At 50.0% G+C, this 71157-nt stretch overlaps 3 protein-coding genes and 1 non-coding gene across 4 annotated transcripts in view; 2 read left to right on the top strand and 2 right to left on the bottom strand.

Moving 5' to 3' along the window:
- Nucleotides 1-6061, top strand: part of LOC139275315 (uncharacterized) — a 33306-nt gene extending 27245 nt beyond the window's left edge. Inside the window, exon 4 of the mRNA XM_070892607.1 lies at nt 2724-6061. Within this exon, the coding sequence (XP_070748708.1) occupies nt 2724-3909 (1186 nt within the window). The 3' untranslated portion in view covers nt 3910-6061. The remainder of the gene's footprint in view (nt 1-2723) is intronic.
- Nucleotides 6062-32220: 26159 nt separating this feature from the next.
- Nucleotides 32221-32292, bottom strand: trnaq-cug (transfer RNA glutamine (anticodon CUG)). The gene has a single exon. It is a non-coding gene; the product is annotated as a tRNA-Gln (tRNA).
- A 785-nt stretch (nt 32293-33077) lies between these two features.
- Nucleotides 33078-53394, top strand: wdr73 (WD repeat domain 73). The gene is made up of 8 exons (XM_070892609.1): nt 33078-33170; nt 40476-40543; nt 41810-41898; nt 42165-42253; nt 44746-44813; nt 49536-49697; nt 51165-51527; nt 52534-53394. The coding sequence occupies exons 1-8, from the start codon at nt 33103-33105 to the stop codon at nt 52761-52763; spliced, it is 1137 nt and encodes a 378-aa protein (XP_070748710.1). The 5' UTR covers nt 33078-33102; the 3' UTR covers nt 52764-53394.
- A 665-nt stretch (nt 53395-54059) lies between these two features.
- On the bottom strand, nt 54060-62170 carry LOC139275316 (sialidase-3-like). The gene is made up of 3 exons (XM_070892608.1): nt 62028-62170; nt 58857-59071; nt 54060-56827 (listed from the first exon to the last, which is right to left on the bottom strand). The coding sequence occupies exons 2-3, from the start codon at nt 59058-59060 to the stop codon at nt 55823-55825; spliced, it is 1209 nt and encodes a 402-aa protein (XP_070748709.1). The 5' UTR covers nt 59061-59071; nt 62028-62170; the 3' UTR covers nt 54060-55822.
- Nucleotides 62171-71157: the final 8987 nt, after the last annotated feature.

Genomic DNA, 71157 nt, shown 5'->3' with positions numbered 1-71157 from the left:
TTTTATAGCCAACATCTGCCGAACAGCGTTGGGCCATTGCCTGGAACAATCCACAATGATACGATACCTTCACTGTCGCACTTCCAATGACTGGTATGAGCTCTTTGGTGTAGGTACGCAGCTTTGCATTAATCGGGCTCAGTTTGGGCCTTTGTGCGTTATTGCCCCACAGTTTCTCGAAAGCCTTCTGGCTCATTATTGACTGACTCGCCCCCATGTCCAACTCCATGGATACTGGAACTCCATTTAATTTGACTTTCAGCATTATAGGAGGTCTCTTGGTGGTGAAGGTATGTACCCCATACACTTCTTCCTCAGGTTGAGTTGCCTGTGCTGTGTGATCCGCACCGGATCGATCATCCTCTGCCACGTGGTATGTCGCAGCACGTTTGCACATTCGCTGGAGGTGCCCCATCGTTGCACAGCCTTTGTACACATAGTGCTTGATTCGACATTGATAGGCCCGATGATTACCCCGCAGCACCAACACGGTGCTAATGGATTCACATTCATCCCCGATGGCGGACTCTGAGTCATCACAGGTCTTGCAGCCGCAGATGTATAGGCCCTGCCATATGCAGTTCGGCCTGCTAGCGACATCATTTTATGCACAGTACTTGCCGGTGAGCTTCGATGTTGAGAAGATATCTGTTGGGTGTTATCGTCATGGCCATGCATGCCTGGGCGATCGCGATGGCCCTGCTCAGGTCTAGGGTTTCGGCAGCCAGCAGCTTTCGAAGAATGACCTCGTGGCTGATGCCCAGCACGAAAAAGTCCCGCAGCATTTGCCCCAATGCAGCTTCAAAATCGCAAGGTCCCACGAGCTGTCTCAGGTCTGTGACATAATCCCCCACGTCCTGGCCCCCGGAGCGATGGTGTGTGTAAAAACGATATCTGGACATGGATATACTCTTTTTCAGCTTGAGATGGTCCCGAACTAGCATGCACAACTCTGTATATTCCTCCTCCATTGGTTTTGTCGGTGCGAGCAGATTCTTGGTGAGGCCGTATATTTTAGGCCCACAGACGGTGAGGAGAACCTCCCTGCGCTTGACCGCATTAGTGTCTCCTTCCAGCTCGTTGGCCACGAAGTACTGGTCGAGACGCTCGACAAAGGCTTCCCAATCATCACCCTGTATGAATCTCTCCAATATTCCAACGGCAGCCATGGTTGCGTGAAGGTTCGTATTCTGTTACTCGTCGCCAATTGTTGAGTATAGAAGAACTCCACGAGGCTGAGTACTGTGAGCTAAACTTAATGTGACCTTAGTCTTCTTTATTACAACTCCAGAGTGGCTAAACAACATGGCAGCCAACCTTTTATACTGGCCCTGCACATGTGTGCAGGTGACCATTAGGACTCCAGCAGTCGCGCCCTCTGGTGGCAAGTATTACATAGTTACATACAGAACAGTCCCCTAGTTTTAGTTTCCCCTATGAGTGGAAATATCCTCTCTGCATCCACTTTGTCGAGCCCCCTCATTATCTTATATGTCTCAATACAATTACCTCTCATTCTTCTGAACTCCAATGTGTATAGGCCCAACCTACTCAAATTATCTTCATAAGTCAACCCCCTGAATTCCAGAATCTGCCTAGTGAACCTTCTCTGAACAGCCTCCAATGCAAGTATATCCTTCCTTAAATACGGAGACCAAAAACTGTACGCAGTACTCCAGGTGTAGCCCACCAATACCCTGTACAGTTGTAGCAGGAATTCTCTCTGCTTTTATACTCTATCCCCCTTGTAATAAAGGCCAACATTCCATTTGCCTTCCTGATCACTTGCTGTACCTGCATACTAACCTTTTGTGTTTCATGTACAAGGACCCCCAGGTCCCTCTGTACTGCAGCACTTTGCAATTTTTCTCCATTTAAATTCTAATTTGCTTTTCTATTTTTACTGCCGAAATGGATAACCTCACACTTTCCCACATTATACTCCATCTGCCAAATGTTTGCCCACTCACTTGGCCTGTCTATATCCCTTTGCAGATTATTTGTGTCCTCCTCACAATTTGCTTTCCCATCCATCTTTGTATCATCAGCAAACTTGGCTACATTACACTCGGTCCCTTCATCCAAATCATTAATATAGGTTGTAAATAGTTGGGGTCCCAGCACTGATCCCTGCGGCACCCCACTAGTTACTGGTTGCCAACCTGAATATTACCCATTTATCCGACTCTCTGTTTTCTGTCAGTTAACCAATCCTCAATCCATGCTAATATATTACCCCCAACCCCGTGAACTTTTATCCTGTGCAGTAACCTTTTATGGTGGCACCTTATCGAATGTCTTCTGGAAATCCAAACACACCACATCCACTGGTTCCCCCTTATCCACCCTGCTCGTTACATCCTCAAAGAACTCCAGCAAATTTGTCAAACATGATTTCCCTTTCATAAAACCACGCTGACTCTGCTTGATTGAATCATGCTTTTCCAAATATCCCACTACTGCTTCCTTAATAATGGACTCCAGCATTTTCCCAACGACAGATGTTAGGCTAACTGGTCTATAGTTTCCTGCTTTCTGTCTGCCTCTTTTTTTAAATAGGGACGATTAGGAATGGGCAATAAATGCCAGCCTTGCCAGCGATGCCCGCAGCCCGAGAATGAATAAAAAGCAGTTGTTGTGACGTGGGTTTGTAAACCTGTCTCACTTGGCGGTTTCGGTTGACTTTGTCCGTGCAGTTACTGTGTACGTTTTTACATCTGCAGATGTGAAATATTTGAACGCATTAGCAAGGAAGAGCGGGAGGATATGGGCAAAGCTTTTGAGTCAGGCGGACTCCCTGAAGTTGTCTCTAAAATCTCAGCACGCCTGCAATCGGGTGAGCAGCTAACAGTGAATATCGGTGTTACCGGGGAGACGGGAGCTGGCAAATCCTCGCTGGTCAACGCAATCCGCGGCATGGCTGATGACCAGGAGGGAGCTGCTCCCACCGGGGTGACAGAGACCACAATGGTGCCCACCAGCTACCCCCACCCGACCTTCCCCAACGTGAAGATCTGGGACCTGCCGGGATTGGGGACAGGCAACTTCCCATTGGCCAAGTACAGGGAGTGGGTGGGCTTCGACAGATGTGACTTCTTCATCATCGCGGCCTCCGAGCGCTTCAAAGAGAATCACGGCCAGCTGGCCAGGTGGGTGCAGGAGAGGGGCGCCACCTTCTACTTTGTCCGCACCAAGATCGACACCGACATGGAAGCATCCCAGCGGGCAGGGAAGGCTAGCCAGGCAGTGCTGGCAGTGATGAGGGAAGATTGTGTGCAGTGTTTGGAGAAGCAAGGTATGACATCCCCACAGGTCTTCTTGGTGTCCACCTTGAAGTTCACGGAATATGACTTCCCGCAGCTCCGGGAGACCTTACAGAGGGAACTGCCTAAGTTCAGGAAACAAGCGTTGCTCAGGCCCCTGACCGTGTTCTGTTCCCAGATCATTGAGAAGAAGAGGAATTCTCTGAGCATGGAGATTTGGAAGACAGCATTGGTATCATCCGTGGTGGCAGCGACTCCCATTCCAGGATTGGGGATTGCGTGCGATTTCGGAATATTGCGCAGATACTTGTCCAGTTACTACAAGTCTTTTGGGCTTGATGATGAATCTCTCGAGAGAATGTCCCGTGAGATTGAGAAGCCAATGGAGAGCTTGAAAGCCCAAATACGTTCGCCCAACGCCAAGAATTTCAGCATACCCCTTCTTTACAAACTCATGTCCAACAGTGCCGGTGTTGTGATGATGACGGGTGAATATTTCATCCGCGGTATCCCACTATTTGGCTCGGTGGCGTCAGGAGGAATTGGATTCGCCACCACTCACAGGATGCTCAACAGTATCTTACAGAACCTGGCAGCAGATACTGAGAGAGTACTGAAGTGGGTGAGCGACTCGAAGACTGAATGACATGTCTGCAGAGGGTGGAGAGGGTTGGGAAACAGGACTTGGTTAATGGTGGGCCCCCCAACTCCCTCTGACATAGATACATAGAAACACAGAAATTTATAGCTCAGAAAAAGGTCACTTCGGCCCATCGTGTCCACACCGGCCGACAAAGAGCCGCACGGCCCTCGGTCAGCAGCCCTGAAGGATACATATAAACCTATGAACAATGAACAATGGCGGACAGGTAAAGAGCACCTAGCCCAACCAGTCCATCTCATACAACTGCGACACCCCTTATACTGAAACATTCTACACCCCACCCCAACCGGAGGCATGCGATCTCCTGGGAGAGGCAAAAACCAGATAAAAACCCAGGCCAATTTAGGGAAACAAATCTGGGAAAATTCCTCTCCAACCCATCCAAGCGATCGACACTAGTCCAGGAGATCACCCTGGCCGTATTCTATTCCCTGCAGTACTTATCATTATATCTGCGCCAGCCAACAAAAGGTTATCCAGTCTAATCCCAATTACTAGCTCTAGGTCCGTAACCCTGCAGGTTACTGCACTTTAAGTGCCCATCCAACCATCTCTTAAAAGTGGTGAGGGTTTCTGCATCCACCACTCTTCCAGGCAGCGAGTTCCAGACCCCCACAACCCTCTGCCTAAAGAAGCCTCCCCTCAAATCCCCTCTAAACCTTCCACCAACCACCTTAAAACTATTCCCCCTTGTAATAGCCCCCTCCACCAAAGGAAATAGACCCTTACTATCCACTATGTCCAGGCCCCTGACGTACCGACCCTGCCTCAGCTGCTCGCTGGGTATCACTCTCGCCTTCTGGACCCATAGGTCGCGGGTTCAAGCCCCACTCCAGAGACTTGAGCCCAGAATCCAGGCTGCCACTCCCAGTGCGGTGCTGAGGAAGGAGAGGGTCCCATTCAGAGTCAGTGCATCCAGTCCCAGGCCCCGCCCCTCGGGGAGGGTATATTACCCTCTGAGGGGGAGTAGAGCAGGTCCCCCAGGATGATACCGGGGCTGAAAGGGTTAAATCCCGAGGGCAGGCTGCACAGACTGGGCCTGTATCCCTCGAGTGTAGAAGATTGAGGGACGATCTGATCGAGGGGTTTACGATGATAACAGGATTCGATCGGGTGGATCGAGAGAAACTGTTCCCTCTGGTGGGGGGAGTCCAGAACAAGGGGCAGGACCTTAAAATTAGAGCCCGGCCGTTCAGGGTGATGTCAGGGAGCACGTCTTCACACAAAGGCTGCTGGGAATCTGGAACTCTCTCCTCAAAAAGCTGTTGAGGTCGGGGGTCAACTGGAAATGTCAAAACTGGGAATGATGGATTTTTGTTGGGTATGGGGATTAAGGGTTATGGAACCAAGGTGGGTAGATGGAGTTGAGATATCGATCAGCCGTGATCTTATTGAATGGTGGAACAGAATCGAGGGGCAGAATGGCCCCTGTGCATCCTTGTTAAAATTGGCTTATATTCCCTTGAGTTTAGAAAGTTGAGGGATTAACTAATAGAGATGTTTAGATAGATAAAGAGATTTGATAGGGTAGATAGATAGAAACTATGTCCTCTAGTCTCAACACTCACTCCCTCCACCACCGGCGCCCCCTGGCTGCAGTGTGCACCGTCTACAAGATGCACTGCAGCAACTCGCCAAGGCTTCTTCGGCAGCACCTCCCAAACCCGCGACCTCTACCGCCTAGAAGGACAAGGGCAGCAGGTACATGGGAACACCACCACCTCCACGTTCCCCTCCCAGTCACACACCATCCTGACCTGGAAATATATCGGCCGTTCCTTCATCGTCGCTGGGTCACAATCCTGGAACTCCCTCCCTAACAGCACTGTGGGAGCACCTTCACCACACGGACTGCAGCGGTTCAAGAAGGCGGCTCACCACCACCTTCTCAAGGGGCAATTAGGGATGGGCAATAAATGCCAGCGATGCCCACATCCCGAATATGGGACTGAATGCTATCTACCCATCATACTACATGTAGAATATTTCATCATTTATTACTCCTTTCTTGTTATGTGAGTTTTACAAAAATTAATCAGTAATATATAAAAAGCCTTGTGACTGTAACCACGTCCTGTTGCCACAGTCTTTTCCTGTGTTACTATTTGTTATGTATGCAATAAAGATTCAAACTGAGAACTGTTTAACTGAACAAGGTACAATCTTGGCTCTGCTTTATTTAGGCCCAAAGTGCCTGACTCTCCAAATGACTGGCCTTTTATACCAGAGCAGCACCATGTGCATGCTGCTCAGTGGCCTCCAACAATGACGCCATCTGGTGGCTACAAACAGAATGTACATACATGACAATACCCCCCCCTCTGAGATCTTATCACAGTCTTTCACAGGTTGAGACGGTCTGGTGCTTTACGCTCCCAGGTTGGCCGCCTTAGTTCGATTCCAGCCTTGGGTGAGTGTGCAGAGTCTGTTGTGGCTGATGGCTGGATGACTGATTTGTTGGGGATGGCAGTGGCCATGTCAGGAATTGCAAGTCCATTTTTATTGAACAGGTCTGTGATGAAAATTCCGGGTTCTCTGATGACTCTTGAGTCCACTGAAGGCTGCTGGTAGGTTGGTTGGTTGTCGACAGTTTCTTCGTCCGATGCTCTGGCTCGTCTGCGTGCCTCAGCTTTGTTTAATCCATGTGTTTCCTGCAAGTTTGCCCATTATTGAGCTTAATAACAAATACTCTGTTGCCCTCCTTGGCCATGTCCATACCAGTGATCCATTTGGGACCTTGACCATAATTCAACACATATACAGGATCATTAACAGAATCTCGTGTGACACAGTTGCGCGATCGTGGTACCCTTGTTGACGCTGTCTTCTGTATTCAACATGATTACTTAAATCCGGGTGTACAAGAGATAACTTGGTCTTAAGACCTCTTTTCATCATGAGTTCAGCAGGTGAGACCCCTGTGAGTGTGTGGGATCTTGTCCTGTAACTCAGCAGTATGCGGGACAAGCGGGTCTGCAGTGACCCTTGGGTTACTCTCCTCATGCTTTGCTTGATAATTTGTACTGCACGTTCTGCTTGCCCGTTGAATGCAGGCTTGAATGGTGCTGACCTTCCATGTTTTATGCCATTAAGTTTTACAAACTCCTGAAACTCCTGACTGGTGAAGCACGGCCCATTATCGCTCACCACTATGTCAGGCAGACCACGTGTCACGAACATGACATTGAGATTCTCTATGGTTGCCATGGACGTGACATGATTATGCATTCTATCCACTTCGAAGAAGCATCCACCACCACTAAAAACATCTTGCCCAGGAAGGGCAAAATCTACATGGATCCTGGACCAAGGTTTGGATGGCCATGATCACAGACTCAGCGGCGATTCCGCTGGTGCTTTGCTGAGCTGCATGCAGGTGTTGCACTGATGCATGCATGCTTCAAGCTCAGAATCAATTCCTGGCCACCATACATGGGACCTGGCGATGTCCTTCATCATCACTATACAGGGATGTGTGCTGTGTAACTCACGCACAAACCTCTCTCCCTTTCTTAGGCATTACAACACAATTGCCCCCACAATATGCAATCTGTTTGAATAGACAGTTCGCCCTTGCGACGAATGTACGGTTTGGCCTCCTCGCACATTTGCTTAGGTATGGCAGACCAATCCCTTTTAAGGATGCAACCCTTTGCCACCGATAATATCAGGTCCTGGCTGGTCCAGGTCTTAGCTTGTTGAGCCGTGACAGGGGTACCTTCACTCTCAAAAGCATCCATGATTAACATTAGATCCGTCGGTTGTGGTGTTTCTACCTCCGGTGTGGGCAACGGCAACCGGCTCAAAGCATCGGCACAGTTCTCTGTGCCAGGTCTGTGGTGAATGACATAATCATAGGCAGATAATGTCAGCACCCACCTTTGGGTACAAGATGAAGCTTTGGTATTGATACCTTTGCTCTCAGAAAACAATGAAATGAGCGGCTTGTGATCTATCTCTAATTCAAACATCAGACCGATCAGGTATTGATGCATCTTTTTAACACCATACACACACGCTAAAGCTTCTTTTTCTACCATGCTGTAGGCTCTTTCTGCTTTAGACAAACTTTTTGATCCATACGTGACAGGTTGAAGTTTCACCGACTCATTGGCTTGTTGTAACACGCAACCAATTCCATATGGCGATGCGTCACAGGCCAACGTTTACATGGGTCATAATGTACCAGCAGCTTGTTCGAGCAAAGCAGAAGGGTGGCTTTCTCGAAAACTCTGTCTTGCAATGTGCCCCACACCCAGTTTTTGCCTTTTCTAAATAGCATGTGCAGTGGTTCAAGTAAGGTGCTCAATTTAGGTAGGAAGTTACCAAAGTAGTTGAGTAGACCCAGAAACGAACGCAGCTCCATCACGTTCTGTGGCTTGGGTGCATTCTTGATGGCCTTGGTTTTCACGTCAGTCGGTCTGATGCCATCAGCGCCGATTTTCCTCCCGAGGAATTCGACCTCCGGTGACATGAAGACGCGCTTCGAGCGTTTCAGTCTATGTCCCACTCTCTCCAAACGCAGTAGAACCTCTTCCAGGTTGTTCAGATGTTCCTTGGAGTCACGACCAGTGACCAGAATGTCATCTTGGAACACGACGGTTCTGGGAACGGACTTCAGTAGACTTTCCATTTTCCTCTGGAATATTGCTGCAGCCGAGCGAATTTCAAACGGGCACCTGTGGTAAATAAACAGTCCTTCGTGTGTGTTAATGCACGCAAGTCTCTTCGACATCTCGACCAACTCCTGCATCATATAGGCCGACGTCAAGTCCAGTTTTGTGAATGACTTCCCTCCGGTTAGCGTCGCAAACAAGTCATCAGCCTTCAGTAAAGGGTACTGATCCTGTTTCGAAACCCTGTTGACCGTAGCCTTGTAGTCTCCACAGATTCTGACTGTGCCATCACTTTTCAGCACAGGAACAATGGGGCTGGCCCATTCATTAAATTCAGCTGGTGATATGATCCCTTCATGCTGGAGTCTGTCCAGTTCAATTTCGACCTTCTCCCTCATCATATACGGCACTGCCTGAGCTTTATGATGGACGGGTCTTGAATCTGAGTCCATGTGGATCTGCACCTTGGCTCCCGTGAAGTTGCTGATACCGGGTTCAAACAGCGAGGGGAACTTGCTCCATACTTGGGCACATGTATCTTCCTCCGATGACAACGCCTTTATGTCGTTCCAGTCGTAATCTGATTTTCTCCAACCAGCTCATGCCAAACAGCGTTGGGCCATTGCCTGGAACAATCCACAGTGGTAACACGTGAACCGCACCGTTGTATGATACATTAATTTGTGCACTGCCAATCACCTTTATCAGTTCTTTGGTGTACGTGCGCAGCTTGGCATTAACAGGGCTCAGCCTGGGCCTCACAGTCTAATATGTCCTTACTATACAGTACAAAGGCACACGAGGCCCATACTAGAGAGACGGTCACTCTGTGACCAGTTACCTTTATTTGCCAGCACTGAATTGATGAAGGTGGGTGGAGCGTCCCCTTTATACCTGAAAGTCCAGGTTAGGCGTGTCACCCACAAGTTCACCACCTAGTGGTCAGTGTTCTCAAGGTGTACAACTTAGGTCAGTTTATACATGGGTTACAATGACAGTTGAATACATGACATCACCTCACCCCCCTCCTTATTGGGATCACAGGTTAAGTCTCTCTGGTGGTTTACGCTCCCTTGTAGAGCGCCTGAGTTGGGGCCCCGGTTGTTGGGCGCTGGCCTGAGTGTCTGCTGTTTGCGGTGCCTCAGGCCTGTCCGGACTGTCCACAGTGACTGGGCTCTCCTCCACTTGGTTCCGGTGTTCGGTCACCTGTGGTGGAGTGAACTCTACATCGTGTTATTCCTCTGCTTCTTCTATGGGGTTGCTGAATCTCCTTTTTGTTTGATCCATGTGTTTGCAGCAGATTTGTCCATTGGTAAGTTTAACTACCAGAAACCCTATTCCCCTCTTTGGCAATCACAGTACCTGCAAGTCATTTGGGCCCTGCAGCGTAGTTGAGGACAAAGACAGGGTCATTGACATCAATACATCGTGCCCTCGCATTCCTGTCATGGTAGTCACATTGTGACCAGCGCCTGCTCTCAACAATTTCTTTCATGGTGGGGTGTATAAGGGATAACCTGATTTTGAGCGTCCTTTTCATTAGCAGCTCTGCGGGTGGAACCCCTGTGAGTGAGTGTGGTCGGGATCTATTGGCCAACAGGAGGCGTGATAACCGGTTTTGTAGGGAACCCCCTTGGATTCTGAGCATCCCCTGTTTGATTATCTGCACTGCTCATTCCGCCTGGCCATTTGAGGCCGGCTTAAACGGTGCCATTCTGACATGGTTGATACCATTTCCTGCCATGAAGTCCTGGAACTCAATGCTTGTAAAGCACGGGCCATTGTCGCTAACCAAGACGCCCGGTAGACCATGGGCGGCGAACATTGCCTGTAGACTTTCTACCGTGGTAGAGGATGTGCTTGAATTGAGAATGTCACACTCGATCCATTTGGAGTAGGCGTCTACTACAACCAAAAACATTTTACCCATGAAAGGACCTGCGTAGTCCACATGGATACGTGACCATGGCTTGGCGGGCCAGGACCAGGGGCTAAAGGGGGCTCTCCTGGGCGCATTGCCCAGCTGGGCACACGTGCTGCACCTGCGAACACAAAGTTCCAGGTCTGCATCAATCCCTGGCCACCAAACGTGTGACCTGGCAATTGCCTTCATCATGACAATGCCGGGACAATCCAGAGTGGCAACCTGTTCTCCGAATCTTTGTGGGTCACGACTACTGTGGCGCTGCCTAGCACCGGAATGATTTCCTTTGTATATGTCCGTAGCTGTGCGTCAATCGGCACAGTCTCAGTATCCCACAGCTTATTAAATGCCCTCTTGTTCATGATCGATTGACTCGCCCCCATGTCCAGTTCCATCGATACCGGTATCCCGTTAAACTTCACATTAATCAAAATTGGTTTACTCTTTGTTATGAAAGAGTACAGTCCATACACTTCCTCCTCTGGCATCTCGGATTGCGTATCCAGATCCGCGCTAGTCTAACTCTCATCTTCCATGTGGTGTGTCACAGCACGCTTGCTCATCTGTGCTGGAGATGTCTCACTCTCAGACAGTCTTTGCAACTATATTGCTTAAATCAGCACTGCTGGTGCCGGAGATTTCCCCCACAATGGCAACACGGAGAAGTCAGATACATTCCCGCTGACGGACTTTGGGCAGCCACAGGTTCTGCGAACGCAGTCGGGTAGACCCTGCCATGTGCCGCTCTGCCGAACGCCAAATCAATCGCATTTACAGTACTTGCCGAGGTTCGGTTCTTCACCGCTATTTGCTTTAGATTCCTGTCCGTCGTCACACATGATTGAGCGATCTGGATGGCCCTTTTTTAAATTCAGCTCCTCCACCGCCAGAGGTTTGCGCTGGATCACCTCGTGGTTGATACCAATAACAAAGAAGTCCCGCAGCATGTCTGCAAACACAGCCCCGAACTTGCACGGTCCTGCTAGACGTCTCAGGTCGGCAACGAATTCCGCCGCGCTCTGGCCCTCCGATCGAACGTGTGTATAAAATCTGTGTCTCGAGATGATGATGTCATCGTCTGGCTTGAGGTGCTCCCGTACCAATGTACACAACTCCTTGTACGTTTTCTCTGGGCATGAGTAGATTCTTTATCAGACCATAGATCTTTGAACCGCACACAGTGAGGAACACGACCCGGTGCCGATCTGCATCGTCGACCCCCTTCATTTTGTTGGCCACGAAGTTCTGGTTCAAACGGCTCACAAAGTCTGCCCAATCTTCTCCCTCCACGAATCGCTCTAAAAATCCAATCGTGCTCATTTTGCAAACAAAGGTTCTTGTATTCTCGTCGCCAAATGTTAGGTAAGCAATAAAGGTACAAACTAAGAACTGTTTAACTGAACAAGGTACAACCTTGGCTCTGCTTTATTATGGCCCAAAGTGTCTGACTCACAAAATGGCTGGCCTTTTATACCAGACCATCGCCATGTGCGTGCTGCTTAGTGGCCTCCAACAATGACACCATCTGGTGGCTACAAATAGCATGTACATACATGACATTATTTTTTTGTCACAATCTCTATCGTGCTTTGAGCACTGTTGAGTGCTGCCCGGACTGCACTGTGCACTGAACATCCAGTCCTCCCTATTGTTATGTCTTTGGATGCTCTGATAATGACTCCACGACACAATGTGTTGTACTTGAACTGTAGTGACCTTAGTCCTTTATTGATAATTCCAGAGTGAGGATCACATCTGGTGGCCTGCCTTTTATACTCGGCCAGGCACACCTGTACAGGTAACCTACGAGTCTCCCACTGCTGTGCCCTCTGGTGGCACACTGTGTGATAGTACCAACAGTAGTCATGTAGGATACATGACATCACTCTCCCCCAAGCGTTTAGTGTAAATCGCCTCTGCATTGGCTGTGCTCTGGGCTTAGCTCTATCTGGTTGACCCTTGGCGGGTCGTTTCTATCTTGGGTGAGTGGTTGGTGTTTCGTTGGCAGTAGAGTGCTGGTGGTTGCTGTTTGTGTGTGTCCCTGACCACTCCATTCTCTCCCCCCCATTGATCCCCGCACCCCCCGCCCCCCGCACCTTTAGATTATGCCAGAGGCTCATTGCATTCATATACATTCAAGTTCAGAAAAACAAGTTTGCATTACATTTGTGGTTCAGTTGTGAGACAAGTACGTTAGACTGGTGAGATACATTATCGATACGTACTGGTGATCGGTGACCGGTGCGAAAGGACAAGCGATTGCTGGATGGTGACCAGGTAGTCTGGTGGTGGCGTGGTGTCCAGTGCTGGCAGTGGGAACCTGGTTGGCTCAAGTTACCTGCTCTCGGGGCTGTTGCTGTTGCTCCTAGCGTCGGGCAGGTTCACAGACGCTTGTGACCTCCCTGTCCTTTCTTTGTGCCCTGGGTCACTGCTGCTCCCTGACTAGCTAGCGTCTTGCAGTACACAGGGAACTGCTGACACGCTAGCCTGGGCATTGTTTGGTTTGAGATCCTGGCTGGTCCCAGTCCCATTTGGAAGGATTGTAGCGGGTGACCCTTCATTTCTGGGTATGGTCTTGGTGACGATGGTGCCTGGGGGCTGCGCCTTAGCACAGTTTGCTCTTTCAGGCTTGTGGCGGTTGGTGCCATTGGGTGCCTGAGAGGTGGAGCCAATCGGGGGCAGGGTATTGATACCGGTGCTGTTGCCCTTCTGAGATCGCTTGTTCTGCAGCTCGTGTGTGTCGGCTGCTTGTGGCCCCACTCCGTGGTGCATCACCCTGGTCCCAGGGACGCAGGATACAGCATTGGGTAGCTCGCTGGACCTGTGTGCTCCCGATGGGTGTTTGCCTGCTGCATTGGCTGTATGCAGTTGAAATCCTCCATCGCACAACGTTTCATTAGTAACTGTGAATAACCTGTAGCTCTGATCCCGATCGCGCAACTTTTCCTTCCTTATTGCATGTAGACAATTCTGATCATCATTTACACATTTTACATGATCGCAATCGCGCGACTTTTCCTTGCTTATTGCATATACACAACTCTGATCGTCAGTTACACATTTTATCTTTAACTCACCTTTGCTATTACATTGCTTGAGTGTGTGGAACTGTCTCTTTAAGTGTGGTGGGTTGCTGGTCTCCTTTAAGAGAGCCTTGCTATCTTTACCCCAATCATCTTCTCCGTTTGGTACCACGTGTTGCTCCATCAGCGCTGCACCTCGTGGTCTGGCCGCCGCCATCTTTTCCTTCAGCGCTGCACCTTGTGGTTTGGGCGCCATCTTTCCTCCATCCATGATGTCAACTGCGGTGATCCTCTTCTCCCCGGGTTCTGCCTCCGAAGCTGGGAAGTCGCCTCTGGATCCGATTTTCTTCCTCCGGAGTCTTGCCACTGGAGCCTGGAAGGTGCGCTCAGGTCGTCCCAGCTGGATCATCTCCATGCAGTCGTGCTGAGCGGTCTGTGCCTCGGGTGCTGTGCTGGTCTGCTCTCTGGTGCCGGGTCTACCCTCAGGTGGGGGCTTGCTTTGTCTCTGAGCGCAGAGGGCTTCGATCGCTGGAGGGGTGAAGTCTTCCCACTTCCACTGGATCTTCTCCACCCACCTTCTGCCGAGTAGCTTTGGTCCATCACCTGCAACAATCCACAGGGGTAACTTGTGCACCGCGCCATCATGTAGTACCTTTACATTCACACTACCAACCACTGGGATATGTTCATCGGTGTAGGTTCACAGCTTTGTCTGAACCGGGGCCAACTCGGGTCGTTCAGTCTGATTGTCCCATAGCTTCTCAAAGGCTTTTTGATCCATCACTGACTGGCTCGCCCCCGTGTCCACTTCCATGAAGACTGGAACGCCGTTTATCTCGACTTCTATCCTCAACTGGGAACACTCGGTGGTGCAGATAAACATGCCACACACCTCATCGTGGGGCTGAGCTGCTTCTCTGACTATCGCTTCATAATCTGCGCTGGATTTGTGACCATCTGTAAACTCTTCATCAACACAGTGAGTCATATTTCTCTTACACATTCGCTGGAGGTGGCCCTTTGTGCTGCAGCCTTTACACATATAGTCTTTAACATTCCATTGACTCTGGATCAGTTCCTATGGAGTGGAGGGTAGCCAATGTAACCCCACTTTTTAAAAAAGGAGGGAGAGAGAAAACAGGGAATTATAGACCGGTCAGCCTGACATCGGTAGTGGGTAAAATGATGGAATCAATTATTAAGGATGTCATAGCAGTGCATTTGGAAAGAGGTGACATGATAGGTCCAAGTCAGCATTGATTTGTGAAAGGGAAATCATGCTTGACAAATCTTCTGGAATTTTTTGAGGATGTTTCCAGTAGAGTGGATAAGGGAGAACCAGTTGATGTGGTATATTTGGACTTTCAGAAGGCGTTCGACAAGGTCCCACACAAGAGATTGATGTGCAAAGTTAGAGCACATGGGATTGGGGGTAGTGTACTGACATGGATTGAGAACTGGTTGTCAGACAGGAAGCAAAGAGTAGGAGTAAATGGGTACTTTTCAGAATGGCAGGCAGTGACTAGTGGGGTACCGCAAGGTTCTGTGCTGGGGCCCCAGCTGTTTACACTGTGCATTAATGATTTAGATGAGGGGATTAAATGTAGTATCTCCAAATTTGCGGATGACACTAAGTTGGGTGGCAGTGTGAGCTGCGAGGAGGATGCTATGAGGCTGCAGAGCGACTTGGATAGGTTAGGTGAGTGGGCAAATGCATGGCAGATGAAGTATAATGTGGATAAATGTGAGGTTATCCACTTTGGTGGTAAAAACAGAGAGACAGACTATTATCTGAATGGTGACAGATTAGGAAAAGGGGAGGTGCAAAGAGACCTGGGTGTCGTGGTACATCAGTCATTGAAGGTTGGCATGCAGGTGCAGCAGGCGGTTAAGAAAGCAAATGGCATGTTGGCCTTCATAGCGAGGGGATTTGAGTACAGGGGCAGGGAGGTGTTGCTACAGTTGTACAGGGCATTGGTGAGGCCACACCTGGAGTATTGTGTACAGTTTTGGTCTCCTAACCTGAGGAAGGACATTCTTGCGATTGAGGGAGTGCAGCGAAGGTTCACCAGACTGATTCCCGGGATGGCGGGACTGACCTATCAAGAAAGACTGGATCAACTGGGCTTGTATTCACTGGAGTTCAGAAGAATGAGAGGGGACCTCATAGAAACATTTAAAATTCTGACGGGGTTAGACAGGTTAGATGCAGGAAGAATGTTCCCAATGTTGGGGAAGTCCAGAACCAGAGGTCACAGTCTAAGGATAAGGGGTAAGCCATTTAGGACCGAGATGCGGAGGAACTTCTTCACCCAGAGAGTGGTGAACCTGTGGAATTCTCTACCACAGAAAGTTGTTGAGGCCAATTCACTAAATATATTCAAAAAGGAGTTAGATGAGGTCCTTACTACTAGGGGGATCAAGGGGTATGGCGAGAAAGCAGGAATGGGGTACTGAAGTTGAATGTTCAGCCATGAACTCATTGAATGGCGGTGCAGGCTAGAAGGGCCGAATGGCCTACTCCTGCAGCTATTTTCTATGTTTCTAAAGCGGCACTGGTGAGCCCTGTGATTCCCTCCGCAACACCAGCATGGTGCTACTCGATTAGCCCCCCTCGGCGAACTCTGAGTTAAGGGCCTCGATGGCCTGTTCTCTCTTCCCTTGGAAAGTTCGCGTTCTACAGTCCAGCCTCTAAAAGGTGCCACTCTGTGCACAGTACTTGCCGGGTTTGAGTCCTGAGGGTGAGACATCTGCCTAGAGCCGCAGGTCGAGGTCACGAATGCCTGGCTCACAGAGATGGCCTTCTGCAGTGTGACTGTGGTATCAGCAGATAGTAGCCTGTGAAGGAGGCGCTCATGGCCGACTCCAAAGACAAAAATGTCCCGAGTGCTTCAGTGAAGTGATTGCCGAAATCACACGGTGCCACCAGCCTCCTGAGATCTGCAGCATATTTCGCGATTTCCTGGCCTTTGGGCTGTCGGTGGGTGTAGAACCGGTGTCTGGCTGTGAGCATGCGCTCCTTGGGCTTGAGTTGTTCTTGGATCAGGGTTACGAGCTCCTCATACGTCTTGGTCATTGTCTTCGCTGGTGCCAGCAAGTCCCTGATGAGGCCAGAGATGGTGGGCCCCACAACTGGTTAGCAGGATAGCTCTGCGCTTATCAGCCAGTGTGGCCGGGTCATCTCCTGCCAGGTCGTTTGCTGTGAATAAATGGTCGAGCTTCTCCACAAAGGCGTCCCAATCATCACCATCGGCGAACTGCTGCAACGTACCAAAGGTAGCCGTTTTCGCGTGAAGGTCCATAATCTCATCGCCAGTTGTTATGTCTTTGGATGCTCTGATAATGACTCCACGAGACAATGTGTTGTACTTGAACTGTAGTGACCTTAGTCCTTTATTGATAACTCCAGAGTGAGGACCACACCTGGTGGCCATACTAGGCCAGGCACACCTGTACAGGTAACCTGCAAGTATCCCACTGCCCTCTGGTGGCACACCTTGTGATAGTACCAACAGTAGCAATGTAGGATACATGACCCCTATACTAGGCCATACTGTGCAGTGAACATTCAGTGCTCCCTATACTAGGCCGTACTGTGCACTGAACATTCAGTGCTCCCTATACTAGGCTGTACTGTGCACTGAACATTCAGCCCTCCCTATACTAGGCTGTACTGTGCACTAAACATTCAGTGCTCCCTATACTAGGCTGTACTGTGCACTGAACATTCAGCCCTCCCTATACTAGGATGTACTGTGCACTGAACATTCAGTAGTCCCTATACTTGGCCTTACTGTGCACTGAACATTCAGCCCTCCCTATACTAGGCCATACTGTGCAGTGAACATTCAGTGCTCCCTATACTAGGCCGTACTGTGCACTGAACATTCAGTGCTCCCTATACTAGGCTGTACTGTGCACTGAACATTCAGCCCTCCCTATACTAGGCTGTACTGTGCACTAAACATTCAGTGCTCCCTATACTAGGCTGTACTGTGCACTGAACATTCAGCCCTCCCTATACTAGGATGTACTGTGCACTGAACATTCAGTAGTCCCTATACTTGGCCTTACTGTGCACTGAACATTCAGCCCTCCCTATACTAGGCTGTACTGTGCACTGAACATTCAGTGCTCCCTATACTAGGCCGTACTGTGCACTGAATATCCAGCCCTCCCTATACTAGGCCGTACTGTGCACTGAACATTCAGCCCTCCCTATACTAGGCCGTACAGTGCACTGAACATTCAGCCCTCCCTATACTAAGCCGTACTGTGCACTGAACATTCAGCCCTCCCTATACTAGGCCTTACTGTGCACTGAACACCCAGCCCTCCCTATACTAGGCCGTACTGTGCACTGAACACCCAGCCCTCCCTATACTCGGCCGTACTGTGCACTGAACATCCAGCCCTCCCTATACTAGGCCGTACTGTGCACTGAACATTCAGCCCTCCCTATACTAGGCCGTACTGTGCACTGAACATTCAGCCCTCCCTATACTAGGCCGTACTGTGCACTGAACATCCAGCCCTCCCTATACTAGGCCGTACTGTGCACTGAAAATTCAGCCCTCCCTATACTAGGCCGTACTGTGCACTGAACATCCAGCCCTCCCTATACTAGGCCGTACTGTGCACTGAACATCCAGCCCTCCCTATACTAGGCCGTACTGTGCACTGAACATCCAGCCCTCCCTATACTAGGCCGTACTGTGCACTGAACATTCAGCCCTCCCTATACTAGGCTGTATTGTGCACTGAACACCCAGCCCTCCCTATACAAGGCCGTACTGTGCACTGAACATCCAGCCCTCCCTATACTAGGCCGTACTGTGCACTGAACATTCAGCCCTCCCTATACTAGGCTGTACTGTGCACTGAACACCCAGCCCTCCCTATACTAGGCCGTACAGTGCACTGAACATCCAGCCCTCCCTATACTAGGCTGTACTGTGCACTGAACACCCAGCCCTCCCTATACTAGGCCGTACAGTGCACTGAACATCCAGCCCTCCCTATACTAGGCCGTACTGTGCACTGAACATCCAGCCCTCCCTATACTAGGCCGTACTGTGCACTGAACATTCAGCCCTCCCTATACTGGGCCGTACTGTGACTCCCACAATGTGAGTTTAAAATGCAGCAGAGGAAGAGAGAATCAGGACAGATGATGAGAAGATTAAAAGATCCATGCAGGATGAACACACCCTCCTCAAAGAGTGTCTCTTTCGGATGAGACGTTAAATCGAGGCTCTATCTGTTATGTCTTTAGATGCTCTGATAATGACTCCATGAGGCAGTGTGTTGTACTTGAACTGTAGTGACCTTAGTCCATTGAATGTAACTCCAGAGTGAGGATCACACCTGGTGGCCTGCCTTTTATACTAGACCTGGCATACCTGTACAGGTAACCTACAAGTCTCCCATTGCTGTGCCCTCTGGTGGCACATTTTGTAATAGTACAAGCAGTAACCATGTAGGATACATGACATCACTCTCTCCCAAGCCTTTAGTACAAATCGCCTCTGCATTGACTGCTCTCTGGGCTTAGCTCTATCTGGTTGACCCTTGAAGGGTCATTTCCATCTTGGGTGAGTGGTTGGTGTTTTGTTGGCAGTAGAGTGCTGGTGGTTGCTGTTTGTGTGTGTCCTTGACCACTCCATTCTTCCCCCTCCCCCCTCCCCCCAAATACAGATGGTGCCGTTGGCTCATTACATTCATATACATTCAAGTCCAATAAAACATTTGCATTTACAGTATTGCATTCGTGGTACCATGGTGAGGCATGTACATTTGAATGGTGAGGTACATACTTGGAATATACTTGGAGTCAGTGCTGGGGTCAGCACCGGTGCATGAGGACAAACTAGTACCAGAACTGCTGGATGGTGTCCAGGTAGTCTGGTGGCAGCGTGGTGCCCAGTGCTGGCAGTGGGAACCCGGTTGGCGCAAGTTACTTGCTCTTGGGGCCTTTGCCGTTGCTCCTAGTGTCGGGCAGGTTCACAGACGCCTGTGACCTCCCTGTCCTCTCCTTGCGCCCCGGGTCATAAGAACATAAGAATTAGGAACAGGAGTAGGCCATCTAGCCCCTCGAGTCTGCTCCGCCATTCAACAAGATCATGGCTGATCTGGCCGTGGACTCAGCTCCACTTACCCGCCCGCTCCCCGTAACCCTTAATTCCCTTATTGGTTAAAAATCTATCTATCTGTGACTTGAAGACATTCAATGAGCTAGCCTCAACTGCTTCCTTGGGCAGAGAATTCCACAGATTCACAACCCTCTGGGAGAAGAAATTCCTTCTCAACTCGGTTTTAAATTGGCTCCCCCGTATTTTGAGGCTGTGCCCCCTAGTTCTAGTCTCCCCAACCAGTGGAAACAACCTCTCTGCCTCTATCTTGTCTATCCCTTTCATTATTTTAAATGTTTCTATAAGATCACCCCTCATCCTTCTGAACTCCAACGAGTAAAGACCCAGTCTACTCAATCGATCATCATAAGGTAACCCCCTCATCTCCGGAATCAGCCTAGTGAATCGTCTCTGTACCCCCTCCAAAGCCAGTATATCCTTCCTTAAGTAAGGTGACCAAAACTGCATGCAGTACTCCAGGTGCGGCCTTACCAATACCCTATACAGTTGCAGAAGGACCTCCCTGCTTTTGTACTCCATCCCTCTCGCAATGAAGGCCAACATTCCATTCGCCTTCCTGATTACCTGCTGCACCTGCAAACTAACTTTTTGGGATTCATGCACAAGGATGTCCTTGGAGATGGAGCACGCGGTGTCCACCGGTACGCTCGCGGCCTTCCGCGAGAGGTGGGCACCGGAGGGACTGGAGTGCATCATCACGCCTGGCAACCAAATTTTAATTTGATTTTACGTTTTTTAAGTTTAATTTGTTTTAATTGCCGGTGCTTTTAGTGTCCCCCTTCCCTTTTATAGGGGGCACTGGGGAAAATTGTGATTTTAGTGCCCAAAAAAAAAAAAAAAAGGGGGAAAAAAAAAAGGATCTTGTAAATGTCTGGAGTGTCACCCAGGTCGGGTGGCACCGTTTAATGTTTTATGTTTTGCAGGTGAACTCCAAAAAGAGTTTCATGCACAAGGACCCCCAGGTCCCTCTGCACCTCAGCATGTTGTAATTTCTCTCCATTCAAATAATATTCCCTTTTACTGTTTTTTTCCCCAAGGTGGATGACCTCACACTTTCCAAATTTGTATTCCATCTTCCAAACCTTAGCCCATTCGCTTAACCTATCTAAATCTCTTTGCAGCCTCTCTGTATCCTCTACACAACCCGCTTTCCCACTAATTTTTGTGTCATCTGCAAATTTTGTTACACTACACTCTGTCCCCTCTTCCAGGTCATCTATGTATATTGTAAACAGTTGTGGTCCCAGCACCGATCCCTGTGGCACATCACTAACCACCGATTTCCAATGCAAAAAGGACCCATTTATCCCGACTCTCTGCTTTCTGTTCGCCAGCCAATTCTCTATCCATGCTAATACATTTCCTCTGACTCCGCGTACCTCTATCTTCTGCAGTAACCTTTTGTGTGGCACCTTATCGAATGCCTTTTGGAAATCTAAATACACCACATCCATCGGTACACCTCTATCCGCCATGCTCGTTATATCCTCAAAGAATTCCAGTAAATTAGTTAAACATGATTTCTCCTTCATGAATCCATGCTGCGTCTGCTTGATTGCACTATTCCTATCTAGATGTCCCGCTATTTCTTCCTTAATGATAGTTTCAAGCATTTTCCCCACTACAGATGTTAAACTAACCAGCCTATAGTTACCTGCCTTTTGTCTGCCCCCTTTTTTAAACAGAGGCGTTACATTAGCTGCTTTCCAATCCGCTGGTACCTCCCCAGAGTCCAGAGAATTTTGGTAGAGGATAACAAATGCATCTGCTATAACTTCCGCTATCTCTTTTAATACCCTGGGATGCATTTCATCAGGACCAGGGGACTTGTCTACCTTGAGTCCCATTAGCCTGTCCAGCACTACCCACCTAGTGATAGTGATTGTCTCAAGGTCCTCCCTTCCCACATTCCTGTGACCAGCAATTTCTGGCATGGTTTCTGTGTCTTCCACTGTGAAGACCGAAGCAAAATAATTGTTTAAGGTCTCAGCCATTTCCACATTTCCCATTATTAAATCCCCCTTCTCATCTTCTAAGGGACCAACATTTACTTTAGTCAGTCTTTTCCGTTTTATATATCTGTAAAAGCTTTTACTATCCATTTTTATGTTTTGTGCAAGTTTACCTTCGTAATCTATCTTTCCTTTCTTTATTGCTTTCTTAGTCATTCTTTGCTGTCGTTTAAAATTTTCCCAATCTTCTATTTTCCCACTAACCTTGGCCACCTTATACGCATTGGTTTTTAATTTGATACTCTCCTTTATTTCCTTGGTTATCCATGGCTGGTTATCCCTTCTCTTATCACCCTTCTTTTTCACTGGAATATATTTTTGTTGAGCACTATGAAAGAGCTCCTTAAAAGTCCTCCACTGTTCCTCAATTGTGCCACCGTTTAGTCTGTGTTTCCAGTCTACTTTAGCCAACTCTGCCCTCACCCTTTGTTTAAGCATAGTACACTCGTTTGAGACACTACTTCCTCACCCTCAATCTGTATTACAAATTTAACCATACTGTGATCACTCATTCCGAGAGGATCTTTTACTAGGAGATCGTTTATTATTCCTGTCTCATTACACAGGACCAGATCTAAGATAGCTTGCTCCCTTGTAGGTTCTGTAACATACTGTTCTAAGAAACAATCCCGTATGCATTCTATGAATTCCTCCACCAGGCTACCCCGTGCGATTTGATTTGACCAATCGATATGTAGGTTAAAATCCCCCATGATTACTGCCATTCCTTTTTCACATGCCTCCATTATTCCCTTGATAATTGCCCGCCCCACCGCAGTCGACATTGTGGATGGAGGAAAGATGGCGCCCAAACCATAAGATGATGCGCTGAAGAAAAAGCTGGCGGCAGCCAGACCATGAGGTGCAGCGCTGATGGAGCAACATGTGGCACCAAACGAAGAAGAGGATTTGGGGTAAAGATAGCTCCTGCTCCCTGAGGAGCAGTCGTCTAGCAGTGCACAGGGAACTGCTGACTCGCTAGCCTGGGCGTTATTTGGTTTGCGATCCTGGCTGGTCCCAGTGCCATTTGGGAGACGCATTGCAGGTGACCCTTCATTCCCGGTTGTAGCCTTGGTGGCGATAGGGTCTGGGGGCTGCGCCTTAGCGCAGTTTGCTCTTTCAGGCTCGTGGCGGTTGGTGCCATCGGGTGCCTGAGAGGTGGAGCCGATCGGGGGCAGGGTATCAATACCGGTGCCATTGCCCTCCTGAGATCGCTTGCTCTGCAGTTTGTATATATTAGCTGCTTGTGGCCACACTCCGTGGTGTATCACTCTGGTCCCAGGGATGCAGGCTACAGCATTGGGTAGCCCGCTGGACCGGTGTGCTCCCGGTGGATGTTTGCCCGCTGCATTGACTGTATGCAGTTGAAATTCTACATCGCACAACGTTTCATTACTTATTGTAAATAACCTGTATCTCCGATCGCAATCGCGCGACTTTTCCTCGCTTATTGCATGTACACAACTCTGATCATCAATTACACATTTTACATCTAATTCACAGTTGCTATTACATTGATTGAGTGTGTGGAACTGTCCCTTTAAGTGTGGTGGGTTGCTGGTGTCCTTTAAGAGAGCCTTGCTGTCTTTACCCCAATCCTCTTCTCCGTTTGGTACCACGTGTTGCTCCACCAGCGCTGCACCTCGTGGTCTGGCCGCCGCCATCTTGTTCTTCAGCGCATCATCTCGTGGTTTGGGCGCCATCTTTCCTCCATCCACGATGTCGACTGCGGTGATCATCTTCTCCCCGGGTTCTGCCTCCGAAGCTGGGAAGTCGCCTCTGGATCCGATTTTCTTCCTCCGGAGTCCTGCCACTGGAGCCTGGAAGATGCGCTCAGGTCGTCCCAGCTGGATCATCTCCACGCAGTCGTGCTGAGCGGTCTGTGCCTCGGGTGCTGTGCTGGTCTGCTCTCTGGTGCCGTGTCCACCCTCAGGTAAGGGCTTGCTTTGCCTCTGAGCGCAGAGGGCTTCGATCGCTGGAGGGGTGAAGTCTTCCCACTTCCACTGGATCTTCTCCACCCACCTTCTTCCGAGTAGCTTTGGTCCATCACCTGCAACAATCCACAGGGGTAACTTGTGCACCGCGCCATTATGTAGTACCTTTACATTCACACTACCAACCACTGGGATATGTTCATCGGTGTAGGTTCACAGCTTGATTGTCGTTCAGTCTGATTGTCCCATAGCCTCTCAAAGGCTTCTTGATCCATCACTGACTGGCTCGCCGTTTATCTCGACTTCCATCCTCAACTGGGAACACTCGGTGGTGCAGGTAAACATGCCACACACCTCATCGTGGGGCAGAGCTGCCTCTCTGACTATCGCTTCATAATCTGCGCTGGATTCGTGACCATCTGCAGACTCTTCATCAACACAGTGAGTCATATTTCTTTTACACATTCGCTGGAGGTGGCCCTTTGTGCTGCAGCCTTTACACACATAGACTTTAAAACGGCACTGGTGAGCCCAGTGATTCCCTCTGCAACGCCAGCATGGTGCTACTCGATTAGCCCCCCTCGGCGGACTCTGAGTTAAGGGACTCTGGGGCCTGTTCTCTCTCCCCTGAGAAGGTTCACATTCTACAGTCCAGCCTCTAAAAGACACCACTCTGTGCACAGTACTTGCCGGGTTTGAGTCCTGAGGATGAGTCATCCGCCTCGAGCCGCAGGTCGAGGTCATGAATGTTTGGCTCACAGAGATGGCCTTCTGCAGTGTAACTGTGGTATCAGCAGATAGTAGCTTATGAAGGAGGCGCTCATGGCCGACTCCGATGACAAGGATATCCCGCAGCATTTCAGTGAGGTGGTCGCCAAAATCACACGGTGCTGCCAGCCTCCTGAGGTCTGCAGCATAGTTCGCGATTTCCTGGCCTTCGGGCCGTCGGTGGGTATAAAACCGGTGTCTGGCTGTGAGGATGCTCTCCTTGGGCTTGAGTTGCTCCTGGATCAGCGTTACAAGCTCCTCGTACGTCTTGGTCGTTGTCTTCGCTGGTGCCAGCAAGTCCCTGACGGGGCCATAGACGGTGGGCCCACAACTGGCTAGCAGGATAGCTCTGTGCTTATCAGCCAGTGTGGCCGGATTGTTGCCTACCAGGTCGTTTGCTGTGAAGAAATGGTCGAGCCTCTCGACAGAGGCTTCCCAATCATCACCATCGGCGAACTGCTGCAACGTACCAAGGTTAGCCGTTTTCGCGTGAAGGTCCATAATCTCGTCGCCAATTGTTATTGTTGTGTATCTGTAAAGCATGCACTCCCATGTTCCGCCACCAGGGAGCGCATCCCCTGAAGTCCCAAGGGATCCCAGCATCCCTTGGGAGCATTGTGTATAAGCCGGCCCCTAAGGCCTGTTCCTCACTCTGGAGTGTCTTAATAAAGACTGAGGTCACTGTTACTTTAACCTCCCTGTGTGCAGCCTTATCTGTGTTAGGAACACAATAACTGGCGACGAGTATACGAATCCAACGCAAAGATGCAGCAAACTGTGGGCATCCTGGAGAAGTTCTCGGAGGGTGAGGACTGGGAAGCCTATGTCGAACGGCTAGACCAGTACTTTGTAGCCAACGAGCTGGACGGAGAAGGAAGCGCTGCAAAAAGGAGAGCGGTCCTCCTCACAGTCTGCGGGGCACCGACCTACAGCCTCATGAAGAATCTTCTGGCTCCAGTGAAACCCACAGATAAGTCGTATGAGGAGCTGTGTACACTGGTTCGGGAGCATCTTAACCTGAGGGAGAGCGTGCTGATGGCGAGGTATCTGTTCTACACGTACCAGCGATCTGAAGGTCAGGAAGTAGCGAGCTACCTCGCCGAGCTAAGGCGACTTGCAGGACAATGTGAGTTTGATGGCTACCTGGAGCAGGTGTTCAGAGACTTTTTTGTACTGGGCATTGGCCACGAGACCATCCTATGAAAACTTTTGACTGTAGAGACACCGACCCTCAGTAAGGCCATTGCGATAGCACAGGCGTTTATGTCCACCAGTGATAACACCAAACAAATCTCTCAGCACACAAGTGCTAGCAATGTTCATAAATTAACTGGAACTGTGTTTGGGAGCAGAAATGTACAGGGCAGAAACCACGAGTCTGCAACTGCCAGCAGGCCTCAGGTGACCCAGATGACTCAGAGTCCCCAACAAAGGATGAATGCAAGGCAATTCACACCTTGTTGGCGTTGTGGAGGCTTCCATTCAGTCTATTCATGCCGCTTCAAAGAGTATGTTTGCAAGAGCTGTGGAACAATGGGGCACCTCCAACGAGCTTGCAGCTCTGCAAAACCTGCTAACCACCACGTGGCAGAGGAAGGTCGGTCCATGGTGGATCAAAGCAATTTCGAGCCTCAGAGAGAGGAGGCAGATGCTGAAGTACACGGGGTACACACATTTTCGCCGAAATGTCCACCGAGAATGCTAAATGTAAAATTTTGAATGGCTTACCCATAGCCATGGAACTGGAAACTGGCGTTGCCAATCCATCATGAGTAAAAAGATGTTTGAGAGACTGTGATGCAACAAGGCACTCAGACCAGCCCTGAGCCCCATCCAGACGAAACTGAGAACGTACACCAAAGAGCTTATCACTGTCCTGGGCAGCGCCCTGGTCAAGGTCACCTACGAGGGTATGGTGCACAAACTGCCACTCTGGATTGTCCCGGGCGATGGCCCCACACTGCTTGGAAGGAGCTGGCTGGGCAAAATCTGCTGGAATTGGGATGACATCCGAGCGCTATCATATGTCGATGAGACCTCATGTACCCAGGTTCTTAACAAATTTACTTCCCTTTTTGAGCCAGGTATTGGAAACTTTTCCGGGGCGAAGGTGCGGATCCACTTGGTCCCAGAGGCACAACCCATTCACCACAAGGCACGAGCGGTACCTCACATGATGAGGGAGAGAGTGGAAATCGAGCTGGACAGGCTGCAACGTGAGGGCATCATCTCCCCAGTGGAATTCAGCGAGTGGGCCAGCCCGATTGTTCCAGTACTCAAAAGTGATGGCACGGTCAGGATTTGCGGCGATTATAAAGTAACTATTAATCGTTTCTCGCTACAGGACCAATACCCACTACCTAAGGCAGACGACCTATTTGCGACGCTGGCAGGAGGCAAGACGTTCACCAAGCTCGACCTGACTTCGGCCTACATGTCGCAGGAGCTGGAGGAGTCTTCAAAGGGCCTCACCTGCATCAACACACACAAGGGACTGTTCATCTACAACAGATGCCCGTTTGGAATTCGGTCAGCTTGAGTGATCTTCCAGAGAAACATGGAGAGCCTACTCAAGTCGGTACCACGCACGGTGGTTTTTCAGGACGACATATTGGTCGCGGGTCGGGACACCGTCGAGCACCTACAAAACCTGGAGGAGTTCCTCCAGCGACTGGATCACGTAGGGCTATGGCTGAAGAGGTTGAAATGCGTCTTCATGGCAACAGAAGTGGAGTTTTTGGGAAGAAAGATCGCGGCGAACGGCATTCGGCCCACAGATGCCAAGACAGAGGCTATCAGGAACGTGCCCAGGCCACAGAACGTCACGGAGCTGCGGTCGTTCCTGGGACTCCTCAACTATTTTGATAACTTCCTACCGGGGTTAAGCACCCTCTTAGAGCCCCTACATGTGTTATTGTGTAAAGATGAGAACTGGGTATGGGGAAAAAAACAAGTAATTGCTTTTGAGAAAGCCAGAAACATTTTATGCTCCAATAAGCTGCTTGTATTGTATAACCCGTGTAAAATACTTGTGCTAGCATGTGATGCGTCGTCGTACGGAGTCGGGTGTGTATTACAACAAGCTAACGTTGAGGGCCTATGCCTTCAGCAGCTTGTCTAAGGTCGAGAGGGCCTACAGCATGATTGAGAAAGAGGCATTAGTGTGTGTGTTCGGGGTAAAGAAAATGCATCAGTACCTGTTTGGCCTCAAATTTGAGCTGGAAACCGATCACAAGCCCCTCACATCCCTGTTCGCTGAAAACAAGGGGATAAATACTAATGCCTCAGCCCGCATACAAAGGTGGGCACTCGCGCTATCAGCGTATAACGATACCATCTGCCAGGCACCGAGAACTGTGCGGATGCTCTCAGTCGGCTACCATTGCCCACCACGGGGGTGGAAATGGCGCAGCCTGCAAACTTGTTGATGGTCATGGAAGCGTTTGAAAATGATAAATCACCTGTCACGGCCCGCCACATTAGGACTTGGACCAGCCAAGATCCTCTGCTGTCCCTAGTAAAAAACTGTGTACTGCATGGGAGCTGGGCCAGCATCCCCGTTGAAATACAAGAGCTAATCTAGCCGTTCCAGCGGCGAAAGGACGAGCTGTCCATTCAGGCAGACTGCCTGTTGTGGGGTAACCGCGTAGTGCTACCCAAAAAGGGCAGGGAGACGTTCATCTTGGATCTCCATAGCACACACCCTGGTATAGTAATATGAAAACGATAGTCAGATCCCACGTGTGGTGGCCCGGTATCGACTCTGGCTTAGAGTCCTGTGTATGGTAATGCAGCGTGTGTGCTCAGTTGAGCAACGCGCCCAGAGAGGCACCACTAAGTTTGTGGTCCTGGCCCTCCAGACCATGGTCAAGGATCCATGTCGACTATGCGGGCCCGTTTCTCGGTAAAATGTTCCTGGTGGTGGTGGATGCTTTTTCAAAATGGATTGAATGTGAAATAATGTCGGGAAGCACCACCACCGCCACCATTGAAAGCCTGAGGGCCATGTTTGACACCCACGGCCTGCCTGACATACTGGTCAGTGACAACGGGCCATGTTTCACCAGTGCCAAATTTAAAGAATTTATGACCCACAATGGGATCAAACATGTCACCTCGGCCCCGTTTAAACCAGCCTCCAATGGGCAGGCAGAGCGGGCAGTACAAACAATCAAACAGATCCTTAAATGAGTCACAGAAGGCTCACTCCAAACCCGCCTGTCCCATGTACTGCTCAGCTACCGCACGAGACCCCACTCGCTCACAGGGGTGCTCCCGGCTGAGCTACTCATGAAAAGGACACTTAAAACCAGACTCTCGCTGGTTCACCCCAACCTGCATGGTCAGGTAGAGAGCAGGCGGCAGCAACAAAATGTAAACGATGGTCGCACCACTGTGTCACGGGAAATTGATCTGAATGACCCTGTGTATGTGCTAAACTATGGACATGGTCCCAAGAGGATCGCGGGCACGGTGATAGCTAAAAGAAGGGAATAGGGTGTTTGTAGTCAAACTAGACAATGGACAAATTTGCAGAAAGCACCTGGACCAAACGAGGCTGCGGTTCACAGACTGCCCTGAACAACCCACAGCAGACACCACCTTTTTCAAGCCCACAGCACATACCCAAAGGATCAACGACACCACCCCGGACCAGGAAATCGAACCCATCACGCCCAACAGCCCAGCAAGGCCAGGCTCACCCAGCAGCCCTGCAGGGCCAACAACACGCCAGCCCAGCGAGGGCACAGCCAACACACCAGAACAGACATTTGTACCGAGGCGGTCCACCAGGGAAAGAAAGGCTCCCGACCGCCTCACCTTGTAAATAGTTTTCACTTTGACTTTGGGGGGGAGTGACGTTGTGTATCTGTAAAGCATGCACTCCCATGTTCCGCCACCAGGGAGCGCATCCCCTCAAGTCCCAAGGGATCCCAGCATCCCTTGGGAACACTGTATATAAGCCAGCCCCTAAGGCCTGTTCCTCACTCTGGAGTGTCTTAATAAAGACTGAGGTCACTGTTACTTTAACCTCCCTGTGTGCAGTCTCATCTGTGTCAGGAACACAACAGTTATGTCTTCAAATGCTCTAATAATGACTCCACGAAACAGTATGTTATACTTGAACTGTAGTGACCTTAGTCCATTGAATGTAACTCCAGAGTGAGGATCACACCTGGTGGCCTGCCTTTTATACTAGGCCAGGCATACCTGTACAGGTAACCTACAAGTCTCCCACTGCTGTGCCCTCTGGTGGCCCACCTTGTAATAGTACAAGCAGTAACCATGTAGGATACATGACATCATCTGCTCTCTCAGGTGAATGTAAAAGATCCCACGGCCACTACTTCGAAGAAGAGCAGGGAAGTTCTCCCCGTTGTCCTGGGGCCAATATTTATCCCTCAATCAACATCAGTAAAAACAGATTATCTGGTTATTATCACATTGCTAACCAAAACTCAGCAACCCTTGTCCTTACTCGCACCAAGTCCCGCTCACCCATCACCTACTGTGCTCGCTGACCTATATTGGCTCCCAGTCCAGCAACGCCTTGATTTCAAAATTATCATCCTTGTGTTCAAATCCCTCCATGGCCCTCGCCCCTCCTGGTCACTGTAATCTCCTCCAGTCCCACAATCCCCCAAGATATCTGCGTTCCTCTAATTCTGTCCCATTGAGCATCCTCTATCAGTGGAAACATCCTCTCTACATCCACCTTGTCGAGCCCCCTCATAATCTTATATGTTTTGATAAGATCACCTCTCATTCTTCTGAATTCCAATGAGTAGAGGTTCAACCTACTCAACCTTTCCTCATAAGTCAACCCCCTCATCTCCGGAATCAACCTAGTGAACCTTCTCTGAACTGCCTCCAAAGCAAGTATATCCTTTTGTAAATATGAAAACCAAAACTGCACGCAGTATTCCAGGTGTGGTCTCACCAATACCCTGTATAACTGTAGCAAGACTTCCCTGCTTTTATACTCCATCCCCTTTGCAATAAAGGCCAAGATTCCATTGGCCTTCCCGGTCACTTGCTGTACCTGCATACTGACCTTTTGTGTTTCATGCACAAGTACCCCCAGGTCCCGCTGTACTGAAGCACTTTGCAATCTTTCTCCATTTAAATAATAACTTGCTCTTTGATTTTTTTTCTGCTACAGTGCATGACCTCACACTCTCCAACATTATACGCCATGTGCCAATTTTTTGCCCACTCACTTAGCCTGTCTATGTCCTTTTGCAGGGTTTTTGTGTCCTCCTCACACATTGCTTTTCCTCCCATCTTTGTATTGTCAGCAAACTTGGCTACATTACACTCGGTCCTATCTTCCAAATCGTTAATATAGATTGTAAATAGTTGGGGTCCCAGCACTGATCCCTGCAGCATGCCACTAGTTACTGGTTGCCAACCAGAGAATGAACCATTTATCCTGACTCTGTTTTCTGTTAGTTAGCCAATCCTCTATCCATGCTAATATATTACCCCCAAACCTGTGAACTTTTATTTTGTGCTGTAACCTTTCGTGGCACTTTGTCAAATGCCTTCTGGAAGTCCAAATCTACTGGTTCCCCTTTATCCACCCTGTTCGTTACATCCTCAAAGAATTCCAGCAAATTTGTCAAACATGACTTCCCCTTCATAAATCCTGCTGACTCTGCCTGACCGAATTATGCTTTTCCAAATGTCCTGCTACTGCTTCTTTAATAATGGACTCCAACATTTTCCCAACCACAGATGTTAGGCTAACTGGTCTATAGTTTCCTGCTTTTTGTCTGCCTCCTTTTTTAAATAGGGGCGTTGCATTTGCAGTTTTCCAATCTGCTGGGACCTCCCCAAAATCCAGGGATTTTGGTAAATTACAACCAATGCATCCACTATCCCTGCCGCTACTTCTCTTAAGACCCGAGGATGCAAGCCATCAGGTCCAGGGGATTTATCTGCCTTTAGTCCCATTATCTTACTGAGTACCACCTCCTTAGTGATTGTGATTGTGTTAAGTTCCTCCCCCCCTATAGCCCCTTGACTATCCGCTATTGGAATATTGTTAATGTTCTCTACCCATAAAGACTGATACAAAATATTTGTTCAGAGTTTCTGCAATCTCCATGTTCCCCATCACTAATTCCCTGGTCTCGTCCTCTAAGGGACCAACATTTACTTCAGCCACTCTTTTCCTTTTTATATACCTGTAGAAACTCTTGCTATCTGTTTTTATATTTTGTGCTAGTTTATTTTCATAGTCTATCTTCCCTTTCTGAATCATTTTTTTAGTCATTCTTTGCTGGCTTTTAAAAGCTTCCCAGTCTTCTGACCTCCCACTAGTTTTGGCCACTTTGTAAGCCCTTGTTTATAATTTGATACCGTCCTTTATTTCTTTAGTTAGCCACAGATGGCTCTCTTTTCTCTTGAACCCTTTTCTCCTCACTGGAATATATTTTTCCGGAGAGTTGTGAAATATCTCCTTAAATGTACACCACTGTTCATCAACCGTCCTACACTTTAATCTATTTTCCCTGTCCACGTTACCCAACTCTGCCCTCATACCTTCATAGTCTCCCTTATTTAAGCTGAGTACGCTGGAATTGCAGGAAAGATGGGCACGGATTTGGGAGGCGACAACATGTTCGTGGACTTTGGAGATAATAACTTTTATTTATATTAATAATAACATTTATTTATATAGTGCCTTTACCGTCCCCAAGTTATTACTTTAATTGCAACACTCGTGACTTTAAATGCAACGACCACCCTACAATTGGGGGAATATTTGATGGCCTGTTCCCGATGTCCCAGGTGGATGGATGGACGGGCCCAGGTGTGTTGTCTACCTGCCACTTGTCGGCACCGAGGTAAAAAGAGCAGGTTCCGCCGAGATTTGAACTCGGATCGCTGGATTCAGAGTCCAGAGTGCTAACCATTACACCACGGAACCGGGGCTGCTCAGCCAGCCGCTGGGAGGCGCCTTTCAGGGAGTGAAGCAGCCCCGCCCCGCTGCGTCCCTCAGCAACAGTGAACCCGCCATTCCCATTGGTCAGCTCGCAGCCCCGCTGGCCAGGTCCCCCAGCAACAGTGAAGCCGCCGTCCCCATTGGTCAGCTCGTAACCCCGCCCCCTTCATCCCATCCACTGGCGGGAATAGGCCTGAAAACTGACTAGTTAATTAATTTGCCGGCTTGGGTTTGTTCCCATTTTCTCCTCGCCTCACAGAATGCAAACAAACATTTTAAAGAATAATTTTCAGCAACCAAAAATGAATGAGAATTAATTTGTAAAACGAGCGCGTGACAGGAAGTGACGTTTGTGGTGACCGCCACTAAGCTTTGGCCTGAGAATTTAGCTTTTATTTTATATTTTGCGCAGTATTTCCCCTTTGATCTGATTGTGGGTTGCCGACCGCCGGAGGTTCGGGCGGGAATGGGAAGTTTGTTCAATTAATAAAAAATAAAGTCGGACTGGGCGGCGCCATCTTGGGCTGACGTCACTACCGGCGTCTCTCACCACCACCACAACAACAACAACAACAACTGATGATAACTCATTCGCCGGTTGGATTAAAGTTAATTTTCCGGCCTTGAGTTGCAGATTTTTTTTTGCGCGGTTTTTCAATCATGAATAAATTAATTAAGTCTGTATTTGTTCCTGTTTCAAGTAAAAACATTTTATGTCTGGAACCAGGCGAAGGTGAAAGGTGAAAGGTGAGGCGGCGGTGACCCGGAAGCGGGGGTTGCCATGGAGACGCAGCAATGGCGGCCCAGGAGCAGGAGACGGAGGAGCGGCGCTGGGACTGGTGGATGGTGGAGACCCTGAGACTGTGAGAGGGGGCCCGGGGGGAGGTGGGGTTCTCCCTCCGACCCGCAAAACCTCCCGAATACAGTGCAGCATCCCCACCGGCCCAGAGAAACATAGAAAATAGGTGCAGGAGTCGGCCATTCGGCCCTTCGAGCCTGCACCGCCATTCAATAAGATCATGGCTGATCATTCCCTCAGTACCCCTTTCCTGCTTTCTCTCCATACCCCTTGATCCCTTTAGACGTAAGGGCCATATCTAACTCCCTCTTGAATATATCCAATGAACTGGCCTCAACAACTCTCTGCGGCAGGGAATTCCACAGGTTAACAACTCTCTGAGTGAAGAAGTTTCTCCTCATCTCAGTCCTAAATGGCCTACCCCTTATCCTAAGACTGTGTCCCCTGGTTCCGGACTTCCCCAACATCGGGAACATTCTACCTGCATCTAACCTGTCCAGTCCCGTCAGAATTTTATATGTTTCTATGAGATCCCCGCTCATCCTTCTAAACTCAGTGAATACAGGCCCAGTCGATCTAGTCTCTCCTCATATGACAGTCCAGCCATCCCGGGAATCAGTCTGGTGAACCTTCGCTGCACTCCCTCAATAGCAAGAACGTCCTTCCTCAGATTTGGAGACCAAAACTGAACACAATATTCCAGGTGAGGCCTCACTAAGGCCCTGTACAACTGTAGTAAGACGTCCCTGCTCCTATACTCAAATCCCCTCGCTATGAAGGCCAACATGCCATTTGCTTTCTTCACCGCCTGCTGTACCGGCATGCCAACTTTCAATGACTGATGTACCATGACACCCAGGTCTCGTTGCACCTCCCCTTTTCCTAATCTGCTGCCATTTAGATAATAGTCTGCTTTTGTGTTTTTGCCACCAAAGTGGATAACCTGTCCAGTCCCTTGAGAATTTTATGTTTCTATGAGATCCCCTCTCATCCTTCTAAATTCCAGTGTATAAAGGCCCAGTTGATCCAGTCTCTCCTCATATGTCAGTCCAGCCATCCCGGGGATCAGTCTGGTGAACCTTCGCCGCACTTCCTCAATAGCAAGAATGTGCTTCCTCAGATTAGGAGACCAAAACTGTACACAATATTGGGAGTTCCTGGCCCAAAACTGCCCTAAGTGGAGGAAGTGCATCTGGGAGCGCGCTGAGCACCTTGAGTCTCATCGCCGAGAGCATGCAGAAAACAAGCGGAAGGAGCGTGTGGCAAACCAGTCCCACCCACCCTTTCCTTCAACCACTGTCTGTCCCACCTGTGACAGAGACTGTAATTCCCGTATTGGGACTGTTCAGTCACCTGAGAACTCACTTTTAGAGTGGAAGCAAGTCTTCCTCGATGATAAGGGACTGCCTATGATGATGAGGATCTGTGACCTAAGTCCATCCACCTGCCTTTGCCCCACAGCCCTTACTACCTTTGGTTAACAACAATCTATCAATTGCCGTTTGCAGAAGAGAGTTTCAGACTTCTAAAAGAAAAGAGACACTTGGATTTCAATTACACTTTTCACGACCACCTGAAAGCATTTTGTTTAGAATTTCATTCGTGAAAGGCCTGGCTCTAATTTTTAGACTCCCCTGATCCTAGACGTAATAGCTTCTATCTGCCCTATCTAGCACATTCGCCTGAATCACAAGGTCATGAGTTCCAGTCCCACTCCAGAGACTTGAGCACGTCATCATCACAGGCAGTCCCTCGGATTCGAGGAAGACTTGCTTCCACTCTAAAAGTGAGTTCTCAGGTGACTGTTCAGTCCAATACGGGAATTACAGTCTCTGTCACAGGTGGGACAAACAGTTGAAGGAAAGGGAGGGTGGGACTGGTTTGCCGCACGCTGCCTGCGCTTGATTTCTGCATGCTCTCGACGACGAGACTCGAGGTGCTCAGCACCCTCCCGGATGCTCTTCCTCCACTTAGGGCGGTCTTTGGCCAGGGACTCCCAGGTGTCGGTGGGGATGTTGCACTTTATCAGGGAGGCTTTGAGGGTGTACTTGTAATGTTTCCTCTGCCCACCTGGGGCTCGCTTGCCGTGTAGAAGTTCCGAGTAGAGCGCTTGATTTGGGAGTCTTCATTCACCTGAGAACTAATTTTTAGAGTGGAAGCAAGTCTTCCTCGATTCTTAAGAACATAAGAAATAGGAGCAGGAGTAGGCCATATGGCCCCTCGAGCCTGCTCCGCCATCCAATCATGGACTCCGGTCCACTTCTCTGCCTGCTCCCCATAATCCCTTATTCCCTTATCCGTTAAGATTCCGAGGGATTGCCTATGCAGTTTTAGGGCCTTGGTGAGACCACACCTTGAGTATTGTGTGCAGTTTTGGTCTCCTAATCTGAGGAAGGAAGGACATTCTTGCTATTGAAGGAGTGTAATGAAGGTTCACCAGACTGATTCCCGGGATGGCAGGACTGACATATGAGGAGAGACTGGATCAACTGGGCCTGTATTCACTGGAGTTTAGAAGAATGAGAGGGGATCTCATAGAAACATATAAAATTCTGACGGGATTGGACAGGTTAGATGCAGGAATAATGTTCCTGATGTTGGGGAAGTCCAGAACCAGGGGACACAGTCTAAGGATAAGGGGTAAGCCATTTAGGACTGAGATGAGGAGAAACTTCTTCACCCAGAGAGTGGTTAACCTGTGGAATTCTCTACCACAGAAAGTTGTTGAGGCCAGTTTGTTAGATATTTTCAAGAGGGAGTTATATATGGCCCTTACGGCTAAGGGGATCAAGGGGTATGGAGAGAAAGTAGGAAAGGGGTACTGAGGTGTATGATCAGCCATGATCTTATTGAATGGTGGTGCAGGCTCGAAGGGCCGAATGGCCTACTCCTGCACCTATTTTCTATGTTTCTATGATGGCAATGTTACTTCACATTTTCTTTTGGGCTGAGCGACCCCATTAACGGGCCGTTCACAATTCCATGCGTGCGTGGTCTTTTTACCTAAAAGCCGTCTCACCGACTGCGCGGGACCTCCAGAGCGCTATGTGGCTGCGTGGCTTAAAGGGAGCATTGATACAGGGCAACCCCAGAGAGCTGGCAATGGGGGTGGGGTGGGAGTGACCCGAGGAGGGGGAAGAAGACTGGGCAAATGGGAGTGTACTGGAGTCTCTGAACCCCCCTCCGACCAAGGAGCACCAAATTCGTGTCGCTCTCTGCCCCTCCGTGCCGAGTTCAAGCTGAGCGACACTCGTGGGAGCCCTGTACGGAGACGGTGGGTTATAAAGAAGATTAATCCAGAGTCGCTGCCTGAACATTAAGCCAGGATTGCAGGCCGAGGAGGATGGGAGGGTGGGGCGAACTGGGATAAGGACTGACCTCTGGGTCTGGTGATCGAGACCTGCATTGGCCAATCTTTCCGGGGAGAACGGTGGTTAAAAAGGCTACGATGGGGAATCGCAGGTTTATCGCATGTAGGCGACACTGTGGTCCGAGTGGAGAAGCTGCTCCCACAGTGCTGTTACTACAACAACAAGCTTGCATTTATACAGCACCTGTAACGTTATATAACGACCCAAGGTGCTTCACGGGAGTGTTACCACAAAAAAAACAGAATTGGACACCGAGCCACATAAGGAGATATTGGGACAGGTGTCCAAAAGCTTGGTCAAAGAGGTCGGTTTTAAGGAGCATCTTAATCGAGGAGAAGGAGATGGAGAGCAGGAGAGGATTAGAGAGGGAATTCATGAGATTAATTCCCAGGCAGCTGAAGGCACGGTCGCTAATGATGAAGCGATTAAAATCGTGGATGTTGAAAAGGTCTTAACAGGTGGAGCGCAGAGATAGAAACATAGAAATTTACAGCGCAGAAGGAGGCCATTTCGGCCAATCGTGTCCGTGCCGGCCGACAAAGAGCCGCACGGCCCTCGGTCAGCAGCCCTGAAGGTTACATATAAACCTACGAACAATAACGGAAAGGCAAAGAGCACCCAGCCCAACCAGTCCGCCCCACACAACTGCGACACCCCTTATACTGAAACATTCTACACTCCACCCCAACCGGAGCCATGGGATCTCCTGGGAGAGGCAAAAACCAGATAAAAACCCAGGCCAATTTAGGGGGAAAAATCTGGGAAAATTCCTCTCTGACCCATCCAGGCGATCGAAACTAGGCCAGAAGATCACCCTGGCCGTATTCGATTCCCTGCAGTACTTACCATCGTAACCACGGGGCTTGTAGGGCTGGTGAGATTGCAGAGATTTTTTTTTTTTTCCGTAGCCAATCTTTCCAATTCTTTGTCAAATCACAAACGCCAGAGGTCACCTTGCACACATCAAGGATCACTCTGCGCCAATGCTCTTAGCCAAAAGGCCTAGAGCCACTGCACCGTTCCTGGAAGTACTGCAATACCAGGTTCGTGCCATGGAGGTGGATGGGTCAGGCCCCCCACACACCTCCGTGGAGGTGGATGGGTCAAGCCACCCCACCCAGATTGCAGAGATTTTTTTTTTTTTTTTTTAAATTCATGTCCAATCGTTATCCAATCGTTACAATTCTTTGTCAAACGCCAGAGGTCACCCTGCACCAGTCAAGGATCACTCTGCGCCAATGCTCTTAGCCAAAAGGCCTAGAGCCACTGCACCGTTCCTGGAAGTACTGCAATACCAGGTTCGTGCCATGGAGGTGGATGGGTCAGGTCCCCCACACACCTCCGTGGAGGTGGATGGGTCACCAATCCCACCCACCTCCTGTTTACAAAAATGTAAGCATATACCTTCCTGACCAGGGAGAAACCACCCGGAAGTCATGGTGGCTGGTCAGGTTAGTTATGCAGATCTTAGCCAAAAGGCCGTCAAGCCACCCCACCCAGATTGCAGAGATAGGGAGGGGCGAGGGCATGGAGATGAAACCAAGGATGAAATTCCCAGATATTGACCCAGCGATGATTATCAGCAATAAATGTCCCAGTCAGGGTGGTCTTTGACTTGGAGGAGAGGAACGAGGGGGGCCAAATGGTCGACCACCTTGCGATCATTCCCCTGACTGCAGCGATGCTGTTTGCCCACGGTTGAAGTCCTGAACTGTGGCGTGTCTGATGGTCAGTCTCGGGAGTGCTGTGCCGAGGATGATGGGAAGTGCCCACGTCTTGGTTGCTCACACCGAGCTGCTCGCCTCCCAGGGCAGTACCACCCAGGACATTTGCTGAGTGGAGGCCAGACACCTGCTCACTGGGAGGGAGAGGACCCTCTCTGCTGACCTCCCACAACCGGGCAGGCCATCACTGGGGTTAAAGACGTGATGCAGAAGTGTGCCCCTCCCTACGTCCCAACATTGGAGGCCATGCCTTCACCCACCTAACCTCAGCGCCCGGCAATCCCTTCCTAAATCCCTTCAGCTCTCCGATTCTTGTCCTTAAGGTGTCAGCTGTGGCTCAGTGAGTAGCAGTATCACCTGAGCCAGAAGATCATGGGCTCAAATCCCACTTCAGTCTTGAGCGCTTAATCCAGGCCGACACGCCCAGTGCAGTGCTGAGGGAGTGCCGCACTGTCGGAGAGGCAGTACTAAGGGAGCGCCGGGCTGTCAGTCAGTGCTGAGGGAGTGTCGGAGGGCCGGTACTGAGGGAATGCTGCACTGTGGGGGGGGAGGGCAGTACTGAGGGAGCACCGGGCTGTGGGAGAGGCAGTACTGAGGGAGCGCCGCACTGTCGGAGGGGCAGTACTGAGGGAGTGCCGCACTGTCGGAGGGGCAGTACTGAGGGTGTGCCGCACTGTCGGAGGGGCAGTACTGAGGGTGTGCCGCACTGTCGGAGGGGCAGTACTGAGGGAGGGCTGCACTGTCGGAGGGGCAGTACTGAGGGAGCGCCGCACTGTCGGAGGGGCAGCACTGTCGGAGGGGCAGTATTGAGGGAGTGCTGCACTGTCGGAGGGGCAATACTGAGGGAGCGCCGGACTGTCGGAGGGGCAGTACTGAGGGAGCGCTGCACTGTCGGAGGGGCAGTACTGAGGGTGTGCCGCACTGTCGGAGGGGCAGTACTGAGAGAGCGCCGCACTGTCGGAGGGGCAGTGCTGAGGGAGTGCCGCACTGTCGGAGGGGCAGTATTGAGGGAGTGCTGCACTGTCGGAGGGGCAGTACTGAGGGAGTGTCGGAGGGGCAGTACTGAGGGAGCGCTGCACTGTCGGAGGGGCAGTACTGAGGGAATGCCGGGCTGTGGAAGGGGCAGTACTGAGGGAGTGCTACAGTGTCGGAGGGGCAGTACTGAGGGAGTGCCGCACTGTGGGAGGGGCAGTACTGAGGGAGTGCCGCACTGTCGGAGGGGCAGTACTGAGGGAGCGCCAGGCTGTGGGAGAGGCACTACTGAGGGAGTGCCGCACTGTCGGAGGGGCAGTACTGAGGGAGTGCTGCACTGTCAGAGGGGCAGTACTGAGAGGGCGCCGCACTGTCGGAGGGGCAGTACTGAGGGAGCGCCGCACTGTCGGAGGGGCAGTACTGAGGGAGCCCCGCACTGTCAGAGGGGCAGTACTGAGGGAGTGTTGCATTGTCGGAGGTGCAGTACTGAGGGAGCGCCGCACTGTCGGAGGGGCAGTACTGAGGGAGTGCCGCACTGTCGGAGGGGCAGTACTGAGGGAGCGCCGCACTGTTGGAGGGGCAGTACTGAGGGAGCGCTGCACTGTGGGAGGGGCAGTACTGAGGGAGTGCCGCACTGTCGGAGGGGCAGTACTGAGGGAGTGCCGCACTGTCGGAGGGGCAGTACTGAGGGAGCGCCGCACTGTCGGAGGCACAGTACTGAGGGAGTGCCGCACTGTCGGAGGGGGCAGTCTTTTGTATGACATTAAACCGAGACCCCATCTTCCCTCTCAGGTGGACGGAAAAGATCCCATGGCACTATTTCGAAGAAGAGCAGGGGAGTTATTCCCGGTGTCCTGGGGCCAATATTTATCCCACAACCAATATCACTAAAACAGATTATCTGGGTCATTATCACCTTGCTGCTTGTGGGAGCTTGCTGTGCACAAATTGGCTGCCGTGTTTCCTACAACAGTGACTACATTTCAAAAAGTGCTTTCTTAGTTATGAAGCGCTTTGGGATGTCTTGAGGTCATGAAAGGCGCTATATAAATGCAGGTTTCTTTAAGACCCTTAAAACCCTCCTCTTTGGCCAAGCTTTTAGTCGCCTTTCCTAATGTCCCCCCATGCAGCTCGGTGCCACATTTTATCTGATAACGCTCCTGTGAAGCGCCTTAGGACGTTTTACTATTTTAAAGGCGCTATATAAATACGTTGTTGCTGAGCGTGAAGAGCTGAGGTGCGTCTCTGGGGTGTTTTACGGTGGCTATAGATCAACGTATCCTGTCTGGTTATTTGTTTCAGGTACAATGACCTCCATGTGTTTGAGCTGCAGGAACCAACCCGAGTTATAGAGTGGATTCATGATCGAAGTATGTTGGGCTCTGTCTGTCTCGCATGCGCTGTCTCTCTCTCTCTCTCTCTCTGTTGTATATTGTATACACACACACACACTTGTTCCTTTTCCAAAACAATATCTGATCTTGGTCTCGGAGGGGAAGCAGAGCAGGTTTCCCAGACTGATACCGGGGCTGAAAGGGTTAAATCCTGAGGGCAGGCTGCACAGACTGGGCCTGTATCCCTCGAGTGTAGAAGATTGAGGGGCGATCTGATCGAGGGGTTTACGATGATTACAGGATTCGATCGGGTGGATCGAGAGAAACTGTTCCCTCTGGTGGGGGGAGTCCAGAACAAGGGGCAGGACCTTAAAATTAGAGCCCGGCCGTTCAGGGTGATGTCAGGGAGCACTTCTTCACACAAAGGGTGCTGGGAATCTGGAACTCTCTCCCCCAGAAAACGTTGAGGCCGAGGGTCAATTGAAATGTTAAAACTGAGATTGGTACATTTTTGTTAAGGGATACGGGTCAAAATAGAGATGCGAGACACAGACCAGCCGTGATATAGAAAGGTGGAATGGGCTCAAGGGGCTGAATGGCCTCCTCCTTCTGTGTTTTAGAACTCCTCCTTATCGGCCTGGCTCGGTATCCATGTCCGCCGTCTATTTCATTTGTAAAGGGCCCGGGGGGTGTTGCGGCAGCTGTATAAATGCGCACACTCTCACTCTCACACACACACACACTTTCACACACACACTCTCTCACACTCACACACACACACACACACACACTCACACACACACACACACACTTTCACACACACACTCTCACACACACACACACACACTCTCTCTCACACATACAACACTCACTCTCTCTCTCACACTCACACACACACACTCTCTCACACATACAACACTCACTCTCTCACACTCACACACACTCTCTCACCCACACACATACACACACGCAACACACTCACTCTCTCAGACACACACACACACACTCTCTCTCACACACACACACACACACATTCTCTCTCTCTCACACTCTTTCTCACTCTCACACACTCACTTTCTCACTCTCACACACACACTCTCTCACTCACACACACACTCTCTCTCACACTCTCTCTCTCACACACACACTCTCACACACTCTCTCACTCACACACACACTCTCTCACTCACACACTCTCACACACTCTCTCACTCACACACACACTCTCTCTCACACTCTCTCTCTCACACACGGGCTGGTGTAATGTTGGACGCCTGACTCTAATTCTCCTCGCTCCGGCAGGTATCTGCGTCGCTGGCTGCAAACCGGGAAAGAAGAATGAAATCCTCGAGCTCTCCCTCCCCCAGAAACTCTGCACTAAAGGAAACAAGGTGAGATGGGGGAGGAAATCCCACCCATGCTGTGTATTTAATCGCAGAGTGAGATTGATACTTCCCAGCAGGATCCAGCAACGAATTGATGGAGCAGAGTGGGAAAATGATGAAGGGATGGTTAACGATTGGGGAGGGGGGGGGGGTGTCACAGAGTCTCTCCCCGAGGGGTGGGACAGTAGGTCGCGGGGTTGGGGATCGTGGGGTCTCTCCCTGGGTTTTATTCGAGGTGCTGTTACCATTATCGGTTCCGTTTTCTCCTGCAGGCACTTTGTCCGGAGAGAGACTTCACAGTGGAGCACGGCGGTTTCTCCCAGAGGCCCATTTATGACTTGAAGCATGTCGCGGGGACCAGGTAGGGAACGAGTGGTGGGGGACCCCAGGTGTCGGGGACATTGCAGCGCTCCCTCAGCACCGCCCCTCAGACAGTGCGGCGCTCCCTCAGTACCGACAGTGCGGCGCTCCCTCAGTACTGCCCCTGCGACAGTGCGGCGCTCCCTCAGTACTGCCCCTGCGACAGTGCAGCACTCCCTCAGCACCGCCCCTCCGACAGTGCGGCGCTCACTCAGCACCGCCCCTCCGACAGTGCGGCGCTCCCTCAGCACCGCCCCTCCGACAGTGCGGCGCTCCCTCAGCACCGCCCCTCCGACAGTGCGGCGCTCCCTCAGTACTGCACTGGGAGTGTCAGCCTAGGTTTTGAGCAGGTCTCTTAAGCGGAACTTGAACCACAACCGTTTGACTCGGAAGCGTGTTACAAACTGTGCCACGGCTGATACTGTTAAGTGTAGTCACTGTTGTAATGTGAGAGAGCGCGGCAGCCAATCTGCGCAAAGCAAGCTCCCGCAAACAGCAATGTGATAAATGACCAGTTGGCGGTGCTGTTGGTTGAGGGATAAATACTGGCCAGGATCCAATGTGATGTTTTGCTGGTATCTTGGCCGATATTCCTCCCTCAACCAACACCATAAAGCAGATAAATTAGTCAGCCGTCTCGTTGCTGATGGTGGAATCTTGCGGTGTAAAATGGTCGCTGTGTTTGCGTAGATAACAATCAGTGCACTTTGAAGGAGTCGATTGTGAGGTAGTTTGAGATGTGGCAGGGAGCTGTGTGAACGTGGGTCTGTCTCCAGTGACTCCTTTCCCTCTGTTTTATTAATCACATTTCTCGAGGGATAGAATGGGAAAGCAGGGAAGTTATGTTTATACAGTCATGAGATGCTACAGGAGGAAACTCTTATACGGCACAGGAGGTGACCATTCGGCCCATCGTTCTTGTGCATGAATCCCAAAAAGTTAGTTTGCAGGTGCAGCAGGTAATCAGGAAGGCGAATGGAATGTTGGCCTTCATTGCGAGAGGGATGGAGTACAAAAGCAGGGAGGTCCTGCTGCAACTGTACAGGGTATTGGTGAGGCCGCACCTGGAGTACTGCATGCAGTTTTGGTCACCTTACTTAAGGAAGGATATACTGACCTTGGAGCGGGTACAGAGACGATTCACTAGGCTGATTCCGGAGATGAGGGGGTTACCTTATGATGATAGATTGAGTAGACTGGGTCTTTACTCGTTGGAGTTCAGAAGGATGAGGGGTGATCTTACAGAAACATTTAAAATAATGAAAAGGATAGACAAGATAGAGGCAGAGAGGTTGTTTCCACTGGTCGGGGAGACTAGAACTAGGGGGCACAGCCTCAAAATACGGGGGAGCCAATTTAAAACCGAGTTGAGAAGGAATTTCTTCTCCCAGAGGGTTGTGAATCTGTGGAATTCTCTGTCCAAGGAAGCAGTTGAGGCTAGCTCATTGAACATATTCAAATCACAGATAGATAGATTTTTAACCAATAAGGGAATTAAGGGTTACGGGGAGCGGGTGGGTAAGTGGAGCTGAGTCCACGGCCAGATCAGCCATGATCTTGTTGAATGGAGGTGCAGGCTCGAGGGGCTAGATGGCCTACTCCTGTTCCTAATTCTTATGTTCTTATGTTTCTGTGCCAGCTCTGTGATAGAGCGATCCAATCAGTCTGACTCCCTGCTCTTGCCCCACAGCCCGGCACATTTTTGCTTTTCAAGTATTTATCAATTCCCATTTGAAAGTTACTATTGAATCTGCTCCCACCGCCCTTTCAGGCAGCGCGTTCCCGATCACAACAACTCGCTGCGTAAACACATTCTTCCCATCTCCCCCTCTGGTTCCATCGCTGATTATCGTCAATCTGTGTCCTCTGGTTCCTGACCCTCCTGCCAATGGGACCAGTTTCTTGTTAAATTTGTACTGAACCTTGGGTAGATCACACTTGGAGTACAGTGAACAGTTCCTGTCTCCTTATTATAAAACAAATATAGAGGCACTGGAGAAGGTGCAAAAAACACATTTACAAAGATGATACTGGAACTGAGAGGGAAGGATGAACAGGCTGGGCTTTTTCTCTCAAAGAGAAGACTGAGGGATGAGCTGATCGAGGTCTTCAAAATTATGAAGGCATTCGATTGGGTAAACGTAGAGAAAATATCTCCACTTGTGGGGGAGACCAGAACTAGGGACCATCAATATCAGACAGTCATTAATAAACCCACTGGGGAATTCAGGAGAAACCTCTTCACCCAGAGAGCGGTGAGAATGTGGAACTCGCTGCCACAGGGAGGGGTTGAGGCGAATAGTATCGATGCATTTAAGGGGAAGCTGGATAAACACATGGGGGAGAAGGGAATAGAGGGATATGGTGATGGGGTGAGATGGAGAGGGTGGGAGGGGGCTGGTGTGGAGCATAAACCCCGGCACGGAGCGGTAAGCCTGTTCTTGTGCTGTACATTCGATGTAAGCCCCAGAAGCTCTGATTCTTTCCCCGCAGCCTATTGGTGAGCAGCGGGCCTCCCGACACCTCGCTACAGGTCTGGCGCTTGGCAACCGACGAGAGCGGTAAGTGAACCGGCCACATCGAGATCATGGTCGCGCGGTGTCACCAGGAGGCGCTGAGCGCTGCTCGGACCCCCCTCCCCTACCCCCAGCATGGGACTGGCAGGAAAGGGGGCTTCCGGCGGGGGGGGAAATTCCAACCCCGGGACCGCTGGGTTGTCGGCACTGACCCCTTATCCAGCTGCTGAAGTTTCCCAGTCTGCTTACACAGGTACAGGAGGAGGCCATTCAGCCCCTCGGGCCTGTCCCGCAATTCAGTTAGAACATAAGAAATAGGAGCGGGAGTAGACCATATGGCCCCTAGAGCCTGCTCCACCATTTAATACGATCATGGCTGATCCGATCATGTTGGATCACGGCTGATCTGTATCGTAACTCCATCTCCTTGCCTTTGCTCCGTATCCCCCGATAACCCTTACCCAACACAATCTATTAATCTCAGTTTTGAAAGCTCCAATTGATCCCCAGCTTTTTGGGGGAGAGAGTTCCAGATTCCCAGCACCCTTCCTCACATCACCCCTGAACCGCGTTGCCTCATCTCTGCAACCTGTCCTCGTAATTTAACCCTTTCAGCCCCGGTATCATTCCCCACCCCATCCCGTTCCTAACCGAGGGTTACTTCAAAACAATATTCATTCTGTGGATGTGGGTGTCGCTGGCAAGGCCGGCATTTATTGCCCATCCCTAATTGCCCCTTGAGAAGGTGGTGGTCAGCTGCTGCCTTCTTGAACCGCTGCAGTCCGTGTGGTGAAGGTGCTCCCAAGTTGGATCTTGATGACGTCTCTTTTCCCTGCAGTTGCTCTCCTGCTCCAACACGTGCTGTTCCCTGGAGTGGTACACTGCCACACTGCTCCTTCCGCTTCCCAGCCTGCTCCAATGGTGCTCGCAGGCCAGGGGCCATGTGGGCAGGTACAGCAGGAGCGGCGAGGTTGGGGCGAAGGAGCGCGAGAGACTGTGGAGGGATGTGATCGGGGCCCAGGGGTGAGTTTGGGGCCAGGGGCAGCACGAGCCCAGCCCACACTGCGATATGTGCGCACTAGGTCCGTGCAGCAGAGCTGATCTCCAGTCGTCTTGGTTAACCCTTGCCACTGGACCAAGACCTAGCTCTGTCAAACCCGTGTGGTGGCTGGTGTGCAACGGCCACCCCACGTTAAAAAAATCCACGCACAGGCGTCTTCCAACCTTCAGGATGTAGTTCGGGACCTGGAAGTTTAGGTCCATCATTGAAACACCTGTGAACTTCTTGACGTGGAAGCAAGTCATCCTCGATTCGATGGACTGCCTCTGATGATGAGTGCTGTTTGGGAGGGAGTTCCAGGATTGTGACCCAGCGACGATGAAGGAACGGCCGATATATTTCCAAGTCGGGATGGTGTGTGACTGGGAGGGGAACGTGGAGGTGGTGGTGTTCCCATGTACCTGCTGCCCTTGTCCTTCTAGGCGGTAGAGGTCGCGGGTTTGAGAGGTGCTGCCGAAAATCTTTGCTGAAGAAAATTGGACACCGGGTTGGGGTTGGGTTGCTGTGTGGAGAATTAGCCCACTCGGCCACAGGTCAGGCATCGACCCCAACACCACCTGGTCTGTGCAAGGCTCAGGAACATCACAGAATCACACAGCCCAGGTGGAGGCCATTCGGCCCGTCGTTCCTGTGCCAGCTGTGTGAGAGAGCGATCCAATTAGTCCCACTCCCCCCGCTCTTTCCCCACAGCACGGCAACTCTTTCCCGTTTCAGGTATTTATCCAATTCGCTTTTGAAAGTTACTAATAAATCTGCTTTAACCATCCATATCCGCAGCTTTATATTTTTAATTTCTTCCCGCCCTTGGTGTTCCTGTTGCCGTGTCCAGCTCAATGCCTTGTGGAGCCTGTGCTCATCCATCATCATAGGCAGTCCCTCGGGAATCGAGGAAGACTTGCTTCCACACTAAAAATGAGTTCTCAGGTGACTGAACAGTCCAATACGAGAGCCACAGTCCCTGTCACCGGTGGGACAGACAGTGGTTGAAGGAAAGGGTGGGTGGGGAGTCTGGTTTGCCGCACGCTCCTTCCGCTGCCTGCGCTTGATTTCTGCATGCTCTCGGCGACGAGACTCGAGGTGCTCAGTGCCCTCCCGGATGCACTTCCTCTACTTTGGGCGGTCTTGGGCCAGGGACTCCCAGGTGTCAGTGGGGATGTCGCACTTTATCAGGGAGGCTTTGAGGGTGTCCTTGAAACGTTTCCTCTGCCCACCTGGGGCTCGCTTGCCGTGTCGGAGTTCCGAGTAGAGCACTTGCTTTGGGAGTCTCATGTTAGGCATGCGGACAATGTGGTCAATGCTTCGATGCTGGGGATGTTGGCCTGTTCAAAGACGCTAACGTTGGTGCGTCTGTCCTCCCAGGGGATTTGCAGGATCTTGCAGAGACATCGTTGGTGGTATATCTCCAGCAACTTGAGGTGCCTGCTGTACATGGTCCATGTCTCTGAGCCATACAGGAGGGCGGATATCACTACTGCTCTGTAGACCATGAGCTTGGTGCCGGGTTTGAGGCCCTGGTCTTCAAACACTCTCTCCCTTCTGTCGCCTGAGGAAGAGAGAGCTCCTCCAACTCACTGACAGCCACCTGCTGTTATTTCCGTCACCACCAGAGGACGCTGTGGTCTGAGAATCTCTCCCCGGTGAAATAGAATGATACAGCACAGGAGCCATTCGGCCCATCGTACCTGTGCCGGCTCTGAGAGAGAGCGATCCAATTAGTCCCAGATCCCTGCTCTTTCCCCACGGCCCTGCAAAATTTCTCCTTTTAAAGTATTCATCCAATGCCTGTTTGAAAGTTGCTAGTGAGTCTGTTCCCACCGCCCTTTCAGGCAGCGCGTTCCTGATCACAACAACTCGCTGCGTAAACACATTCTCCCCATCTCCCCCTCTGGGTCTTTTGCTGATTATCATCAATCTATGTCCCTCTGGTTACCGACCCTCTCGCCACTGGAAACAGTCTCTCCTTATTTACTCCACCAAAAATCCCTCATGATTTTGAACACCTCGATCAAATCTCCCCTTAACCTTCTCTGCTCCAAGGAGAACAACCCCAGCTTCTCCAGTCTATCCACGTAACTGAAGTCCCTCATCCCTGGAACCATTCTGGTTAACCTCCTCTGCACCCTCTCCAAGGCCTTCACATTCCAGAATTGGGCACTTCCCCAACTGGGGCCTAACCAGCGTGTTATAAAGATTTAACATAACTTTCTTGCTTTTGTACCCTGTGCCTCTATTTATAAAGCTATGGATCCTGTAAGCTTTTTTAACCGCTTTCTCAACCTGTCCTCCACCTTCAAAGATTAGTGCACATATACCCCCAGGTCCCTCTGTTCCTGCACCACCGTTAAACTTGTACCATTTAGTTTATATCGCCTCTCCTCATTCTTCCTTCCAATATGTATCCCCTCACACTTCCCTGCATTCATTTCAGCCTTCTAACCTGTTCAGATTCAGTTCCTGTATTTTTTGCTTTGCCCAAGCTTGACTCCTGGTGTAGGGTCTCGGACTGGTTTGAGTCATTGCCGCAAGCTGGAATACTGTGTTCAATTCTGGGCAGCACATTTTAGGAGAGGGTGCAGAGGAGATTGACCAGAATGGTACCAGGGAGGAGGAACTTCAGTGACATGGAGAGACTGGAGAAGCTGGGGTTGTTCTCCTTGGAGCAGAGAAGGTTAAGAGGAGATTTGATCGAGGTGTTCAAAATCATGAGGGGTTTTGATGGAGCAAAGGAGGAGAAACCATTCCTAGGGCAGGAGGGTCGGTAACCAGAGGGACACAGATTTAAGGTGATTGGCAAAAGAACCAGAGGGAGATGGCCTTTATTGCAAAGGGGATGGAGTATAAAAGCAGCGAAGTCTTGCTACAGTTATACAGGGTATTGGTGAGGCCACACCTGGAATACTGCGTGCAGTTTTGGTTTCTATATTTACGAAAGGATATATTTGCTTTGGAGGCAGTTCAGAGAAGGTTCACTAGGTTGGTCCCGGGGATGAGTGGGTTGACTTATGAGGAAAGGTTGAGTAGGTTGGGCCTCTCAGGCTCGAGGGGCTAGATGGCCTACTCCTGTTCCTAATTCTTATGTTCTACTCATTGGAATTCAGAAGAATGAGAGGTGATCTTATCGAAACGTATAAGATTATGAGGGGGTTTGACAAGGTGGATGCAGAGAGGCTGTTTCCACTGATGGGGGAGACTAGAACTAGAGGGCATGATCTTAGAATAAGGGGCCGCCCATTTAAAACAGAGATGAGGAGAAATTTCTTCTCAGAGGGTTGTAAATCTGTGGAATTCGCTGCCTCAGAGAGCTGTGGAAGCTGGGACATTGAATAAATTTAAGACAGAGATAGACAGTTTCTTAACCAATAAGGGGTTATGGGAGCGGGCGGGGAAGTGGAGCTGAGTCCATGATCAGATCAGCCATGATCGTATTAAACGGTGGAGCAGGCTCGAGGGGCCGAATGGCCGACTCCTGCTCCGATTTCTTATGCGAGGAGAATGTGTTTACGCAGCGAGTTGTTGTGATCGGGAACGCGCTGCCTGAAAGGGCGGTGGGAGCAGATTCAATAGTAACTTTCAAACGGGGAATTGGATAAATAGTTGGGGTAAAGAATAGTTGGTCTATGGGGTGCTCCCCATGTGGTCTAACAACGACCTGTGTAATGGTGTGGTTTGACGTTACTGCTCTCTCATTGCCGCTCTCCCCACGACAGGCGCCATCGCGCTGGTGAGCACATTCCAGCACGAGACCACGGGCGGCCAGTGGTCCAAAATCTCCGTCGCCTGCTCTCCAACCCCTCGGGTGCTTCACGGTTCGATGGTCAGCAGCCTCACAATCCAGGAAATTGAGTCGCAGAAGGTGCTGTTCACTGCAGGTGCGTCACACACACTGTCTTCGAATGAGCTCTGATCCAGGGTTGCCCTTGGGGAGGGGGTGGATCAATCCTGGGGGGGGGAAGGAAGTGGAGAAGTGATGCATAGGACTCCCTGACAGCCACATCCCCCGCCCCCCTACCCCGAGAGCTGTTGAGCCCCGAGCCAGTCTGAATGCGGACCGAGCTGGTGGAACACTGATGCTCGAGGGATATGGGTTGAGGACCAGTGCAGGCACCGGGCGGTTTCCCGCAGGGTGGGGAGGTCGCGCTGGGGGCTCTCGTGTGCCCTGGTGGAGGATTCGGAATGAACACCATGGGGAAGGTTCCCCCCCCCCGCCCTCTCAGTTAGAGTCAATGGGCACCGAAAATAGGAGATTCTTGCACTGGAAGTGAGAATACAAGGGAGAGGAATTTGGTGAAACGTATAATGAGACTAAGAGAAAACTGGACTGAATATCGTTGGGTTCATAAAATAGTTTGCTTACTCAAGTGACTGAATCCATTGGGATTGTATACAGTGGGAGTGAATGGGAAGGGGTTAGGTCTGTTGGATTGTGTACAGTGAGGAGGGTGTGGTTGGGTCCATTGGGATTGTGTACAGTGGGGGGGGGGGGGGAAGGGGTTGGGTCCATTGGGGGGGAAGGGATTGGGTCCGTTGGGAGTGTGTGGTGTGGGGGGAGGGGGAAGGGGTTGGGTCCATTGGATTGTGTACAGTGGGGGAGAAGGGTTGGGTCCATTGGGATTGTGTACAGTGGGGGAGAAGGGTTGGGTCCATTGGGATTGTGTACAGTGGGGGAGAAGGGTTGGGTCCATTGGGTTTGTGTACAGTGGGGGAGAAGGGTTGGGTCCATTGGATTGTGTACAGTGGGGGAGAAGGGTTGGGTCCATTGGGATTGTGTACAGTGGGGGAGAAGGGTTGGGTCCATTGGATTGTGTACAGTGGGGGAGAAGGGTTGGGTCCATTGGGTTTGTGTACAGTGGGGGAGAAGGGTTGGGTCCATTGGATTGTGTACAGTGGGGGAGAAGGGTTGGGTCCATTGGGATTGTGTACAGTGGGGGAGAAGGGTTGGGTCCATTGGGATTGTGTACAGTGGGGGAGAAGGGTTGGGTCCAATGGATTGTGTACAGTGGGGGAGAAGGGTTGGGTCCATTGGGATTGTGTACAGTGGGGGAGAAGGGTTGGGTCCATTGGATTGTGTACAGTGGGGGAGAAGGGTTGGGTCCATTGGATTGTGTACAGTGGGGGAGAAGGGTTGGGTCCATTGGATTGTGTACAGTGGGGGAGAAGGGTTGGGTCCATTGGATTGTGTACAGTGGGGGAGAAGGGTTGGGTCTATTGGGTGTGTGCACAGTGGGAGTGAATGGGTTGAAAACAAGTGAAATGCTGGCCCTGGGCGAGGTTGATTCTGATCTGCCCGCGTGCTGTCAGTTCCAAACTAACTGGAGTGTTTTGTTGGTTCTCCGCAGGGGCCGACGACCGCGAGCCAATCAGTGAGCTGGAGTTTCTGGAACCTTGCACCTTTTCAATCTGTTCCGTGAACGGCCGCCTGTGGTTGGCTGACACCCGGCAGCGCCCAAGTCTGATTGGACGCTCGGATTTGCCGGCGAGCCGGGGCAGTGTCGGCGGCTGCCATTGGACGATGGGATGGGCTCCCGGGCGCTCGAAGGCGGCCAGGCTGTCGTCCGACGGGCGGGTGCTGGTCACCGATCTCCGAGACCTGAGCAAGGTCCTGAGCCTCGCCGAGCTAGGCACTCCCACTCCCGCCCCGCACTCTGACTGTCTGACCCTGAACTGGGCGCCCTGTCTGCAGGACCACCTCGCTGTGTCTGGTATGTTGTCTCTGGGGAGGGAGGGTCTGAGCAGGAACAGGAAGGAGGCCATTCTGCCCCTCGAGCCTGACCCACCATCCAGATAGATCATGGCTGATCTGTCTCTCAACTCCATCCACCCACCTTGGGTTCCATTGATACCCTTACCCAACAAAACTCTTATCAATCTCAGTCTTGAAAGCTCCAATTGCCCCCGGCTTCAACAGCTTTTTGGGGGGTAGAGTTCCAGATTCCCAGCAGCCTTTGTGTGAAGAAGTGCTCCCTGAACGGCCGGGCTCTAATTTTAAGGTCATGTCCCTTGTTCTGGACTCCCCCCACCAGAGGGAACAGTTTCTCTCGATCCACCCGATCGAATCCTGTAATCATTGTAAACCCCTCGATCAGATCAACCCTCAATCTTCTACACTCGAGGGATACAGGCCCAGTCTGTGCAGCCTGCCCTCGGGATTTAACCCTTTCAGCCCCGGTATCATCCTGGGGAATCGGCACTGCTCCCCCTCCGAGGGCCATATACCCTCCCCGAGGGCGGGGCCCGGGACTGGACGCAGTGACTCCAGAGTCTATTGTGTAAAGAAAAAGATGGTCCATGTCAGGAGGTGGAACTGTGGCTCTCTAACTCCCTCGCTCCCTCCGTCCCACCCTCGAGTGTTGCGTTCAGGGATTAAAATACGGCCAGTGGGGGGGGTGGGAGGGGAGGAAGCTGACCTAGAATGTCCCTCGACAGTGACCCTTTTGGAGTTGTAGGATAAATCTGAGACTGTTTCACGCAAGTGTCCCATTAAAGTGATGATCTGACCCTCACTGTCTTGGGACTCGTGTCGAGGATTTGCCTCTAGGGTGAAGTACTGGGGGAGGAGGGGGACTGTACCCCAACAGTTTCTGGGGGGGGCGGGGGGGGGGGGGGGAAGACTATACTCCCGTTTCCGGAGTGGGGGGGGGGGGGGGGAGTAAATCCCCACACCATGAGTGTTTGGTCTGTGATGATTTGTGTTTTTCTGTGTTGCAGGATTTGACGGGACGGTTCAGGTTTACGACACCGGCTCATGGTCCGCGGAGCCCAGCAGGCCCGAGCCGACCTTCGCCCACCAGGGTCACAGCTTCGGTGCGGAGCCCGAGCAAGAGATCCCGCTGGTCACCAGGCATGCGTGGCACCCATGGAGACCGCGTGCGCTGCTCTCGGCCGCGGGCGACGGCTCTTTCCACGTCTGGGATTGGGTGGCTCGCGACGGTGCGTGAGGATCGCGCGGCCGCTTCCAGCTCCGTCCCGTCCTGTTGTCTGTCCCGCCCCCCCCCACTGCGAGTCTCGCGTCTCCTGCACACTGCCCCCCCTCCCCCAGAGAATCTCTGTCAGTGATCCTGCTCCCGGCATCCACCAGGGGCGAGACTTAAATCTGCTGGGTTATTGCTGGGTCCTCTAACAGCCCAGCCCCCTCACAACCCGCCAACCCAGTAAGATTGGGGATTGGGGCCCTGTCACTGTGTGACTGACTGGCCCCTCGATAGTGCGGCCCTGTCACTGTGTGACTGACCCCTCGATAGGCATGACAGGGGGGGGCTACAGTTGGCCTTAGTGTGCCCCGGTTTGGGATGGAGCAGAATTGGTCAGGTTTGCTGCTGTGAATCCGTATCCAGTGACTCCCTGCTACATGGAATATTAGCGGGTGCCGATTCAGCTCAGGATTGGCGGAATTGTGATGCACCCCAGTGAAAAATAGCTTGCTGACACTCACTATCGAGGGATACGCTTGAAGAACGGCGGCCTAGCTGAGATATCGAGGACATGGTGCAAAGGCACCTTTATAAAAGTTTTAAATAGTTAATTTACCAAGAAACTGACACCAATTAAACCAGTAAATGATTCTCTTAATTGTTTTCAGTGATTTTAAATCTGATTACTCACACGTACTTTAGCCACTCGATTTAAAATGCTTATTTTTTGTGATAAACTACTTCCAGCTGTTAATCAAATTGCACCAAGTTACCACTCTTAAATACATTGGATTCCTACATTACAGGTGACTACACTTCAAAAAGTACTTCATTGCCTATAAAGCTCTGAGAGATGTCCTAAGGTGCTATATAAATGCAAGACTTAATTTTTTCATCTCGAACATGTCAATTGGATCAGCCTGGTCGATGCAACCTGTCCTTGGGTACAGTGCCAGCCGTTTAGTCTCACCTGGATGGGGCAGTCGGTCTTTCAGCCAAGAGAAGTGTGGCTCAATAAACTTTCTCAGTTTGATATATGTTTTAATTTATGTTTACATCAAAGTCTTTTATACTGAGGAACAAGCAGGATAAAATGGAAGACGGTACATCACAACAGAACCGGCAATGCCAGATATGGGCTGAGAATCGAGGTTTCCCGGAGCGAGGCGATGACACAAACCGCCAGATTTTTCAGTTGTGGAGCTGAGAGAGAGGAGATGGAACATGCAGCAGGACTGATGGGTTTTGAGGATGTCTTTAAAGGTGGACAACAGTCTGCTCCCAACCTGCCTCCAATTCACAGCCTCGCCGAGGCTGTTGCTGGGAAACGGGGCCCTCTGACTGGGCCGGAGTCTGTGGCTGACCTGGATCGTGCTGGCAGAGGGTACCTGTCCCCATGCCAATCTCCTGCACTGCGATGGGGGCAAAATAGAGGGAAGATCTAGAACTTACAGCACAGAAAAACGGTGTCTATTCTGCACGTCTCCTCCCACTCTACATCTCATCCCATTGGCATAGCCTTCTATTCCTTTCCCCCTTGTGCTTATCCAGCCTCCCCTTAAAGGCCTCTGAGCCATTCGCCTCAACCACTCCCTGTGGCAGCGAGTTCCACATTCTCACTACTCTCTGGGTAAAGAAGTTCCTCATTAGTGATTATCTGGTCTCGCCCGCAAGTGGGAACATCTTCTCTACGTCTACCCTATCGAACTCTTTCATAATTTTAAAGACCTCAATCAGCTCACCTCTCGGTCTTCTCTCTCCTGGAGAAAAGAGCCCCCAGCCTGTTCAGTATACCCTCTCAGAATTCTGAGCTTACGATCTCTCCCACTGTTGACATCCACCCGTTGTGAACGAGAATCCCAGTCTTGGTTCAGTTACCAATAACTGCTGCAGATTTAAGAAACCCTGTTTCCTGCACTTTTCCAGCTCCCGGTTCTTCAATGGCAAATTTGGGGATATTGAAAAACCCCTTGGGAACCCTTTCCATGTTAAGTTTTGTTCACCATAACCGCGGGGACAGAAGTGGAATCCTCTCATCCGTTTGTTTCCTTCTGTGTTCCCATTCTGTCTCTCGGTGCCTCTAAAAGACGATGCACCGTCCAATCGCAATATTAACACACCCACCATCAACGGTGATGACTGTACTTCATTGGCTCTAAAGCGCTTTGGGACATCCTGACGTTATGAAAGGAGCTATATAAATGCAAGTCCTTTCTGTGTACAGTGTTACATTGCATTTAGCCCGTACCTCAGCTGGGAATGTTCACCACTGAGGCTGAGGGGGGGAGGAGGGAGGAGGGGAGGAGGGGAGGGGGGAAGTGACCCTTAAATAGAAATTTTCACACACAAAAAGAGACAACAATATACTCCCACTCTCAACTCCCCCGATGGCTGGCTGGGTAACTGCTGCCCCACAGGTTCCACGGCTGCTCTGCACTTTTGCCTAATCTGAACCCGGGGTGGGGGGGGGGGGGCTACACTTTGGCCTCGGTGTGAGGGAGGGAAAAAATCCACCGGGGTTCCTGCACCGGATGGTCATCAGTGACCCTCTGCTGGGCAGGAGGGGAGGTGTGGAAAGAATCAGGCTTGATTGTGATGCCGCTGTGGTCAAATATCACACATTGTCTGGGTTCATGCATGAACAAAATAAGCCATTTGTGTGAAGTGCCAGAGGGCTGCCCAAGCTCATGCACGGAATAGGCGCCTTAAGAGGAAAAAAAAAAGACATACTCGCACATGCACATGTATACTTGCACACACGCATGGTCGCACACACACATATACTCACACATGCACATACAAGCATGCATGCTCTCACACATTTGCATGCTCATGCACACACGCATGTTCACGCTTGTGCACGTACACGCATGCTCGCACAAATGCATGCTCACGCATTTATCCTCTCACATGCACACTTGTACACACACATGCATGCTCATATACCCAGGCATGCATATACGCACACACATGACTATGCACATACACACGCATGCATACATACAACTGCTCTTAAGATCTGGGAGTGATATTTCCGAATATAGCGAAGAATTGCCCCTACGTCTATCTCGTCGCTGGTCGTGCCACTAAAAGATGTTTCTCATCACGTCCTCGACGGTGAAGAGACAGAAGGTGATTTGTTCCCAGTAAGATTCAGCACCGCACTCGTACAGACAGGCGAAGGTGGTCCCGTCGAGGTAGGTGAGGTCGGAGTACCCGCTGGGCCCGGTCTGGATAACCCATGGGCCGTGCCAGCGCTGGGTCTGGAGTGGCGCAGGATTGAGATTGATGTAAACGCCCAGGTTGGTCCGGTTGCGTTTACGACACAGACAGCCAGGTTGGCCAGTCGGGTGCGTGTACAGGAGCCAGGACGTCCAGCTCCATGGGCCCGGCTGTCTGGGCTTCAACCCATCGGGCAGGATCCCGGCGACTGCCTTCGGGGCACAGAAGCTAGCCAAGCTCCCCTGGCACCCGCCCTTAGTTTCCACCAGCCCCTTGGCCAGCCAGGCGACCTCGAAGCGGCCGGGCTCCATGCTGACTGCCTCCATCCTGCGCCGGCCGCTTGTCCGGGCGTTGCAGTACAGCACATAGCTGTCAGCGCAGGTGATTTCCGCCAGCTCGCACTCCACCGCCTGGTACTGGGTTATCGGCTCCCCCACCCGCCAGCTCTCGCCGCCGTCGTCACTGTAGAAGCAGAACGAGTGCGGCGCCGTGCAGAACCCAGGCGGGAGCAGCCAGCAACACCTCCTGATGATGTAGGCGTAGGCGGGCACCAGCAGCCTGCCGCTGTGCGCCTGGATGCCGTGTCCCGGCCCCACCGCGAACGTGCCCCACTTGCAGATCCGCTTGCCGATGACCCTGCTCGTCAGGTCAGTCAGCGCACTCCAGCTGGCCCCGGCATCGTGGCTCACCACGTAACACAGCTTGCTGGCATTCTTCCCGCACAAGATCTGCATCGCCTCCGACATCCTTTCCTTCACGCAGTTGAAAAACAGGTAGACCGTCGCCCGTTCCCGCTCGTACACCGGGCACGGGTTCATGGTCCGGTAGCCCGGCAGTCTGGCCGTCTCCAACGGTACCGCGTCCTCCCACTGGGAACGGGAAAGACAACTCGATCAGGGCACAGGCCATCCCCCGCACAATCTGTCCCAGAGCAGGGGGGGGAGGGGGATGGGTGGGGAAGAGTTGGGGTGAAAGGGGAACCGAGGTGGGGTGGAGAATGGGTGGGGTGAATGGGGATGGCTGAGGAATAGTTGGGGTAAAAGGGTTAGCAGGATGAGTGGGAATAGTTGGGGTGAAAGGGGAACGGGGGTGAGGTGCGGTACATTAAGCCAACACACCATGCCACAGTCCTATTCCACCACCGCGCGTTACCAGTCTAGACCATGCCATCGCAGATTGCCCTGGGCACATTGTAGTGGCCGATGGCACTTCTGTCACCAAACGCTTCCAGCCGCGAGGCTCCTCTGGCAGCCACTGGTCACTCCCCACTGATCTCCATGAGCCATCTTTCAGACAAGACGTCAAACCGAGGCCCTGCCTGCCCCTTTGGGTGGGTGTAAAATTCCCAGGGCCACTATTTCAGAGAAGAGCAGGGGAGTGGGGAAGGTGGTAGTGGGCCGCCATCTTGAAGCGTTGATCAGGTTACTTCAGCAAGCACAAGAATCGTCAGGGAGTGAGGGGCTGGAGTCACGTGGAGGCCAGACAGGGTAGGGGTGGAAAATTCCCTCCGCTGAAGGGCAATGGTGAGCCAGTTGGGTTCTGATGACAATCCATGCAGCTTTGATGGTCAGTTTTTCTCTGGTGCCAGCACAGATTGAATTCGATTTCACGGGACAATTCGAGCAGAATCGCTGTTGGTTTGGGCCTTTACTGTGGTTGTGGCACACACTGCGATATGTGTGCGCACCGGGTCCGTGCAGCAGAGCTGGTCTCCAGTCATCTTGGTTAACCCTTGCCACTGGACCAAGACCTAGCTCGGGTCAAGCCCGTGTGGTGGCTGGTGTGCAACGGCCACCCCACGTTAAAAGAATCCACCCACAGGCATCTTCCACCCTTCAACATGTAGTTCAGGATCTGGAATATTAGGTCCTTCATTGAAACACCTGAGAACTGATCCCTTTTTGGCGTGGGAGCAAGTCATTTTCGCTTCGAGGGGCCACCTATGATGATGAAATTTCTGGCTACCTGTCAGAAAAAAACAGCTTAAAAAAGTCATCCTCGGGATGTGGGCATCACTGGTGATGCAGACATTTACTGGCCATCCTCCTGGTTACCCTTGAGAAGGTGGTGGTGATACGACAGAGTGCCTCGCTGGGACTGGAGTCACATATAGGCCCAGACCGGGTAAAGACGGCAGATTTCCTTCCCTAAATCGGCATTTGTGAACCAGTTTTACCACAATCCAAAAACAGGGTCATGGTCACTTTTACTGATCCCAGATTTTTATTTCCAGTTTTCTAAAGCTGAATTCAATTTCAAACTGCCCTGGGTGGGACTTGTACTCAGGTTCCCGGCAACATCCCCAGCATTGAAGCACTGACCACACTTGATCAGCTCCGCTGGGCAGGCCACATCATCCGCATGCCCGACACGAGACTCCCAAAACAAGGGCTCTACTTGGAACTCCTACACGGCAAACGAGCCAAAGGTGGGCAGAGGAAACGTTACAAGGACACTCTCAAAGCCTCCCTGATAAAGTGCAACATCCCCACCGACACCTGGGAGTCCCTGGCCCAAGACCGCCCTAAGTGGAGGAAGTGCATCCGGGAGGGCGCTGAGCACCTCGAGTCTCGTCGCCGAGAGCATGGAGAAAGCAAGCGCAGGCAGCGGAAGGAGCGTGTGGCAAACCAGACTCCCCACCCACCCTTTCCTTCAACCACTGTGTCCCACCTGTGACAGAGACTGTAATTCCCGTATTGGACTGTTCAGTCACCTGAGAACTCACTTTTAGAGTGGATGCAAGTCTTCCTCGATTCCGAGGGACTGCCTATGATGATGATGAACATAACCACCGACACCACTCTACCCTTTCTTTCTCGGTTTCAAAATCATCTATCTGTGCCACTTTAAATTATGCGGGATGCTCACGAGCGGTCTCTTGTCGTGGATGGTACCTACCTTCACCGATCCCTGGTCCAGCTTCCCTCTTCTCAGCACCAGAACCTTGGCATCCAGGTCTCGGGCGGAGGTTCGTTTCTCCGCAAATGCTAAAAAGGTTTGGTTCTTCTTGAGGTAGAGAAGCGAGGGGATGCGATACACCACTCCGCTCTCCTCCTCCTTCTTGAACAAGGTGACTTTATCAGGAAGGTGGCCCGTTGCCATAATTGGTGTCCCTGCAACGAGGAAAAGGGAGAAAAGAATATATATAAATATATCTTTGGCGTCTCTGCGGCGTGTAAATAAATAAATAAAATGACACAGGTGCTGCAGTGGGATGCGAATTCCCTCCTGCGGCAAGACAGTGGGGTCCAACTTTAAAAAGAAAGACTTGCATTTCTGTAGCACCTTTCATGACCACTGGACGTCTCAAAGCACTTTGCAGCCAATGAAGTACTTTTTGAAGTGTCATCACTGTTGTAATGTAGGAAGCGAGGCAGCCAATTTGCACACAGCAAGCTCCCGGAAACCGTAATAACCCAGATAATCTGCTTTAATGATGTTGATTAAGGGATACACGTTAAAACAATCCACACACAGGCATCTTCCATCCTTCAGGATGTAGTTCGGGATTTGGAATATTGGGTCCTTCATTGAAACACCTGTGAACTCATCCCTTTTTGGTGTGGAAGCAAGTCATCCTCGATATGAGGGACTGCCTATGATGATGATGAAACACCAGGGAGAGCACCCTGCTCTTCTTCGAAATAATGCCATGGGATCTTTTGCAACCACCTGAGGGGGCAGACGGGGCCTCGGTTTAATGCCTCATCTGAAAAACAGCACCTCCGACAGTGCAGCACTCCCTCAGTACTGCCCCTCCGACAGTGCGGCCCTCCCTCAGTACAATAAGAACATAAGAAATAGGAGCAGGAGTAAGCCATTTGGCCTCTCGAGCCTGCTCCACCATTTAATACGATCATGGTTGATCTGATCTTGGCCTCAGCTCCACTTCCCCGCCCACTCCTCATCTCAGTTTTAAATGGCAAGCCCCTTATTCTGAGACTATGTCCCCTAGTTTTAGTTTCCACTATGAGTGGAAATATCTTCTCTGCATCCACCTTGTCAAGCCCCCTCATTATCTTCTATGTTTTGATAAGATCACCTCTCATTCTTCTGAACCCCAATGAGTATAGGCCCAAACTACTCAATCTATCTTCATAAGTCAACCCCCTCATCTCCAGAATCAACTTAGTGAACCTTCTCTGAACAGCCTCCAATGTAAGTATATCCTTCCTTAAATACGAAGACCAAAACGGTACGCAGTACTCTAGGTGTGGCCTCACCAATACCCTGTACAGTTGTAGCAGGACTTCTCTGCTTTTATACTCTAGCCCCCTTGCAATAAAGGCCAACATTCCATTTGCCTTCCTGATCACTTGCTGTACCTGCATACTAACTTTTTGTGTTTCATGCACAAGGACCCCCAGGTCTCTCTGTACTGCAGCACTTTGCAATTTTTCTCCATTTAATTTATAATTTGCTTTTCTAGTTTTTCAGCCGAAGTTGATAACCTCACATTTTCCCACATTATACTCCAGCTGCCAAATTTTTGCCCACTCACTTAGCCTGTCTATATCCCTTTGCAGATTTTTTGTGTCCTCCTCACAATTTGCTTTCCCACCCATCTTTGTATCATCAGCAAACTTGGCTACATTACACTCGGTCCCTATATCCAAGTCATTAATATAGATTGTAAATAGTTGAGGCCCCAGCACTGATCCCTGTGGCATCCCACTAGTCACTGTTTACCAACCGGAATATGACCAGTTTATCCCGACTGTCTGTTTTCTGTTAGTTAGCCAATCCTCTATCCAATATATTACCCTCAATTCCTCGCAGCCATGCTCCACCTCACAGTCAACAAGCTCCACGCTGGAGTGGAACTAAACTACAGAACCAGTGGGAAGCTGTTCAACCTTCGTCGTCTCCAGGTCCAAGACCACCCCAACCTCTGTCATCGAGCTACAGTACGCGGACGACGCCTGCATCTGCGCCCATACAGAGGCTGAACTCCAAGTCATAGTCAACGTATTTACTGAGGCGTACGAAAGCAGGGGCTTTACGCTAAACATCCGTAAGACAACGGTCCTCCACCAGCCTGTCCTCGCCGCACAGCACTGCCCCCCAGTCATTAAGATCCACGGCGCGGCCCTGGACAACGTGGACCATTTCCCATACCTCGGGAGCCTCTTATCAACAAGAGCAGACATTGACGACGAGATTCAACACCGCCTCCAGTGCGCCAGTGCAGCCTTCGGCCGCCTGAGGAAAAGAGTGTTTGAAGAGCAGGCCCTCAAATCTACCACCAAGCTCATGGTCTACGGGGCTGTAGTGATACCCGCCCTCCTGTATGGCTCAGAGACATGGACCATGTACAGTAGACACCTCAAGTCACCACCAACGATGTCTCCACAAGATCCTGCAAATCCCCTGGGAGGACAGACGCACCAACGTTAGCGTCCTCGACCAGGCCAACATCCCCAGCATTGAAGCACTGACCACACTGTCGGAGGGGCAGTGTTTCGGATAGGACATTAATCAATGGCCCTGTCTGCCCTCTCGGGTGGACGTAAAAGATCCCTCGGCCACGGTTGCGACAAAAGAGCAGGGGCGATCTCCCCGGTGTCCTGGGGCCAATATTTATCCATTGACCAACATCACTAAAACCGATTATCTGGTCATTATCACCGGGCTGTGTGTGGGAGCTTGCTGTGCGCAAATTTCCTGCCACCTTTCCCACATTACATCAGTGACCGCACTCCAAAAATAGGTAGTCCCACCAGCTTTGGGACGTCCCGAAGGCGTGAAAGGCGCTATATAAATGCAAGTTCTTTCTTTTCTTTTGCAATAAATAAGTTTTGTACATAAACATAATATAAATTCAAGGCAATAAAGCAATATTTATATATATATAATATAATGAAGTGACCCAACTGCAGAAGGCGCAATATTTCTATCAGCGGCTAGGCCCTTGCAGGGGGCCGGGTAGGCCCCGAGCCTGGGGGTCGCGTTAGGCTCCGGCCCCGTGGGCAGAACCCCGCCCCCGCTGATTCTCCAAAGCGCAACCCGAGGCCCAGCCGCCGCTCTCACGCTTTTATTTTAATTTAATTGAGTGTTTTTTTTTCTTACCTCAGGCTCTGCAGGCCCCGTCTCTGTGGCAACTCGCTCCCACTGCGCGCTGGACTCTGGGAGTTGCAGTCTTTTCCGCTCCAGAGCGCTGCGCATGCGCCGGGGCGCGGTGCGCTCTGGGAGTTGTAGTTCCTCCCCCAGACTCTGGGGACCTGGCTCTCCTCACTCAGCATCTTCCATTGGGTGGGAAACAATAACTGGGGGACTTAGCTTTAAGATGATTGGCAAAAGAACCCAGAGGCAACCTGAGGTAATATTTTGTTAAAAGCGCTTTGAAGTATTTTTTTAAATGTAGTTACTGTTGTAATAAAAAAGAAAGACTTGATAATAATAACTTGTATTTATATAGCGCCTTTAACATAGTGAAACATCCCAAGGCGCAACAGTGTTACAGACAAACAGATAAATTTGACACCAAGCCACAGAAGAAATTAGGTCAGATAATCACAAGCTCGGTCAAAGAGGTAGGTTTTAACGAGCGTCTTAAAGGAGGAAAGAGAGGCAGAGAGGCGGAGAGGTTTAGGGAGGGAGTTCCAGAGTTTAGGGCCCAGGCAGCTGAAGGTACGGCCACCGACGGTTGAGTGATTATAATCAGGGATCTTCTAGAGGCCAGAATTTGAGGAGCGCAGACATCTTGTGGGGTTGTGAGGCTGAAAAAGATTGGAGAGATAGGAAGAGGTAGTCATTTATAAATGCAAAAGACTTGCATTTATATAGCGCCTATCACGACCGCCGGACGTCTGAAATCGCTTTACAGCCTACTTTTGGAGTGTAGTCACTGTTGTAATGTGGGAAACGCGGCAGCCAATTTGCGCACAAGCAAGCTCCCACACACAGCAATGTGATAAATGACCCAATAATCTGTTTTATTGATGTTGGTTGAGGGATTGGTTAGGACACCGGGGAGAACTGCTCTTATAGAATCATAGAATGCTTACAGCAAGGAAGGCGGCCACTCGGCCCGTTGAGTCCGTGCCGGCTCTCTGCAGGGGCACCTCAGCCAGTCCCACTCCCCCGCCCTTTCCCCGTAGCCCTGCAAATGTTTTTCTTTCAGGTACTTATCCAACTCCCTTTTTGAAAGCCGTGATTGAGTCTGCCTCCCCCACCTTCTCAGGGCGTGCATTCCAGATCCTAATCACTCGCCGGGTAAAAATGTTTTGTCTTACATCATCTTTGGTTCTTTTGCCAATCGCCTTAAATCTGTGACCTCTGGTTCCTGACCCTTCCACCAATGTGAACAGGTTCTCTCTCTCTACTCTGTCCAGACCCCTCATGAATTTGAACACCTTGATCAAACCTCCTCTCAACCTTCTCTGCTCCAAGGAGAATAACCCCAGCTTCTCCAGTCTACCCACGTCACTGAAGTCCCTCATCCCCGGAACCATTCTCGTAAATCTTTTCTGCTCCCTCTCTAAGGCCTTCACATCCTTCCTAAAGTGCGGTGCCCAGAATTGGACACAATACTCCAGTTGGGGCCGAACCAGTGTTTTATACAGGTTCATCATAACTTCCTTGCTTTTGTACTCTGTGCCTCTATTTATGAAGCCCAGGATCCCGTAAGCTGTTTAACCGCTTTCTCAACCTGCCCTGCCACCTTCAGTGATTTGTGCCCATATACCCCCAGGTCTCTCTGTTCATGCACCCCCTTTAGGATTGCACCCTTTAGTTTATATTGCCTCTCCTCATTCTTCCTACCAAAATGTATCACTTCGCACTTTTCTGCGTTAAATTCCATCTGCCCCGTGCCCGCCCATCCCACCAGCCTGTCTGTGTCCTCCTGAAGTCTCTCACTACCCTCCTCACTGTTCACTACACTTCCAAGTTTTGTGTCATCTGCAGATTTTGAAATTGTGCCCTGTATACCCAGGTCCAGGTCATTAATATATATCAGGAAAAGCAGTGGTCCCAGTATCGACCCCTGGGGAACACCACTGTATACCTTCCTCCAGTCCGAGAAACAGCCGTTCACCACTACTCTCTGTTTCCTGTCACTGAGACAATCCGTATCCATGCTGCCACTGTCCCTTTTATTCCCTGGGCTTCAACTTTGCTGCTAAGCCGATTATGTGGCACTTTGTCAAACGCCTTTTGGAAATTCATGTACACCACGTGAATTACCCTGATCAAACCTCTCTGTTACCTCATCAAAAAACTCAATCAAGTTGGTTAAATATGATTTGCTTTTAATAAATCCGTGCTGGCGTTCCTTAATTAATCCACACTTGTCCAAGTGATAATTTTGTCCCTGATTACTGTTTCTAAAAGCTCTCCCACTCCTCAGGTTAAACTGACTGGCCTGCAGTTACTGGGTTCATCCTTACACCCTTTATTGAACATTTGCAAATCTCCAGCCCTCTGGAACCACCCCCGCTTCTAAGGAAGATTGGAAGATTTCTTCCTTCACTTCCCTCAGCATCCTAAGATGCATCCCGTCCCCTCCTGATGATTTATCTACTTTAAGTACAGCCAGCCTATCTAGTACCTCATCTTTATCAATTCTTATCCCATACAGTATCTCCTTTACCTCTTCCTTCACTCTGTCTATGGCAGCATCTTCCTCCTTGGTGAAGACAGATGCAAAATACTCATTTAGTACCTCAGCCATACCCTCTGCCTCCATGCATAGGTCTCCTTTTTGGTCCCTAACCATCCCCATCATCATCGGCAGGCCCTCGGAATTGAGGAGGACTTGCTTCCACTCTTAACATGAGTTCTTAGGTGGCTGAACAGTCCAATACGAGAACCACAGTCCCTGTCACAGGTGGGACAGACAGTCGTTGAGGGAAAGGGGTGGGGAGTCTGGTTTGCCGCACGCTCTTTCCACTGCCTGCGCTTGATTTCTGCATGCTCTCGGCGATGAGACCACTTAGGGCGGACTTTGGCCAGGGACTCCCAGGTGTCGGTGGGGATGTTGCACTTTAAGAGGGAGGCTTTGAGGGTGTTCTTGTAACGTTTCCTCTGCCCACCTTTGGCTCATTTTCTGTGAAGGAGTTCCGAGTAGAGCGCTTGCTCTAACCATCCCCACTCCTCCTATTACTACCCATTTACCATTTATTCAAAATAGTGCAACGGGATCTTTTACGTCCACCTGAGAGCGCAGACGGGGCCTCGGTTTAACATCTCATCCGAAAGGCAGCATCTCCGACAGTGCAGCACTCCCTCAGTACTGCCCCTCCGACAGTGCAATGCTCCCTCAGTACTGCCCCTCCGACACTGCAGCACTCCCTCCATACTGCACTGGGAGTGTCAGCCCAGATTTTGGTGTTTAAGTCGCTGGAGTGGGACTTGAACCCTCAACTTTCTGCCTCAAGAGGGGAGGGTGCTGCCCACTGAGCCACAGCTGAACGAGCGATAGAAGCAGATTTAATAATAACTTTCAAAAGGAAATTAGATAAAGCGTTGAAGGATACATTTTTTTTTTTTTACAGGGCTATGGGGAAAGAGGAGGGTAGTGGGACTACTTGGGATAGCTGTAACAAAGAACCATCATAGGCATGATTTGCCAAATGGCCTCCTTCAGTGCTGTATCATTCTATAATTCTATAACTTGGAACTTGCACCAAGTCCCATTCACCCAGCAACCCAACCCCGTATGCTTGTTCCCCTGCATTGGCTCCCAATCTGGCAACACCTCAATTTTAACATTTAGAAACATAGAAAATAGGTGCAGGAGTAGGCCATTCGGCCCTTCGAGCCTGCACCGCCATTCAATGAGTTCATGGCTGAACATGCAACTTCAGTACCCCCTTCCTGCTTTCTCACCATACCTGTGGAAGAACTTTAGTTCACGATATAGGAAGGGGTTAAATTTCTCTTTTCCTTTTAGTAAGTTTAATTCTGTGCTGAGACTGCAGAATCCTGCAAGGCCAGAAAATACTTGATGTCTCTTCTTTGTTAGAAAAGAACAGGTAACATGAAGGCTGTACATCTGGTATTTGTATATGTTAAGATACCCCCATTGCCTGGACAAACTGATTTCTCTGATATGCGAAAACAGATAAGAGGGGCTTTTAGTGATGATCCTGCTGACCCTCGAAAAGATTGAATAATGACGTGACAAGATACTGTTGGGCTGTGTAAACTGACCTTTGTGCCCTGTTTAGAATTGGTAATGTTCCTGAATAATGTAGTTGTCAATTGTAGAGATAGAATTCCGTTTTTTTCTGTATAAAGATGGAACAAGTTTTCTGTAGAATTCAGAGTTTTTGCCTTGGTACGGTCCAAGCAGGCTCTCCGAGATATATCTCGCATTTTAAAATAAATTCTCTCGAAGTGCAGTTCTGAACGTCTCCGCCTGAGTTAATTTAAGCTAAATATTTCCTCGACAGATTCTGGCGTAGTCGGCAGGATCTCTAAAAAACGAGATCCAAAAGAACTAAATTTAACTTTTAAAAAGAAAAGAGGAATTTTAAGGACCTTCCTAGCTGAAAGGAGGAAGGTGCCTAGGCCGTCCTAGCTGAAAGGGGGACGGGCCGCCGAGATCCCCTGGGGGGTGAGGCATAAGGTAGCTACCGCAAAGAAGCTAAAATAACAAAAAGGCAAAAGGAGACCCCGAGCTGAGCAGAAAAGAGAACACCGGTGAGCGCTTTGTAAATTATTGTATATTTTGTAGGATTGTCCTAACTCTCATTTCAGAAAAGATCGCGAGACGTTGCACCCGGAAGAATGGGAAACGGCTCTAGTCGAGCAGGGCGCTCGCGCCCAGCTCCTAGAAAAGGAAAGAAGGACGACCTCTCAACTGAAAGAATGAAAGTACATCCTAAGACTGAGAAAAGAATCAATGGAAGGGACCATATCAGATAATCCTCACAACAAGAACCGCCCTGAAACTGGAAAAACATCCAAATTGGATACACGCCACCCGATGTAAATACTACCTTCCAGACGAAACACAGCAAGAAGAAGAAATACCGAGCTAGGGCGGACACACCCCGAAAAGAACTGTACTCATCCCCTTTTGTTTCTACCGAGCCAGACTGGACTAAGAGCATAATACCCCGAAGTATCAAGCTAGATGTCAGAACTTGCCTGTATACCAATTTGGGTCTTTATCTTGTGGATCACTGTTACTATTGTACTAGTAAGCTATTATTTTAACGAATTGGTTCAGGAGCATTATAGAAGAAAACAAAGGGAGGAAGATGAGGAAGGACTCCTGGCAAAACTATCAGGGGACACTGGGTATGTTAATCCTTCTGGCAGTGGGAAGAGTTAAAACAGAAGAAAGGTTTATAAAAGAAGGTAAAATATGGAAAGGAGAAATAGCTGAGAGCCAAGAAACTAATGGCACGTTTTGTGACCCCGAAGAAGATTGTCATTTTAAAATAGAAAACAGAGGATGGGTAAAGTGCATGAACTGTACAAAAATACTACATGGGGGAACCTATATTAAACAGTGGACACATAATAAAAATAGGCATTCCCCCAGAGATCCGGGCCATTTAAAACGGATATTGACCACCTGCATATCGGTCGTAAGATCCCCAGGTATAGTAAATTTAACCATACAAATCCTATATCCGCTAAGGGAGAGGGATGGTTGCAACACGACCAGTGTTGAAGTCACACTGGACCGATCCTTGAGAAAAAAGCGAGACGTGCTGGGAACTGTATTAGGTGGGGTAGGAGTAGGAATGGGAGCCTTGAACACAATAGATATAGAAACCCTGCAAAACAAAATCCAGGTTGTAGGAGGACTAATAGGAGAGAGTATAGAGTTGAGAAACGCGTGGGATGAAGGGCTACAGCAACTACAGGTATCTGGCTACATAACAGACAAAATGACATGGAGGCAAAGTAAAGAAATAGAAAAGGAAATAAAAAACCTGATGAGGGAACAGAAAGGGGTAAATTGGTACACCAGCTGCATGTTTAAGGAGACTATCAGACAGTTATTGAGAGCCGAGTTAGAAAGGAAAATACTATCTTTCCACGCTGAGACCTGGGAAAGGTTACTGGGAATCAAGCAACGAAATAAGTTTCCAGATCTTGCCCTCAAACCTCAAGAAAAATACACTAGCTGTGATATAGACGGATGTAATATCACAATGGAAATAATAAGTATGACTAAGAAGGAAATTTGGTGTCAGTATCAAGTAATACCCCAATTATTCGGACAGAACTTTTGGTATCCAAAATTTAAAGGGGACTGGGTCGATGAAAGGAATCTAACACATCATGACAGGGGATGTGTTAAATGGCCATTCGGGATGGTTTGTCCTTACCGAACCGCCATCCACGAACCATGTTCTTTACAGCACTCGACAGGAATATGCAAGTGGGAACTAAAACAAGCCAATGACACAGAGGTCTAAGAGATAGGCCAAAACGAAGTTTGCCTAACAGGAAATAAACCCGTCTACTTAGACGGGATTTTATATATACCTCCTATTAATACTTGTGTGAAAGGAGTTTACACTCTATATAACCCAGAAGAAAAAAGAACTTATACTTTTGGGCAATGGAAAAATGTGGAGAAGTATTTAACGGTGCACAGAATTGAACCATTACCCCCTACAATTAATTTAACCCGACTGCATAATTTAATACAAAATGACAAAGAAATAGAAAAGGCATTGTCCAAGCGGGGCAGAGATATTCACCAATTTGAGATAGAAATGAGTTTTAAAAAGGGACAATTAGTACGAATAGCAAACACAGTTACCTCTATAACAGCGCATCACTGGTGGGACATATTCCTAGGCTGGTCCCCCAGGGCAACAGCAGTATTAAAACTGGCAATACACCCGATAGTAGTACTTGGTGTAATTTTGCTGATTCTGCTGCTAATTGTCTGTGGAATGGGGCTGAAAGTAAGATCCCTGTTAGGACAAGTAATGAAACTAGTAGAAAAAATAGAGCAGAAAAATGTGATCGTGAAAGGAAGGTTAAACAGAATAGAGGGACAGTTAGATGACTATAATGAAAAAGAATGTTTAGAGATGAGACCTTACCCCGAGAGGTATGAGCCTCCCTTTTCTATCTAAGAAGGAAAGCATGTTGATCATTAAAGATAAAAGATCAACAAGGAGGGAGTTGTGGAAGAACTTTAGTTCACGATATAGGAAGGGGTTAAATTTCTCTTTTCCTTTTAGTAAGTTTAATTCTGTGCTGAGACTGCAGAATCCTGCAAGGCCAGAAAATACTTGATGTCTCTTCTTTGTTAGAAAAGAACAGGTAACATGAAGGCTGTACATCTGGTATTTGTATATGTTAAGATACCCCCATTGCCTGGACAAACTGATTTCTCTGATATGCGAAAACAGATAAGAGGGGCTTTTAGTGATGATCCTGCTGACCCTCGAAAAGATTGAATAATGACGTGACAAGATACTGTTGGGCTGTGTAAACTGACCTTTGTGCCCTGTTTAGAATTGGTAATGTTCCTGAATAATGTAGTTGTCAATTGTAGAGATAGAATTCCGTTTTTTTCTGTATAAAGATGGAACAAGTTTTCTGTAGAATTCAGAGTTTTTGCCTTGGTACGGTCCAAGCAGGCTCTCCGAGATATATCTCGCATTTTAAAATAAATTCTCTCGAAGTGCAGTTCTGAACGTCTCCGCCTGAGTTAATTTAAGCTAAATATTTCCTCGACAATACCCCTTGATCCCCCTAGTAGTAAGGACTACATCGAACTCCCTCTTGAATATATTTAGTGAATTGGCATCAACAACTTTCTGTGGTAGAGAATTCCACAGGTTCACCACTCTCTGGGTGAAGAAGTTTCTCCTCATCTCGGTCCTAAATGGCTTACCCCTTATCCTTAGACTGTGACCCCTGGTTCTGGGCTTCCCCAACATTGGGAACATTCTTCCTGCATCTAACCTGTCTTAAACCCGTCAGAATTTTAAACGTTTCTATGAGGTCCCCTCTCATTCTTCTGAACTCCAGTAAATACAAGCCCAGTTGATCCAGTCTTTCTTGATATGTCAGTCCCGCCATCCCGGGAATCAGTCTGGTGAACCTTCGCTGCACTCCCTCAATAGCAAGAATGTCCTTCCTCAAGTTAGGAGACCAAAACTGTACACAATACTCCAGGTGTGGCCTCACCAAGGCCCTGTACAACTGTAGTAACACCTCCCAGCCCCTGTACTCAAATCCCCTCGCTATGAAGGCCAACATGCCATTTGCTTTCTTAACCGCCTGCTGTACCTGCATGCCAGCCTTCAATGACTGATGTATCATGACATCCAGGTCTCATTGCACCTCCCCTTTTCCTAATCTGCCACCACTCAGATAATATTCTGCCTTCGTGTTTTTGCCACCAAAGTGGATAACCTCACATTTATCCACATTATACTGCATCTGCCATGCATTTGCCCACTCACCTACCCTGTCCATGTCACCCTGCAGCCTCTTAGCATCCTCCTCACAGCTCACACTGCCACCCAGCTTAGTGTCATCTGCAAACTTGGAGATATTACACTCAATTCCTTCAACTAAATCATTAATGTATATTGTAAATAGCTGGGGTCCCAGCACTGAGCCCTGCGGCACCCCACTAGTCACTGCCTGCCATTCTGAAAAGGACTAGTTTATCCCGACTCTCTGCTTCCTGTCTGCCAACCAGTTCTCTATCTACGTCCGTACATTACCCCCAATACCATGTGCTTTAATTTTGCACACTAATCTCTTGTGTGACCCTTGTCAAAAGCCTTTTGTAAGTCCAAATACACCACATCCACTGGTTCTCACTTGTCCACTCTATTAGTTACATCCTCAAAAAATTCTGGAAGATTTGTCAAGGATGATTTCCCCTTCATAAATCCATGCTGACTTGGACCGATCCTGTCACTGCTTTCCAAATGCGCTGCTATTTCATCCTTAATAACTGATTCCAACATTTTCCCCACTACTGATGTCAGGCTAACTGGTCTATAATTACCCGTTTTCTCTCTCCCTCCTTTTTTAAATAGTTGTGTTACATTAGCTACCCTCCAGTCCATAGGAACTTCTTCTGTATTAAATGAACATTAATGGTCCCGCCATTGTCTAGTGTGTCATTTGGTATTGAACTCAAGAACCGTCGCAGGCAACTACTAGTCACACCACTAGCGAAATTGCCGTTCAAGCAACAGTGACGACCCAGATGGGACGATTCTGAGTTAAAACTATAGGAAAGACATGGGAG

This window comes from Pristiophorus japonicus, chromosome 10, assembly GCF_044704955.1.
Source record: "Pristiophorus japonicus isolate sPriJap1 chromosome 10, sPriJap1.hap1, whole genome shotgun sequence".
Lineage (NCBI taxonomy): Eukaryota > Metazoa > Chordata > Chondrichthyes > Pristiophoridae > Pristiophorus > Pristiophorus japonicus.
The sequence above is the reverse complement of the archived record's forward strand: the minus strand, read 5'-3'. Positions and strand labels throughout refer to the sequence as shown.

What these genes read in the sequence shown, in the direction of transcription:
- LOC139275316 (XM_070892608.1), bottom strand. Translation starts at nt 59,060, where the DNA reads ATGGCAACGGGCCACCTTCCTGATAAAGTCACCTTGTTCAAGAAGGAG. An exon ending in TGGACCAGGGATCGGTGAAG is followed by an intron (nt 56,828 to 58,856) that starts GTAGGTACCATC and finishes TCCCGTTCCCAG; the next exon opens with TGGGAGGACGCGGTACCGTT.
- wdr73 (XM_070892609.1), top strand. Translation starts at nt 33,103, where the DNA reads ATGGCGGCCCAGGAGCAGGAGACGGAGGAGCGGCGCTGGGACTGGTGG. An exon ending in AGAGTGGATTCATGATCGAA is followed by an intron (nt 40,544 to 41,809) that starts GTATGTTGGGCT and finishes TCGCTCCGGCAG; the next exon opens with GTATCTGCGTCGCTGGCTGC. An exon ending in AAGCATGTCGCGGGGACCAG is followed by an intron (nt 42,254 to 44,745) that starts GTAGGGAACGAG and finishes CTTTCCCCGCAG; the next exon opens with CCTATTGGTGAGCAGCGGGC.